A 72089-nucleotide genomic window follows, 5' to 3' on the forward strand; every position below is an offset into this window, starting at 1 on the left:
GCAAGTCACAGCGCGCCGTGTAGAAAGGTGTAAGGGGGGGAGTCGTGCCCCCAGTGAAGTCACTGGCAAAACACCCATTGGCGTCAGTGGGGCCAGCATTTCACCCAGATCCCCTGTCACTGGCTGAAACTTTCAAATCCAGGCAGGGGGGCTAACCCTCCTCCGGTATTACATTGGAGCGGAGCTGTGAACCTAGATCCCCCCGGCACTGCTTTGAAAAGCCCAACCTTTGCCTATTGTGCCTTGGCTGTCAAACACAGGTAGTGGCTGATCTGTCCGCGGAAAATTGACCACCAAAATCTCTCCTGATGCAAAATGCAGTTTGTTAGTTATTGTAGTCCAGTTGTGATACCACAGTGATGGGTGCAGTATAAGAACCTGGATAGCTAGAACAAATAGCTCAAGCAATGCAATGGGTAATCAATACCTGCTCTCAGATAGCTTTAATATCTGTGCTCAGATATCTAATCACCTGTAATTCTAGACACATTGTTCTGCAGTGTTTTGCCTATTGTCAAGCTAGGTAAGCATTATCTCACTAGGAGGAGCAAGTATTTTGCACCTTATTTCAAACCTATCTTTCTGAAAAGCCTGTCCTGATACTGGCAGCAGGGGTGGCACATTACAAGAGTACCTTTGTGATAAACTTATTAGTGCTATGACTATGAAATAAACTACTTAGTGTAAGCACTCGATTAAGCCATATTAGCAAAATGTGTGCTTCCTGTGTTGACCTGTTGTTAAGAATAAATGAATAATTTAAAAAGATGATGTGAACTAATGTACTGTGAAATCTATACCACTTACTGGTGAATGGAAGGGCAAGTCACTTATGGGACTCATTGTTTTAAAGACTTATACTCACTAGCATCAGTGTGAAATTGCAGTTCTTTGTATACAAATTATTGCATGATTTGGCACAAATAACTGTTGCAGCACTCTTACCATCACTGGTGACTGATTAGTTTACACAACGTAACGTAAATATGACCATGTATTTTTCAGTTGTCTATTATGCAAATATTTGAATTTACAGGTATCACATTTCCACAATTCATGCATCAACAGACTAGTCACTACAATATTATGTTAATTAAATGTTGTTTTAGATAAATTGCTGCTTCAGGTTTGGGCTTCATAAAAGAATGTGGCAACTTTCCACAAATGAAAAGTAAATTGAAAAAAAGCAATGACATTAATTTACTATATGTGTTTGTCAAGGGTGTACTTGAGAAAACATTTCTTCTTCATATTTCATTTTTCCCTGCAATGGAGGGTCAGGCAGGTAGGCATATTTTCCATCCTGCTGCAATGAAAATTTAGAAGAGAACATTGTAAGGGCTGTAATACATTGCTCCTTACACTTGGAACGCTGTTTAATCCAGAATGGCCATTTGTAGTCAGACGTGTAACTTTTGTGCTATAGCACTGAGAAAACTGGCACGCATTTTGGTTTTTGTCCTCCTTTATGCAGTTCTCAGAAGTATTACAGAAAATACAGCAAAACAAACCCTGTGATATGGTACAAAAATGAGAGTTGGCTAGGTCACCCTCAATGTTTTTTATTTTAATTTCAGTGCAATTTAATCAGGAGCATTCAGCAACAATGAGACAGCTGCTATCAGCATGAAGGGATCATATTTATTGTTTTTTTTTTCCAGTAATGTGAGAAGGGGTGTGGAATAATTTGTACAGTGGGGGTGCTGAGAGCCACTGAACCAAACTGTAAATGCTGTATCTGATGGAAACCACTTCAAGCTAGGGGGTGCAGTAGCACCCCTAGTTCTAGCATCTATGAATGTGAGAGACCTGTGTGTTTAAAAACCAGACTATGCATGCCTGCCCTCTTGATGCTATTGTGAAGTCCAGTCATTTCTGTCTCTCCCCCCCCCCCCCCCATGCAAACAATTGTACGTTATCAGCTACGCAAATACAGCTTCTGAGTTCGATGGATCAATGCTGCACAGGACACAAATCAAGACAATGTTTTCCCTTGCATGTATATGATGTAGCAGAAGATAGACACAGGAAGACAAAATCTACTGGGAGTTGTTTTGGAAAATGATTTGCATATTTTATCGTCCTTTTGTTTTTTTGTTTGTCTTTTGGCATGTAAGGAAAAGTTATCTGTTCCTCCCTGATCTATAGTTATTCTCATAATAAGTCAGATTTATGGTCATATATCTTCTGATTTCAAATGACATGATTCTGAGCAAAAGCCAGAGCTGAGGAGACATGCATGTTATGTCACCTACAATTATGTACCTACCGTAGATCAGAGTCAGCTCCTTGAGGGATGATAAAAAGCAACCCTATCCAAAGAATCATGTTCGCTTAATTGTACTGATTACATTTTCTTTTAAGGGAGGCTTTGTTTCTGGCTGGGTTGGGTGTTCATTGTACATTAGTTAATTTTGTAAATAATTAATTTAAAAAAGTAGAATTGTTGATCATCAGTAAGCTGGGCAGAAAGTTCTGAAGGACAGAAGAACAGAATGGTATGTGGGCTCTACAGCTTGAAAGCCAGAGGACAGGTATTTGTAAAACAAGCCTGAAAAAATGTAACAAAATATAAAAGCTGTCTGATTGGCTTTTAAATATTTAAAATGCTGTGATTGTTTCCACATTTAAAGGATAGCCTGCCAGCTCCTTTCAAAGCCCCATTCGGGAAGACTTTAAATGAAAGCTTTGCTATGAAGTTTTTATTTTGGACTCCATATGGAGACTTCCTAAACCATAATTTCAGAAGATCTTAAATTACCAAAGCCTGGAACCTAATCTTGTGGTAACTAGTGAGTTACTGGGTATCTGCCCTTAACAGCATTCCGTAGTGGATCAGGGCATTGCAAATGACTCTGATAAGGTAGCTTTAAACTAGACAGTAATAAAGTTTAAAGGCTCAAAGAGCCTAAACTTCAGACTAGCTCTGCCTTGGTAACACTATTTTAAATGTGCCTTGCAGCTCTAGACCTTCCATCGTCTGCAACTTCCTATAAAGGAACAGAAGTATCATTAGCACTTTCCACTTGAGTCCCAATAATGTTGCTACCTGAATTAATGATTTATATCTATCAGTCTTCTGTACAAATTTCTGTGGGTGGCTGGTAGCATTGCTTTGACAACCCATGCAATTACATATTTAGTTTTAGATCTTTAATCTCTCTTGGGAGAGAATAGGGTATAGAAACCTAATAGTCTTTTCTTAAGGCTCTTTGTTGACTCGACATATCTTGGGTACAATACAAGGCTGTTTGGTAAATAATAAAACCTCAGATGTTAGGCACCAAAGGCAATAACTCAGGGACAAGTGACTTATGCTGCTCATACATACAAATCCATATGGCATCACAATTTGAACTATAAAAAAAAAAAGTATCCTTTAAAAAACTGCATTACCCCAGAAATGCATAGGGCTGTCACAGGAATCTAGTGCTCTCTAATTAGAAAATAATTCCAAATTAATATTACATAGGTGAAACATTTTAATGGAAACAGCAATAAAGCTATTCAAAATTGGACATAAAAAGGTTAGCTGATCATGCAGTAAGAGCTTAAAATATTATCTGGTTACACTTTTTACAGCCCTTTTGTTTTCCAATTTGTGCAAGCTGGGTTTTTAAAATAATGCTTTAAAAAAAGTATATTCCCAGTTGCATGAAAAATGGACTGAGTCTCACAAAATCCCAACCACAGGGAATTCTAAGGGCATCAACTTAGATGCTAAAAATGATCATCTGAGATCCTGTGCTTCTCTCTAGATTCTTCCATAAAAAGGTCTTGTCAACTCCCAAGGATAGTAACATAGAAAAGCCGTTATCGTCGCTTCTGAGACATTCCTGGACGAGTTTACATGTGGTTTTTTTTTTTTAGTTCCAAATAGGTCATGATTTTTGTAAATTGAAACTTGTGTTTTGAGACTTTCTCTCTGTTGTACTTGTAATCTATTGATTGCTTTTTAAATTAACTTGATCTTTTAAAAATAAACAAACCCCGAAGTGTTTACCTCTTTAAATTCCCTGTTATGGTTACATATTAACATTTTTGGCTTCTGCTGCATTACACACCCTTCTTTGTTCTTTTTGAGCTGAATGCATTTCTTGGGTTATTGGTGCAATCATACTGCTGGGTTATTTCATATGCAATTTCAGACGTGTGCAGGTGGAGTTTAGAAAACGCATTAGCTCACACTTGGGTAAATGGATATTGTTTTTATATGTAGATTGAACAGTGTGGTTCCTACCAGTCTTCATTTATCCAAACTTCAGTTTTTGAAACCAATCTCAGGAGGAGGGCATTCTATAATGTATTTACAACATTGGAAATTAAAGGAGCCATGGCATCAATTTTCTAACCAGAAAAATAAAGGGCAGCTTACAGACTGAACGCACATTATATCTTTGTGAAGTAGAAGAGGCAGAAAGCTCCTTTTTCTGGGAATGACTATGCAAGCCTGATCTCTCATTGAGGGACCCACTCCCTAAGGCATAACCCGAAGTTGTGACAATAACAGTTTGGACAATGATTGCCTAGAGAATCTCTTCAGTAATAAAATGTTCTGAGCTCCATCTGCATCACCCTGTTAACATTTTTCTCAGTTTTACCTTTACCCACATATGTAGCTGGATATCCTTGGTGCTCAGCACTGCTTTGCAAGCTCCAATGACAGCTTAATTAGAAGGACCATGAGGTATGAGAGTTCAGGAGACTTATCCCAGCTATTGGGCCAAAATAGAGAGACAACTCAGTGCCATAAATAATAGTTTCTATTTGTGAAGCACATTTCTTTATTGGATTTCAAAGTGCTTTATATCTCTCTCTATTTTATATAGATATCCCCATTTTACTGATGGTGAAACAGAGGCACAGAGAGGTTAAGGATTTGATGGAGGACACATAGTGAGTCTGTCACAATTGGGAATAAAACACTGTCTCCCAGCTCCTACTCTGGTGTTCTAACCACTTAACCACATTGAAGCCTTACAACAGCTCTTAAACATACTGGGACAATTTCCCCCCACATATATTCTGGTGATTTTAAATGGGATTAGGCTGGTGTAAATGGAATGAGAATTTGGCTAAATGTGCGTGAGAAGCTGATTTGGGCACTCCGTGTTTATCCAAACTATTATTGTAATGAGATTATCCAGAGTTACATTACATAGGTAAAAGAAAAGGGCTAGAAAACCCTCATGCTTCCGCTCATAAACCAAGGTCCAGCTGATGGAGGTTAGGAAGAAACCTCCTCGAGGGGCTGGTTATTACATGACTATGTCCTGTGAGGTTTCTTGCACTTTCCTCCAAAGCATCTGGCATTAGTCTCCATCAGAAACAGGATTCCTTTGCTTTAATCTGGTATAGCAATTCCTGTGTTCCTGTTAGATAATTGAAAGTGCATAGTTCTTTTTTGTCTTGCTGTATTGCTGTGTTATGGTCCTTCCAATATGGAAAAAAATCCTATTGAGCAACATGTACTACTGCTGAAGGTAATGCTCAATCTGGAAAAAAACCCACTGAAGGTATTGAGCTCTAGAAATTGGTGGTTTGACCTCAAAATATGATATGCTGTAATGATCTTCCTATTTCCAACCTTTTTCTGAGCTAGCTGCCATGGAACGAGGGAATAGGGATGACATAATTTTCAACTCATGACTGCGGTGTAGACCTAGTGCAGGCTTCCTCTTGCCAAAAATTGAGAACATCCTCAAATTAAGAGTTGTAGGAAGGAGACCCTTTATTTTGAGAAGTTGTGTGAGAGAGAGACTGATTCAGAACTAGCATAAGAAGGCAGATTTCTAGGCACATAAACATGACCTTGTGCACTTTTTTTATGTGTTACGGTGGATGGAAAATGCTCCATCCTTCTTGAGATTTTTTTTTTTTTTTTTTAAAAAGAAGCTGTAAAATATCAAATGCTCAAAGGGCATAAATGTGCAATAACTTCTTAAAGCATTGTTGTCATGTTAAACCAGCCTTGTCAAAAATTACCTGCAACTAGACAAGCCATAGCCACAACATCTCCCCTCATCAGCCTCTTTTTGGCCTCCCACCACCTAAATATCTTCCAATCTTATCTGGTAACAGTGCTAAGCAAGTAAATTAGAGGTCACATCTACACTAGGTAAAAAGGTGCATTTTAAACATGTTAACTAACGTGTTTAATATGTATTAAATCCTGTGAAGACAAGTACGTTGTTGTTGTTAGCTGGTCAGAGTAAACCCTAGTGGGGAATCAGCCAGTGGGAGTCAAAGGATTGAGTTTTCTTTGTATTCACCCAGCTCCCGGGCTGGGTGTTCCTTTTCTCTACCCATTCTTCCCAGTTGGCCATCCTACCATGTTATTCAGCATGGAAGGGCAGTTGAGATGTTCCCCCAACTCATCCTTTGTTCATTCTCAATTTCCTCTGGTTAACAAGGTTCCCTGCTTTTCAATTCTTCAGCCTCTCCCTCACATTGAGCTCTTTTTCTCCTGGTTCCTGCTTGTGATTTTTGTGTGTGCGGGGGGAAGTAATGTGTAGGGAGGACAGAACCAGACTGGCAGTGTTACAGTAGCATGCATATGGCTCCTGTGACCACGGCAATAATAGGCAGAGAGAAGGGGGGGGGGTAAGAGGAGAAGAGGTATAAAAACATAAAGGTGTGCTTTGGTGAAAGGGGCAAGGGCAGGCCTTAGTTTGAATTTCCTTTTTTTTTTTCTTTTTTTTTGGGTACTCTGGAAAGTGGTAATCTAGCCTATTCCACTAGTTTACAGCCTGGGCATATGGCACCTTTACTTACAAGCTGTTGAATAAACCACAAAGTGGCGAGTGCTGTGGAGTGACAGTCTGCACCGTGCCCTGGTGAGCTCTGCAAAGTTCCATTCCCCTCACACTCTTCATGCCCGACTTCTCTGGAGGTTTTAACCTGAGTCCAGTCTGGAGCATTGGTCTCCAGCTCTGCTACATGGCAGTGAATTATTGCATTGATATTTAGTTTAGGGCAGTGTTTATAAAGCGGGTGGTGATCAGAAGAGGTGGGGCAGGGCCTTGGGGGAAGGGGTGGAGTGGGGGCGGGGCCTGGGTCTGAGCGGGGCGGCTTGGGGGTCCATGAAAAAATTTAAATCAAAATGTAGGTCCTCGGGTTGCAAAAGTTTGAGAAATGCTGATCTAGTTTGACCTGCACATCACAGGCCACAGACCATCACCCACCCACTCATGTAATAGGTCCATAACCTCTGGCTGAGTTACTGAAGTCCTCTTGACTGTAAAGGCTTCAAGGACAGCAAATCCATCATTTACTGTAGTTCAAATCAACAAGTGCCCCGTGCTGCAGAGGAAGGTGAAAAAGCTCCAGGGTCTCTGCCTATATGACCGGGGGGAAAATTCTTTCCCAACCCCAAATGTGGTGATCAGTAAGGTCCTGACCATATGGGCGAGATCCACCTGCCAGACACCTGGGAAAGAATTCTCTATAGTAACTCAGACTCCTCCCCTCTAGTGTCCCATCTCCGGCCGTTAGCAATATTTGTTAATAGCAGTCACAGATGAGCCATAGGCAATTGTAGGCAACCTCATCATACCATCCCTTCCATAAATTTTCCAAACTCCGTCTTGAAACAAGTTCAGTTTTTTTGTCCCCACTACTCCCCTTGGAAGGATGTTCCAGATTTCGCTGCTCTGATGGTTAGATATCTGTGTCAAATTTCATACCTAAACTTATTGATAACCAGCTTATATTCATTTGTTCTTCTTTGAGTAATTCCTCATATCGATTCCAATTAGGTGTGCACGCACTGTGTGCACAGTCGTTGGAAAGTTTTTCCCCTAGCAGCACCCGTCGGGTCGGCTGTGGAGCCCTCTGGAGTGGCGCCTCCATAGCGCTCTATATATGACCCTGCCAACCCGGCGCCTCCTCAGTTCCTTCTTACCACCAGTGACGGTCGTTGGAACTTTGGCGTCTTGCTCAGCAAGTTCTTCACGTTTCCCTAGCTCTATTTACTTTACTGTTTGTTTCCTTAGTTAGTTTAGTTAGTTATTAGTTAGTGTAGTGTTAATAGTTCACTGTCGGGAGTTGGGGGGGTTCCCTTTCACCCCAACCACACTCTCCCAGGGCATGCCTAAGTCCCAGGGGTTCAAACCCTGCAAGTCCTACTACAAGCCTATGCCAATGGGCGACCTCCATGACGCTTGCTTAAAGTGTCTGGGGGAAACCCATCAGGTGGATAAGTGCAGGATTTGCAAAGGGTTTTGCCTGAGAACAAAGGAGGAGCAGGACTTTAGACTGAAGCAGCTCCTCATGGAGGCGGCACTTAGACCACAACCAGCATCAGTGCGGCGGGACCCGGCACCGAGTGCATCAGTGCGTAGTGCCCCGGCAGCGGCAGAGACGGTACCGCAGAAACATTCTGGACGAGACCCGCGGCACCTCCGCTCTCCGGTGCAGAAGCAATCGGAGGCGACTCGGCACCGGTCCCATTCCCCGGGTCAGAAGCGGCACCGGAAACAAGTGAGGAGTGGTTCCCCAACTTCAGGACCCAACCCCTCAGAACTGGTCAATGGGGTGTGTGCCAGGGAAGAGCCCCCAATGCAGAAAACTTCGGAGCCAGCACCATCAACTTCGGTCCCGCAAGGGGGGCCGTTGAGTCCGGTGCAATTGGACTCACCGTGTCAGGTGGTGGAGGAGGTACAACTGCCTTCCACCCCAGACACATTTGAGGCCACAAGAGACCTCGTAGACATGACGGCACCACGGTTCCCTGCCCTTTGCGCCAAGCTCCCGATGCCACAGCATGCGGCACCATCCTGCGGAAAGCCTGCAATGCTCCTCCCCTCATCGCCATTGGGGACAAGATACTGCTTGGACTCGCGGCGCCGATCAGTCTCGCGGCACTGGGTGCACTCATGGTGCCAATGTGACTTGTGGCACTGCTCCAGGTCTCGCCAGCGCTCCCGTTCGTGGCGTCGATCGCTGTCATGCAGCAGTTCCCGGTCCCAACGGAGTCCGTCTTGGGACCGTTCCAGGTCATCGCGCAGACCCCACTCGCGGCACCGCTCTCCAGCCTTGCGGCACCACTCCCTGGCCCAACAGCACTCAGCACCGCCCTGGCTCTCATGGTCTCGGTCCACGTCTTCAGGCTCGGAGACGGGATCTAAAGTCTTGGAGCAGGCCCGATGCAAGCCGGCAAAGGGCAGACCAGACGGGCGTGTGGCACCATGGCCCACACTATGGCAGGGGCCAGCAGAGTGGCCATTTTGAACTCCTTGGGTGTACCACCAGGCTCAGGGCACCCAGTCCAGGGGCTCCCGTTCGGTGGCGTCCGAGGCAAGGGTCCCGGAGGCAGCAACCAGCTATCCCACCCCGAGGGATGCGGAGGAGCTACCAGCCCTACCACCTCCCCCGGAACCCATCTCCGTTCCTCACCCTGACCCTGGGGTGGCTGACCCTGGATTAGAGGCAGGACAGGAGGTACCGGAGGACCAGGAAGGTCAGGAAGGTTCCCCCTCTGGCCTCCTCGTCTTCCTCCCTGGATGAGGCTGTGGCGGACACCTCCACCTCCGGGCCTCCCCCTATAGATAGCTGTGCTACCGGGAGCGCCTATGGAGGGTGGCACGGACTATGAACCTGCAGGCCGAGGAGGTGGTAGAGTCTGAGGATCCTATGGTGGATATCCTGGCACCAGAGGGACCATCTAGGATCGCTTTACCACTCATCAAAACTATCCAGGCAAATGCAAAGACCATTTATCAGACTCCGGCCTCCATCCCTCCCACTGCCAAGGGGGTGGAGAGGAAATATTTCGTCCCCTCTAAAGGGTACGAATACCTATTCACACACCCACAGCCCTGTTCCCTGGTGGTGGCTGCAGTGAATGAGGAGGAGAGGCAGGGGCAGCAAGCCGCAGTGCTTGAGTCCAAGGATGCCAAGCGCCTGGATTTATTTGGGCGCAAAGTATACTCCACAGGGGGCTTGCAACTCAGGATTGCCAATCAGCAGGCAATCCTGAGTAGATACAACTTCAACTCCTGGAACTCTATGCTGAAGTTTAAGAAATTCATACCAGTAGAGTCCAAAGAGGAGTTTGGGGCTATTGTCGAGGAGGGCAAGGCAGTGGCACGGACCTCTTTACCAGCCTCACCGGATGCTGCGGACTTGGCAGCGTGCATCTTGTCCTCCGGAATTGCCATGAGGCTTAGCTCATGGCTACAGGCCTCGGGGCTTCTGCCCAAGGTTCAGCAAACTATGCAGGACCTACCTTTCGATGGGGTGGGTCTGTTTGCTGAACAGACTGACTCCAGGCTGCATAGCCTAAAGCAGGGGTCGGCAACCTTTCAGAAGTGGTATGCCGAGTCTTCATTTAATCACTCTAATTTAAGGTTTCGTGTGCCAGTAATACATTTTAACGTTTTTAGAAGGTCTCTTTCTATAAGTCTATAACATATAACTAAACTATTGTATGTAAAGTAAATAAGGTTTTTAAAATGTTTTAAGAAGCTTCATTTAAAATTAAATTAAAATGCAGAGCCCGGTGGACCGGTGGCCAGGACCCGGGCAGCGTGAGTGCCACTGAAAATCAGCTTGCGTGTTCCGCAGGTTACCTACCCCTGGCCTAAAGGATTCCAGGGCTACAATTAAATCCTTGGATATGCACACCCCGGCAACCCAAAGAAAGCCCTTTAAGCCCCAACAGCAACAGCGGTCATATCCTCCTCGGCCATGGCAGGATCCCTACTGACGCAGGGGCAGGAATGGCAGGTGCAAGCCCTCCCACCCTCAGTCTGGGCATCAGGCCCTGACTTTACTTTCATTGGGCTCAAAGCAGTCATTTTCAAGGTGCACCCGAGGACGAAGCACCAGTCTCACCACCGGATCCTTCCCTGTGTTTTCTGAATAATCTATCCCTCTTCTACCGTGCTTGGTCCCAAATAACATCGGACCGCTGGGTCCTTCGCATGGTAGAAGTGGGATATTCTCTCCAAATTTGCTCCTCCCCTCCCTCCTACCCCCCTTCCCTGTCCCTCTTCAGGGACCCCTCTCACAAGCAACTCCTTATCCAGGGGTGCAATCGCTCCTTGCCATAGGGGCAGCGGATGAGGTTCCTCAGGAGCTATGGGGAAAGGGATTCTACTCCCGCTATTTCCTAATCCCCAAGGCAAAGGGGGGGGGGGTCTCTAACCCATTCTAGACTTGCGAGGACTCAACGAATTCCTGGTGAAGTTGAAGTTCCATATAGCCTCCCTGAGCATGATTATCCCTTCCCTGGATCCGGGAGACTGGTACGCCACCCTCGACATGAAAGACACGTACTTTCACATAGCCATTCGCCCCGCGCACAGGCAATTTCTAAGGATCATGGTCAAACACTATCAGTTCACAGTCCTGGCTGCTCAGGGGGCGCACCAGGGAGCAGGTGGAATCTCCGGTCCGGTTCGTCAGATCTACTTTTGAGAGACTGGGCCTCCTCCTCAACGTGAACAAGTCAACCTTGTCTCGGACCCAGAGAACAGAGTTCATTGGAGCAGTGCTGGACTCTGTGCAGGCACAAGCGTTTCTGCCGGAGACACGATTTCAAGCCATGTCAAACATCATTCATGGCCTCAGGTGATTCCTGAGCACTACTGCAAGGAGTTGCCTACATCTCCTTGGCCACATGGCAGCCTGCACTGGTCTGGCATGCCCGGCTGAGGCTCAGACCTCTGCAAGCGTGGCTTGTGTCGGCCTATCGCCCGGGACACGACAACCTGGACTTAGTAGTGACGGTACCAGAGCACATACTCGAGTCCCTCCAATGGTGGCTCGACCCTCAGATAGTGTGTGAAGGAGTCCCCTTCAACAGCCCCGAGCCCTTCTTGTCCCTGGTAATAGATGCATCAGCTCTGGATTGGGATGCGCATTTGGGACATCTACAAATGCAGGACCTATGATCTTGGGACGAGCTCTGCCTTCCTATCAACATCAAGTTGCTCAGGGCGGTACGTCTAGCATGCCAAGATTTTTGGGCCCGGCTGCAAGGCCAGTGTGTGGCAGTGAGGACAGACAACACCACTGCCATGTTTTACATCAACAAGCAGGGTGGAGCCCGTTCCTCCCCCTGTGTCGAGAAGCCCTCAGGCTCTGTGAGTTCTGCTTAGCCCACTCCATTCACCTGGAAGCGTCCCATCTCCCAGGGGCTCAGAATGACTTGGCAGACCACCTCAGCAGATTGTTCCGCAATCACGAGTGGTCCGTCTGTCCGGACGTCATACACTCCATCTTCCAAAGGTGGGGGTTTCCCCAGGTCGACCTGTTTGCCACCCGCAGCAACAGGAAGTGCCCGATGTTCTGCTTCTTTCAGAATCACAGCCCAGACTCAGTCACAGATGCATTTCTGCTACCCTGGGGAGGCTGCCTGTTGTACGCTTTTCCCCCATTCCCTCTGGCACACAAGGTTCTTCTCAAGGTCCACCGGGACAGAGCGGAGGTAATCCTGGTGGCCTCGACAATGCTGGTACACCACTCTCTTGGAACTGTCAGTGGACACTCCGATTGTGTTGCCACTCCACCCCGACCTGCTCACTCAGAGTCACGGTCGCCTGCTCCACCCAGACCTCAAGTCTCTCCATCTCACGGCTTGGAAGCTTCATGGTTAAACTCCATGGAACGTCTGTGCTCGGAACCTGTAAGGGAGGTCCTACTTTGCAGGAGGAAACCATCCACCAGGGCCACTTATCTAGCTAAGTGGAAGAGGTTCACTTGCTGGTGTGCCCAGGATCACACATCTCCAATCCAGGTGCCTATACCACTCATCCTAGAGTACCTTCTGCACCTGAAACAGCAAGGCCTGGGAATGTCATCCATCAAGGCACACCTCACTGCTATCTTGGCCTTCCACCCAGGAGTATTTGCCAACCCCATGGTGGGACGTTTTTTCAAGGGCCTGGAACGCCTCCATCCCCAGATTAGACTGCTAGTCCCTGCGTGGAACCTTAACTTGGTCGTTTCCAAACTAATGGGCCCCCCGTTTGAACTGCTAGTTACTTGCTCCCTCCTCTATCTATCATACAAGGTAGCTTTTTTGGTCGCCGTGACCTCAACATGCAGGGTGTCTGAGTTGAAGGCCCTCACCTCTCACCCACCTTACACAGTCTTCCACAAGGATAAGGTGCAATTTAGGCCTCACCCGGCCTTTCTTCCTAAGGTCGTGTCACATTTTCACACGAGTCAAGGCATATACCTGCCCGTTTTCTTCCCCAAGCCTCATGCCAGTAACTGCGAGCAGAGGCTGCACTCTCTGGATGTTAGACGGGCACTAGCCTTCTACATCAAACGCACTAAGCCATTCAGAAAGTCGAACCAGCTATTCATAGCGGTGGCAGACCGGATGAGAGGGCTCCTGGTATCATCGCAAAGAATATCTTCCTGGATCACGTCCTTCATCTGCACATGCTATGAGTTAGCCAAAATCCCAGCGTCAGCTCTTACGGTACACTCCACACAGGCACAGGTCTAATCGGCGGCATTCCTGGCCCAAGTCCCAATCCAAGAAATCTGCAGGGCAACAACTTGGTCCTCGGTGCATACGTTCACCTCTCATTACGCCATCGTCCAGCATGCCAGAGATGATGCAACTTTCGGCAGAGCAGTGCTCCAATCAGCGATTCCATAATTCCGACCCCACCGCCTAGGGTAAGGCTTAGGAGTCACCTAACTGGAATCGATATGAGCAATCTCTTGAAGAAGAGAGAACGGTTGCTCACCTTCTCGTAACTGTTGTTCTTGGAGATGTGTTGCTCATATCCATTCCAATACCCACCCGCCTTCCCCTCTGTCGGAGTAGCTGGCAAGAAGGAACTGAGGAGGCGCCGAGTCAGCAGGGTCATATATAGTGCGCTATGGAGGTGCCACTCCAGGGGGCTCCACAGCCAACCCGACGGGTGCTGCTAGGGGAAAAACTTTCCGACGACTGGGCACGCAGCGTGCGCACGCCTAATTGGAATCGATGTGAGCAACATATCTCGAAGAACAACAGTTACGAGAAGGTGAGTAACTGTTCTTTCTTAGGCCAATGTTGGCCCTTAACTTAAATAACTCCCGTCCCTCCCCAGTATTTATCCCTCTGATGTATTTATAGAGAGCAATCATATCTTCCTTCAGTCTTTGTTTTGTTAGGCTAAGCAAGCAAAGGTCTGTGAATCTCCTCTCATAAGGGAGGCTCTCCATTCCTCTGTTCATCCTAGTAACCCTCCTCTGCACCTGTTCCAGTTTGAATTAATCTTTCTTAAATATGGGAGACCAGAATGGCACACAGTATTCCAGATGAGATCTCTCCAGTGCCTTGTATGATGGAAATACCACTTCCCTATCCCTACTGGAAATACCTCACCTGATGCATCCTAGGAGTGCATTAACTTTTTTCATGACTATGAGCATCATGTTGGTGACTCATAGTCATCCTGTGATTGACCAATACACCCAGGTTTTTCTCCTTCTCTGTCGCTTCCAACTGATACATTCCCAGCGTATAGCATAAATTCTTGTTGTTAGACCCTAGGTCGGGGTGGACAAACTTTTTGGCCTGAGGGCCACATCTGGGTATTTAAATTGTATGGTGGGCCATGAATGTTCACAAAATTGGGGGTTGGGATGCGGGAGGGTGTGAGGGCTCTGGTTGGAGGTGTGGGCTCTGGGGTGGGGCCAGAGATGACGGGTTTGGAGTGCAGGAGGGGGCTGCGGGCTTGGGGTGGAGCAGAGGGGCTTGGAGTATGGGAGGGGGCTCTGGGCTGAGGGGTATGGGCTCCAGACTGGGGGTGCGGATTCCAGGGTGGGGCCGGAAATGAGGGGTTCAGGATGGGTGCAGGGTGGGGGTTGGGGTGCAGAGGAGGGGCTCTGGGCTGGGGCATGGGGTTGGGTTGCGGGGGTGAGGGCTCCGGCTGGGGTTGCGGGCTCTGGGATGGGGCTGGGGATGAGGGGTTTTGGGTGCAGGAGGGTGCTCTGGGCTGGGACCGAGGGGTTCAGAGGGTGGGAGGGGGATCAGGGCTGGGGCAGGTGGTTGGGGCATGGGAGGAGGTCAGGGGTGTGCAGGCTTCGGGTGGCGCTTATCTCAGGCAGCTCCCGGAAGCAGTGGCATGCCCCCCCCTCTGGCTCCTACGCAGAGGTGTGGCCAGGCGGCTCTGCGCACACGCCGCCCCTACAGCTCCCATTGGCCGTGGTTCCTGGCCAATGGGAGCTGCAGAGCTGGCAGTTGGGGCGGGGGCAGCATGTGGAGCTCCCTGGCTGCCCCAACACGTAGGAGCTGGAGGGGGGACATGCCGGCTGCTTCCCGGGAGCTGTGCGGAGCCACGGCACGTGTGGAGCGGGGCAAGACCCTGCTCCCCAGTGAGATCTTGAGGGCTGGATTAAAAGGTCTGATGCGGCCCATAGGCCATAGTTTGCCCACCCCTGCCCTAGGTGCATGACCTTACACTTTGCACTATTAAATTTCATCCCATTTCCATTATTCTAGTTTTCAAGGTCATCCAAATCTTATGAAATTCCACTCCTCCTCTGTATTGGCAATACCTTCTAACTCTGTGTCCTCTGAATTTTACTAGCACACGCTCACTTTTTGTGCCAAGATTATTGAAAGTCAATACCATCTGATGGCTGTTTAATCTTCTGCATTAAATACGTTGTATCTCAATGTAGTTCCTCGTGAACACATCACAATAACGCTATCCTGGCTGATGTTGATAGTCAACCCAGACAGGTCAAAGTGAGAAGTAATAGGGAGAATGAACTATCCCTCTCTTCATCTTTAGTAGCGATCTGTCCAAAACAGTGTTGACACAGTGTATGAAAGCTCATGCCACTGCTGCTACCTATGCTTCACCTTCCTTGTGGATGAATAGGAGACTTTATTCTACAGGGCTATCAATCCAGAACTCATGGCCAACACTTCACTTTTATTTTCACAAACTCCCCCACCAGTTTTCTATCCTCTGCACCCTTTGGACCTAGTTATTCTAAAATGTAATATAACATATTTTCACTTTTAAATCCATTCATTTAAACTAATTTACTACTGATAGGAGTTATGTGCATACATTGAGAATATATGCCTTAAATAGTGTATATTTACATATTATATCTATTAACATGCTTCAGAAACAGGAAAATACTTCACAAGTAAAAGTTTTATGTTGCTAGGTTAGTAAACTGGAAAAGATGTAGGATTTCTGTGTTTTGCTGTCTTAGCTGGGTATTGGGAGAAATGATGGGCTTGTGGTTCAAACACAGGACTGGGAGTAAGAAGATCAGGGTTCTGTTTTTGGCTCTCCATGTATTTTCAAGCAAATCACTAAAACTCTGAGCTTCAGCTTCATCATCTGCAAAAGCGTTAACTAGTTAATGTTTAAGTCCCTGATTCGGCAAAGCACTTTAGCACTTGCTTAACTTTAAGCTTCTGCTCAAGTCCCATTTGACATCAAGATCAAGTTAAGCATGTGATTAATTTTTTTTAATTGGGGCCTAATCAGAGAGACTATATTAGAGCAGTTTTTCCTTCAGGCAGCATTTCTTTTTGCACTAGTTCTACCTGATGTGAAAATTATTCTCTGGGAACATTTAAACTCAAAGTATTTGCAGCACAGTGCTTCAAGCAAAGACAAGGTATGAAATCTAATTCATGTTTTTTTCCCCCCCCTAGGATGTAAGGCCCTGATCCAGGATGAACGAATGCCACTATGATAAACGTATGGACTTTTTTTATAACATGAGCAACACTGACACAGTAGATGAGTGGTCAGGGACAAACCTTGTTATTGTTTTATGTTTTGGGACCTTCTTCTGCCTGTTTATTTTTATTTCAAATTCACTGGTCATAGCAGCTGTGGTCAAAAACAAAAGATTTCATTTCCCCTTCTACTATCTGCTAGCCAATCTAGCTGCTGCAGACTTTTTTGCTGGCATTGCCTATGTATACTTGATGTTCAACACTGGCCCTGTGTCCAAAACGCTAACTGTTAACCGATGGTTTTTGCGTCAGGGGCTTCTGGACACAAGCCTGACAGCTTCTCTGGCTAATTTATTTGTGATAGCTGTTGAGCGACACATGTCAGTAGTGCGGATGAGGGTTCACAGTAACCTCACAAAGAAAAGAGTCACTTTTTTAATTTTATTGATTTGGGCCATTGCTATTTTTATGGGGGCTGTGCCTACTTTGGGTTGGAACTGCCTTTGCAATATCTCAACCTGTTCTTCCCTGGCTCCTATTTATAGCAGAAGTTATCTGATATTCTGGACTGTCTCCAATCTAGTTGTTTTCTTCATTATGGTGGTGGTTTACCTAAGAATCTACATGTACGTCCAGAGGAAAACTAATGTCTTATCTCCACACACTAGTGGATCCATCAGCCGTAGGAGGACACCAATGAAGCTTATGAAGACAGTCATGACCGTCTTAGGTAAGACAATATTGAAAATTATCTATAAGGATCCACGTGCCTGTCAAAAATAACTTAAAATCTCTTGGATATTGACATGCCAGTGCTTGCTTGCCCACTTAGGTGATAGAAGATGTCACACCATGAAAAATTACGAAGCATAGGGTCAATCAAGTTGTAGACCAAATGTCTACTCATCTGGTAGCTGGTTAGACAGTTTGGTTGTAGGCAGAATGCTACAAAATGTATGTGTGTGTTTTTTTTCCCTGTAGTTTAAAAAAAAATTCAGAAAGGTCTCTGGAAGGAGAAGGTTTGACAAAATTCACAGCAACTTTACCAGCGCATTTGTCTGGATTAAAATAATAAAAACTGGGAGTTGCAAAGGAGTCTAAGGGAGTTAGGAGCCTAAATCACATTGAATTTGAAAATCCCAGCCAGAGAGTAAGTTTTGTGGGTATTTAACCTGTAGGTATAGGATTTGACCAATGAAACTCTAAAATTGCTTGAGACCTGCCTATCTCACTGTGCCATATTGCTACAGTTATAGCCCACAGAGGTGTTTCAACTGGAACTTCCCTCCATATCAGAGAGAGAGCTGTCAATGTGGGGTGCTCAATCTGGGATTAATTTCCCCACTGTTAATCTGTAAAAGTTCAGTTTTGCTGACTTTCCGGACACACAGGTTGGCCCATCTTCTTGCTCAAGCTTTTGGAGAGGGGGAGTTGTGATCAGGGCTCGTGCTGGAGTGCATGTTGAGGGGATGTTTGCTGATTGGTTGTTCCCTTTTTGGGAAAGCTGCTGGGTTTTATGCTGTATTTTAATGATACTGTTATAGTCATCTAGAGTCCTGGATGGGCACTTTATTTTCTTTCTCTTAACACTTTAAATAGATAATGAAAGTTTGCAACATTGCACAGGGCACCAAATATTACAATACTCCTATTATGGGTGTATTGTTCTATTGTCTGTAACTCTGAAATGGTCTGGAACTCTGAAAAAGACGTTACAGACTTCAGCCACGGAGAAGCTGGGGCTGCGGGACTCTGGGCGGGGGGGGGGGGGGGTACTGATCCTAGGGGCTGCCAGGGAGAACTGGGGCTTGGCACTTTAGACCTGCGGGGGAGCGCTGGGGCTTCAGCCCTACGGCTCCAGTCCCAGCTTCTGCCCCATGTGGGCACCAGGGATTGGGTCTTCAGCCCTGCGGCTCCAGTCCCAGCTTCTGCCCCATGTGGGGCACCAGGGATTGGGGCTTCAGCCCTGTGGCTCCTCTCCTGGTTTCAACTGGGGGCGGGGCTTGGGGCTTCAGTTACGGAGAGAGTGCTGGGGCTGAAACCAGTGCTCCCCTTGTAGCTAAAGCCCCAAGCCCCGGCACCCCCCGTCGGGCTGAAGCCGGGAACAGAGCCACAGGGCTGAAGCCCTGAGCCCCGGTGCTGCCCCCCAGTCTAAACCCCTGAGCCCTGGTACTCCTGAGGGTCAGAAGACCTGAGCTGCCCTTCTGCCCAGAGCCCTGGACCCCCCCCCACCCTCTGGCTGCAGCCCGAACCCCCCCGTGGTTGAAGCCCTGAGGCAATACAGTATTTGCTTTTTTATTTTTTTGGTGGTTGCACTGCTGTCTGATTGAGGACTTCTGGTTTCACAGGGTGTCTGGTTAAGGTGATTTTAGCCTCCGCTGCAGGTGCTTTCACCCCCTACATCTGCCTGTCCACCCTTCCACCTGGCCCCACATTTGCCCAGTTCCCACACCAGTTCTTCTCCTGAAGCTTGTGAGGTTCTTCACCACCCCCCCTGGGGTGTGATGGGGGTGCTGCACCACCTTCTCCCCCTTCCCAAGCTGGGTGTTGCGGGGAGGGAGGAACAGAGCTGACTGACCCACTGTTCACAGGGACAGAGGATGGAGCAGGGCTGCCCTGAGCTGCTCATCTCTCTCTGCTTCCCCTTCCCCTCCTGTGAGACTGGTGTCTCCCTTCTTCTATCCCAGAACTCCATTCAGTTCTTGAGCGGTAGGAGAGGAGAACTCTGCATACCTCCAACAGTAGCCCTCATTGGTTGCTCATCCCCGGGCAAGTGGTGAAGGCAGCCAATCAGAGTGGGTTCCTCCCCCTAGGCAGGGTTGAAATTCACAGGAGTGCTGGAGCTGCTGGCATCCTGGCGAGACGACTCCAGCTCTAGCTGGATACATGGAGAAATCAGGAGAGTTGGCGACACTGCATCCACTTGGCCACAAGGGACTGACAGAGGGTGCTGGTATTATCAGCACCCCTCATCCCACCAATGTACCTGGACCCTGTTCCATTTCTGGGGATGAGAAAAAGAGACTCTGCCCATTGGGATCTCTGCCTCTGTAATTTCCCTGTTCAGGGGCCAAACAGCTTCAGTGGTGATGGTGCTTTCGCAGTATAATTAGGAAGTGGTAGGAGAAGCTGCGAATGGAGGGAGTGAAGGGGTCTGGGGGCATTGTAGGGAGCCAGTTGCAGTTCTTGGAGTCAGGGCTGCCCATCCCATCGCAGTCTGGGCTGCACAGGTGCTGTGCTGAGGTGATCTTGTACCCAGTGGAGGATACAGCTCAGCTCTCCCGCCCCTAATGCAACCCTTTTTCCACTGGGGAAGGAAGATTGCAGTTGGTGCAGGCGGTGGAATCACTTTCTGCAGCTTTCCACTGGCTGAGATTGCTAGTTATCTCCTTACACAATGCAAAGTGGCCTTCGCAGAGTGGGGAATCCAGTCTGAGATCTCTAACTCATTTCAAATACTCCACTAACCCCATCAATTTTTAACAACTTTTAGTTCCTACAGACTGGGGCCAGATTTTATCTAGTGACCCAGAAACAAAAAGCCTCAGAATTTCATTATGAATCCCCTGTATCATCCAGTTTCTGTGTCACTTAATCAACAATTGTTTTTCTAAAAGGATATTGAAAATATACATTCTGTTTTAATAGCTCAGTCATCTTATATTCACCAGTAATTAAATCATAACCAGCTGATAAGAAGCTGTCAGTTAAAGCCAGATAAATTCAAATCAGAAATAAGGCACAAATTTTTAACAGTGAGGGTGATTAACCATTAGAAGAAACTATGGAGGGAAGTGGTAGATTCTTTATCTTCTTGAAGACTTCAGATTCAGACTGGATGCCTCCTGGAAGATATGCTTTAGTCAAATGAAAGTTATGGGGATCAATGCAGGAGTAACTGGAGGAAATTCTGTGGCCTGTATTATATAGGAGGTCAGAGTAGGTGATCTAATGGTCTCTTCTAGACTTAAAAATCTATGAATAAGGCTTTCCGTTTCTTTGGGGCTGACTTAGTAAAGACTTTGTCCAGCTCAGATGCCATAAAAGACAGCACAGGAACATTTGGTTTTGAGGCTTGAGGGGCGTGGGAGGTGGTTCCATGATTCTGCAGTGGCTGTAGCAGTGCAAAAGCCAGATTTATGTTTTGTTTAACTGGACTCCTCAGTTTTCAAATATAAATCTGCTCCCAGGATTTTAAAAGTTGCAGATACAAGCTTTGCAGTAAGCGCTTAAGAATGCTAAGGAAAACAAGATGACCCTGAGCATCCTGCTTTAGCAACTGGTAGAGATATATCTTATCTGTCCAACAATGACTAGCTTCTTTCATAACCATCCTGCACATATAATGGTATTTAGTGCATTTGTCTTGTAGCAGCTATTAAGAAGGAATAGCTTTGTTGTAAAGAAGACAGTTTCTGTCTGTACTATATAATTCTCAGATAGCAATGCTATGGAGGAGGCGTGTGTCTCCAGCACAAGAAGTTTACAAACTAAGAACAGTTATCTTTCTTAGGCTGTGCCCAAGGGCATTGTTTACAGAGTCTGGCAGTCTGATTTGTGCTAGCATCTCTGGTCCTAGTGGAAGCACAAGTGGAAGGTTGTAGTGTTAAAGGACCATTTTGTAAATATCATGGATTATGCATATATGGAATTATACCTAAATAACACCTGATTTTCAGATCTACCACTAGTCCTTCAAGGGAATTTCTAGAATACAGTGCTTTTGTCATCTGTGGCAAATATTATATTGCTCCAAACCTGTTGTTAAAATTAATTCATCCCTTCCTAGTTTAGGTTAATCAGTAATTAATACACTGTTGCCGTCCTAATAATGTGTTGATGATTTGTGTTTGGGCTTTGAAAAATCATAACACAGGGCTATAAATGGCATGGCGACAAAGCTTTCAACCTCTTAATGTTATGCACACGCATAGTAACTCTTCAGAGGAAGATCTTTTTCACCAGAAACTACTCAGCATCTGCTCACAGTCACTTTTAATATATTTTCCCCACTTACTCAGATGGGTAACATCAGTTTAAAAAAATACAAGAGGTCTAAATGAACTGAACCACTGGTTTGAAAGGGAGTGGGGAAAACTGCATTGTTGTCTCAGTGAAGCTCTAGACGGGTCTGTGCTGCTTTTTTTCCGGCCTGCGAGAGATCGCATGCGACACGAAGGTATTGCATTTAGCTTTAAACACCCTGTGTTGCAAGCAGCGGGCTCCTTTTATTGTCATCTCCTTGGCTGGGTAGAAAACGGCATCACTGTAAGCTGCAGATACAAACTGCTGTCCTTTCTAGGAATAGGCATGCAGATGGGGGTAGCCAGCCTTTAAGATAAATAGAGGGGAAGAATTTAGATATTTGAGAATGAATGACTGCAAAATAAAGAATCCTCTGATTCCACCCTTATGCCCTGCAGCTCACTTTATCTGTTTAATGTTTAACCAAAAATCAAGCAATATTTATCTATAAAACCATGTCAGATTAGAAAAGAAGTTAAGATTTAAATGTTTAACTTCCCTTGTATCCATCTGAAAATTCCTGAACCATTGTAATCTTTTGTCATCCTTGTAATCCAAGTCTTCTCTATACATGTTGGGGTAAAAACCATCAGGAATGCTTCTTCTTTCTTTACACACTGAACTCCCAAAGTAACACCCTAACACTCTGATCCAGCACTAAGAACCACAAGGGTGTAGGGATCACACTGTGCAGCTCACAGTACCTGCAGGAGTCACTTGGCTACTGATTTGTCTTGGCATTTTTAGGCAAATTCACCTGGTGATCATGGCGAAAATGACAAAATAATATTTAGCACTTCTGTGTACAGCACTTCCCATCAAAGGACATCAAAGTGCTTTAGAAACTCTAAGTAAGCCTATCAACACAGGGCTTTGTCAGGACGCGCATGGACTAGTGGTTAAAGCAAAGAATAATGTCTTATTGATGTGAAAGTTCATGTTTTTTCAAAGACTCACTCGTTCATTGTTAGACCATTTTTTCCTCTGTTACTTTCCCATGTCTCTTTCACGTTACATGATGTTGGGAGAGATGGCGTGAAATGCTGGATCCAATCCTGCTTCGATGAAAGTCCATGGGACTGTTTTTGAGGGAGCAGCGTGAAGTCTTTTCTCTCTTGTTTTCTGTGGGACGTTTATGAAATGAAGCTCAACTTAGAAAACCCTCCCATTTGGAAGGAGAAAATTGCCATTGCAAGATTTTCAAACATGTGCCAAACATGATCTTGACTAGATGCTTAATTGTGCAGTAGACTGTAAATAAGTGCTGCTTTTAAAAAACACTCCTCATAAGCAATTCTCCAAACCTTTCTGCCCAAGCCATAGTTGCACATTTCATTCTGGGAAGCCACACACAAATAAACACGCACTAAAAAGGCTTGTCATTTATATTAATATTCTCTTGACATCACAAAAACAAAATACATCAGTATGTGCTTAATCCTGAAATTATGACTCTTAGGTTTTGATGCTTCCTGTCTGCTGTGTAGTACACAGCAAAAAATATAGGGCCAGATTCTTCATAGCTCAGACTGATTGCTTGATACAAGACTTGGGAGAAGGGGCACAGTTGCCCTCCCACCACCAGTCGTCAGCTGGCACTGGGCAGGGGTCCCGGTACAGATTGCTGCCAAAGGAGATCATAATTTGAAGTGAATAGGGGACTGGACTGGGACTCAGGAGATCTAGGTTCAATAACTGTCTCTACCACATGCTTCCTGTGCGACACTGGGTAAATCACTTCATCTACCCGGTACCTCAATTCCACCTCCGTAGTGTTAACAAACCTCGGGGGTTTTATGAGGATAAAAATCCATTAATGGTGTGAGATGCTCATATACTGTGGTGACAACCATATAAAATAGGTAATTAGGTAGACGTGCACCCTGCAGGATCAGGCCCAAGGCCCAGAAAAAAGGGACATATAAAATGTGTTTACATTTCTGTTTTTTTTGTGTCAGGGTGAATCTTCTCCTGTTTCTGTCACGTCCCATTGATTGTTTTAGCATCTCACCTTTTCTTTAAAACACAGAGCAAATTGTACTGCACAGTGAAACACTCTTTCACATCAGCAATTAACGAATAACTTCATAAGTTACAATTTTATGGACTGGCTTGGAAATAATTTTTTAGGATGCTTTCAAATGTGCCCTCTCTGGGAATGGGGAGAGCACCAGCCACTTTGTTTCAAGCCAGGGCCGGCTCCAGCTTTTTTGCCGCCCCAAGCGGCGAAGCGGGGGGGCAAGAGAAAGCCGATCGGCAGCACTTCGGCGGCGGCTCAGTCGTGCCACTTCATTCTTCGGTGGCAATTCGTCGGTGGGTCTTTCGCTCCCTCTCTTCCTCTTCGGCGGCACTTCGGCGGCAGCTCAAAGAGGAAGAGAGGGACCCGCCACCGAAGACCCGGACGTGCCGTCCCTTTCCATTGGCTGCCCCAAACTTCCTTCACTGGTGCCTGGAGCCGGCCCTGTTTCTAGCACAAAAAAGCATTGGGGTGGGGGAGGGAAGGCAGTGAGTATATGGCCTTAATTTTCTGTAGCTAAGATCACTCATAAGATATGGTCCTACTGCTGTCCGTTTGAACTGTAACGATGACACAACGGTGGATCATATTTGTCTGATCCAGCACAGAACTATTCCTGAAATTTCAGAAAGGCTACACAATAATTGTAAAGAGTGTCATTCACAGTTTGCTTCACTAATCACTTAAGTAAAACAGATCCTGTTCCCATTGAAATACACAGCAAGTTGGGCATTAACTTCATTGGGTGCACCATCAGCCCCAACTGATGTCATAGGAAATATACATCAGCATGTTGTAGTGAGCATATCATACTGCATGGTGAAATACCCCTTCAAATCAGCAATTAAAATTTTAGCTTAAAAAGCTATTTGTTGTGAACTATCTTGGAAAGAATTTTTTAGGATGCTCTAAAACATGCAGTCATGACCAGGCAGGCTATTTTTTAAATGTGCTGTGCAAAAAGTATTGGAAACTAAATCACTAACTTCTTTCCTGTTTTTTTTTTTTTTCAGGTGCAAAATAATCTACCAAACTAATAGTTTAAATATTGCTATTTTGTACATTGTGGAACCAACACGTCACCATGCTTAGTGCTGATTTTAGCCCAGGGGAGTTATTTTTAATGCCATGTGCTTAAATCCTTGAAGATATTCTGAAATAGAAAGAGTGCCTGACACAGCCTTAACTAGAAGTGGTTCGAGCAAGCACTGTTTATAATAATTACATTATATGTATCAACTCCATAAAACTAATTGTTCTGGCTAAGGCTCTACTGCACGTCTTTGCATTCTTTACAGAGTGTTGCATTACCTAACAAAAAACAGATAATTCCTAGCATGCTACGTTTTGTGTTTGCTGGTATAAATTACTTGAACTAGATGGAGTATAATGGCTTGGTCCAGCTCAGCCTGAAGCCAATGGCAGAACTGCCATTGATTTGAGTGTGAGCAGGATCAAGCTCTAAGCCAAGATTGTTTGGCAAAATAAGGAGAGTGGATTTCTTATTAATTAAGGACTCTTCTGCTGGAGAAACTTCAGGCATATTTGACTTAGATATAATAAACCCCTCTTAACTTTCATGTTTTCTGATTTCTTTGCTTACTCTGCTTGCCATTTACAAAGTTGCTTGTGTTTTTAAACACTGATTTCCACTCACAGGCCCCCTGCTCTATTTGACCCCTCAGCGAAACCATAGTGCTGCACGTGTGACATCACAGTGCTGCTAGCTGTGATATCTCAGACACGCTTTGCTGCAGGAGGAAGCATAATAAGCAGCTGTCAGTATCGCCTGCGGTGAAATCCTGCTGGTCAGCTCAGCTCTTCTGCGTAGAAGAGTACCAGAGAGCAGAAGATATGCAGAGGGAAGATGGCTTGTGGTCGTGTTACTCCTGAGGACATTCTGTGGCAAAAAATTAAAAATTCTGTGCACACTACACCTCTACCCCGATATAAAGCTGTCCTCGGGAGCCAAAAAATCTTACCGCGTTATAGGTGAAACCGCGTTATATCGAACTTGCTTTGATCCACCGGAGTGCGCAGCCCCAGCCCCCCGGAGCACTGCTTTACCGCGTTATATCCGAATTCGTGTTATATCAGGTTGTGTTATATCGGGGTAGAGGTGTATTTTTAAATTCTGCAAATTTTATTTGTCAAAATAACACTGCATAATCACACCAGTTTCAATTATTTTGGTAATTTATTTCAAAATACCTGTCAGCAAGTATGTCTGTAACAATACAGACACACAAAAAATGTCCCCCAGGAGTGGAGAGTTAAAGACAACCCAGAGTAGAGAGTTACGACAACCCAGTTCCTGTTTCTCTGCCCTCTCCCCGAGCCCTGCTGGGGGGGCCAGACACCCACAATCTCTCCATCCCCCCGAGCCCACATGCAGGGCCCTCCCAGCTAATACACTCAATCCCCCGGAGCCCAGGGATCCAGAGGAAGAAACAGCCTGATGCTCGGTCCCAGGCTTGCACGGAGTTTCCTGTGCACCGTCCTCTCCTTCCCTCACGGTGTGCTGGGAAATGCAGCTGTCAGGAACCCTTTAACTCCCTCCCTCTCCCCCCGGCAGTATTTTCTATGTGTGAGCTGGGCTCTGCTGGGTCCAGCGGCCCCTAGTGGTGGCCAGCAGCACTGCAGCCCATTTCTGTGGGGGAAAAGAAGTTCTGCACGCACAATGTTAATTTCTGCAAAATTCTGCATTGCGCAGTGGCGCAGAATTGCCCCGGGAGTAACAATGTCATGTGTGCCATTGGCACTCTGGTCTCCCTCTCCTGCCTCGGTCTCAGTTCTCTGCTTCCCCTTCTCTGGGCTGTGGAATAAGGTGGCCTCTGCTGTCCTTTTTGTGTTGAGTTCTGTGGGATGGATCCTGCAGTGTAAATTATAATAGGTTGGGCTTTGAACTGGCTGTGTGGCTGCTGGATCCACAGTAGTCTGACCAGCAGGCCCTTCTCCCTCAAGGCATCAAACTCCCCCTTCCCAAAACCCTCCCACCCTGTTTCCTTCCTGTCCCGTTGCTTCCACTACTCAGAACTCTTTTCCCGCAGCCCCCACTCTGACACTTGGCCATCAGCACTTGTCCCTATCCTATGGTGAAAATCCCTCTCCCTGCTTATGGGAAAAGCGCTTCCCTCCACATCCCAGTTCCTGCTCCTCTCCCAGCTCAGTTAGACACCTAATCTGTACTCCTACTTCAGCGCAGGCTGGTGTCCCTCAGCCTGACCAAACCCCACAGGCAGATGGACGTGGGCAGACAGACTTGTCCTTTAAAGACAGGACTGTTGGGCTACATTCACATCTTCCACACAGGCAGACACTCCATGTAGGCAACTCCAGTTCTTTTCTCCAGCGAGCAGTTTCACTCTGCAGCTCAGATCGGTGCCTGGGTCCTGGCCAAGAGGGTCATTGCACCCTCTATGTGTATATCAATAGCAGGACATGGCTCTTGTTTTTCATTTAAGAGGAAACAATATTTTGTCAGGCCTTGTGAAGAAGTTGTATTTTTATGACATTTGATTATAGCTGCTTACTGTTTAATGGTTAATTTAAAGATTCATTTTTCATCTGAGTCACACATTGTACGACTGTTTTCAGTGTGTGTGTGTGTGTGTTTGGGTTTCATGTGAGAGCCCAGATTTGTAAAGCTTCAAGGCACTAGATTTTTTTTTTTTTTTTTCAATTGACCCTATCTCTTGTGAAAGAGGAATATTACTGGGTATAATTTGACGTGACCAGGACCGGCTCCAGCTTTTTTGCCACCCCAAGTGGCGAAAAAAAATAAAATAAAAACCCCAATTGAACTACCGCCGAAGTGCCGCCAAAGAGGAAGACCGTGAGTGAAGGATCCGCCGCCGAATTGCCGCAAAAGACAGAAGCGGGCCGATTGAGCTGCCGCCGAAGTGCCACCGCCGCTGCCCCGGACGTGCCGCCCCAACAACGAACGGAGTGCCCCCCCTTTCTATTGGCTGCCCCAGGCACCTGGTTCCTTCACTGGTGCCTGGAGCCAGCCCTGGAGGTGACTGAGGCTGATCTGTTCAGTGGTGATGTACGGTACAGGGAGTTTGATAGGAGCAGCTGACATGATTCTATCTCAGACCTACCGAGCTTTGAAAAGTGCCTGGTTTATGTAGACTGGAAGATGGAAGGTCTGTGAAAAAGGCTTAATCTCGCACTGATTCATTTTGTGGCATCATCCCAGCTAAACATACATATGTTGAAAGGAAAGGGCATGACTGCCATGCAAGTCTATACATGATTTTCAGTTTGTTCAGGCGAATGCACGCAGTGTTCATCCTAGTTTACCAGTATTTCAGCAGAAACATTCATTACTTTTGAGGTTCAGGGTTTTCAATCTAATACATTTAGAATTTAAATTTATAACTTCTACCATTTTAACCAAAAGTGTACATCTGGTTAAGGCAGTTGTTTAAAAAGCTATCACCTTTTCCTTGCCCTAAACATAGGTCCTGAAAGGCCGTGCTAGTATATGGAGAGCTTTATGGCAGGGCACAGCAGAAGCATAAAAAATGCAGATCTTCCAGATGTATAGGAATTCAGTCCAACTGAAGTGATGCAATATACAGGAAACTCACTGTAGGCTTAGTGGAAAATCCCCAAATTGACCTGGTAGCACAATTAATGGCACAATATAAAGGAAACTCACTGTAGGCTTAGTGGAAAATCCACAAATTGACCTGGGAGCACAATTAATGGCACATTGTGACCAGGTGTTTGGCCTGGTCTACACTACTGGGGTAAGTCAACCTAAGATATGCTACTCCAGCTATGTGAATAACGTATCTGGAGTCGATATAGGTTAGGTGGACTTACTGCGGTGTCTACGCTCCGCTGCATCGACGGGAGACACTCTCTCTTCGACCTACCTTAATCTTCTAGTTTTGGTGGAGTTCCAGAGTCAACCGGAGAGCTAGATCCACTAAATCAACCCCACTGCATCGATCACAGCAACGTCGATTCCCAGTAAGTGTAGACATGGCCCTAGTCTTGCATATCCTATGTGAGATGCAGAGCTATTCTTCTAACTCACCCTGCCATCCAGACCAGCTGGCTCTCTTAAGTCCTACTAAAAAGTATGAAAAGCTGAAAGTTTCTCTGAGGCATATTAGACCTTGTGATAAATGAAGCGGGGGGTAGCTCCCTTTTATGGACACCCAACCAGCCAGTTAGCTGTAAAATCTCTCTTGGTAGCTGTTCTCTGCTTGCTTTACCTGTAAAGGGTTAAAAGTCCCCCAGTAAAGAAAAGGAAGTGGGCACCTGACCAAAAGAGCCAATGGGAAGGCTAGAACTTTAAAAAAGGGGGAAAGAAACTTTCCCTTTCTCTGTTGTGCTCTGGGTTGCAGGGACACGGAGCAGCAATGCTATAGGCAAAAGTGCTGTGTAAGGTTTGCTGTGTAAGTATTTTCCATACCTAGAAGAAATAATTTGTGTAGGGAATGTTTAGTTAGACACTATCAGGTTTATTTCTTATTTTGGCTTGTGGATCTCCTCTTTGTTAACCCCAGATGCTTTTGTTTGCTTGTAACCTTTAAGCTGAACCCCCAAGAAAGCTATTTTGGGTGCTTAATTTTTGTAATTGTTTCTTTTAAGATCAAGCAAAAAGCCTAAGTTCCAGATGTATTTTTTCCCTTTTTGTTTTTAATAAAATTTACTTTTTTTAAGAACAGGATTGGATTTTTAGTGTCCTAAGAGGTTTGTGCATGTTGTTTGATTAGCTGATAGCCACAGCTAATCTCCTTTGTTTTCTTTCTCAGCTCTTCCCCGGAGGGTGGGTGAAAGGGCTTGAGGGTACCCCACAGGGAGGAATTCCCAAGTGCTCCTTCCTGGGTTCAAAGGGTTTTTTTTGCATTTGGTGGTGGAAGCGTTTACCAAGGCAAGGTCAGAGAGAAGCTGTAACCTTGGGAGTTTAATACAATCCTGGAGTGACAAGTATTAATTTTTAAAATCCTTGCGGGCCCCCACCTTCTGCACTTGAAGTGACAGAGTGGGGATTCAGCCTTGGCAGACCTAGAGTGAATAACAAGAGATCCTGCAGGGTGAAAATCCTAGGAACAGACAAATTAATAGGGAGCCACGGCTGCAGTTTAAGTACAGTCTGCCTGAAAGCTTTGTTGCATAAGGTAAAAATAGAGGCAGATCCTAGAAAAGAAACAAGTTTGGACCATAACCCATTGTGTGTGCAATGTTAAGGATAGGGTGTGACACTAACCTTGTTTGTACACATGATTAAATGTATTTTGGTGGCAGCGGATCCAAAGTAAGACAATCCCTTGAAAGAGCTGCCCAGTAATTGTAATGGTGTTCCTGACCGTGTACGGCACTACAGCCTTTATTTCATTAGCTGTGTAAGGCTATATCTACACTATGAGCTAGGGGTGTGATTCCGCTTCTTGCATGCACATGGCTATCATCAAGCTAGTGCAAGTATAAACAGCAGTGTGGCTATGGTAGTATGGGCAGCAGAGACACTGGCTTAGGCATGCCAAGTACGAACCTGGCTGAAACTGATGGGTACATACTTGGCATAGCTTCTGTAGCTACGCTGCTATTTATACTCATGCTATGAGAGTTAGCACGAATGTGGGCAGGGTAATCACACCCCTAGCTCACAGTTTAGACCTTGCCTAAATGTCTGGAGTTCCAACTTTCCATTGGGGAAGTTGTACATCACACAGATACTAGAGAAATTTCTGCAAAGGACGTTTTTTTGATGTCCAGTGGTTGCCATTACACTCTTTACAATGTTGTTTGTGCAAGTAGATGTATTTCCTAGAGTTTGTCATATGTTTAGTCTGCAAAAAATTACTAGCTGACACTTTTAAAAAAACACATTTATACACTAATTTGGGGCCTGCTCCTGCTCCCATTGACGTCAATGGAAGCAGGATGGGGTCCTGCAGTGTGGTAAAGAATAAATAATGTGGTAAACTGCTTCCCCTTTTTTTACTTGTATGCAGAGATGGTTCACACGCTAAACTATTTCTTTGCAAGGAGCTGGAGAGTTAGCCCCTTAGCCCCTGATGTTTAATAAAAAGTTGCACTGAGACCCTAGAGGCCCAGAAATATTCAATGACAGTTGATGTCAATGTAGAGTGTGGTCTCTTCCTAATTGGGGCCTATTCTAATGCCCATTGAAGTCAAAGGGGGCTTTCCATTGACATCAGTGGGCTTTGGGTAAGACTCAGTGCAATAAACCTCTATTTATGCAATGTTCTGGTTCTGAACCATAATCCATGCTGCAAAGTTGATTACCAGAATTGATGTTTTGAGCTACAGCTCTGAACACCCTGCGTAGAGATCTACTCATAACCCTCTCGCATCAGAATTCACAAATAACTGCTACTGACCACTAATTCAAAATTAACCTATAAAATTGGTATTTAGGGACACAAAAATCCAGACTCAAGCTACAGTAGAGTTAAATGCATCTTTTATGAAAGCTCCAGCCTTTAATCTTTCCATTCCATGGTATGTTATCCAAAAAGGAATATAAATCTGGTGGGTGAATTTTCTTTCCTTACTTTAGGAAGTGGTTTCTAGTGGAAGGACAGTTTAGGAAGTATTTTGCAGTCTCCTAACAACTATTACAACATTTTTACCTCGTGCATGTTTTTTCATAAATTGTAACACTTATTAAAGCTTTCGAATTCATTTCTTTGTTCTTCCTGCCTGCTCTTGAGAGGTGCTGAGCAATCTCAGTTTCCCTTAAAAACAATGGGAGCGATGGCTGCTTATCATTTCTGAAATCAGGCCATGTACTTCTTTGTGTAGCTTGTTGGGAGTGTGTGTGTATTGTATGTACAATGCAGTATTTTGATGTTACTGTTAGAATCATAACTCTTGCATTTCCCAGTTCTTTGATATGAATTGTGCACTACGTCCTCAGTGTTGTACTTACACAGTGTAACGGGATTGGCACCCACCTCTCACGAGTGCCCCCTTCTGGTTGGGTGTGTCTGCGTTCTTTAGGTCTGGAGACCCCTTTCGGTGGTTCTCAGGTGGGTTTTTAGTGACTCAGCCCTCTGACTGAGCCACACACACACTATCTGCATGTGAACCAGAACAAACCCCTTCTGGGGTATACAGTCCACCAGGGTTTATCTCAGTACCCCTCTGGTGGTGTTTCTCTAGCCCTCTCTGAGCTGAGTCTTTAAGTAGTCCTGGCCTTGGTATGGGGCCATATCCCCAGGGCTTCCTCCCTGGAGACACTATCTTCCTGTGGCCCTTTCCGGGCTCACTCCCTTCTCAGTTAGTAGCCATCCAAGAGCTCCTCCATTGCTAGCAGAGACCAAGGGAGCAAACTGTCTTTGGCTCAGTCCTAGCAGCCAGCCAGAAGCCTCTTGCTCCCTGGTCCCTGCCAGAAGACTGCCTGTGGTCCTCCTGCTCTTCCAGCCAGGCATGCAGTCCTTTCGTCTCCAGCTCCAAGTAGCAACTAACTACTGCTCTGTTCTGCAGCTCCTTTTAGATGGCCCTCCTGGGCCCTGATTGGCTGCTTTTCCTGCAGCAGGGTGACCCATGTTGCACGATGGACACTTGACAAAATTACCGGACTTAGTGAAAGACATTGGCGGGAAGCAGGAGGGGGCTCTGGGGTAAGGCAGAGGGTTGGGCTGTGGGAGGTGGTTGGGGCTCTGGGGTGGGGATGCAGGTTATGGGGTGGGGCCAGAAATGAGGGGTTCAGGGTGCAGGAGGGGGCTCCAGGCTGGAGCAGGGGGTTGGGGTGTGGGGGTATGTGAGGGCTCCAGCTAGGGGTGCAGGCTCTGAGGTGAGGCTGGGGATGAGGGGTTTGGGGTGTAGGAGGTTGCTCCGGGCTGGGACCAAGGGGTTGGAGGGCGGGAGGGGGATCAGGGCTGGGGCAGGAGAGTGGGATGCAGGGTGTATGTGTGTGCAGGCTCCATCCAGCGCTTACCTCAAGCAGCTCACGGAAGCAGCAGCATGTTTTGGCTCCTATGCGGAAGCGCGGCCAGGCGGCTCTGCGCACTGCCCTGTCCGCCCCCGCAGCTCCCATTGACTGTGGTTCCCAGCCAATGGGCTGGGAGCTCAGGAGTCAGCGCTCAGGGAGGGGGGACGGAGGCAGCGTGCAGAGCCGCCTGGCTGCGCCTCCACCAGCAACAGCAGGGATGGGGAGCCGCTTGCAGGGACGCTCATCTTGGGCGGCTCCCCGTCCCTGCTGTTGCTGGCGGAGGCGCGTGCGGCCAGGCAGCTCTGCAGGCATGCTGCCTCCATCTTCAGGCGCCACCTCCCGCAGTTCCCATTGGCTGCAGTTCCCGGCCAGTGGGCTGGGAGTCGTGGCGTCAGCACTCGGGGCTAGGGGATGGAGGCAGGGTGCCTGCAGAGCCGCCTGGCCGCGCCTCCGCCAGCAACAGCAGGGACAGGGAGCTGCCTGAGGTGAGCGCCCCCACAGACCTCAAATTTTTTACCATGGACAGTTGTGTCCGTGTATGGATACGTTGCTGACTCCTGCCCTGCAGCCACTCTAGCCTGCTTGGAGGACCTCTCTACTGCTCCTTTCCTGGGATGGGTGTGGCAGAACCCTGAGGTGTGCCAGAACTCTGAGGCCTCCAGCAGGGGGCCTTTGGGCTTAGTCCACCCCATCACCCACAGTTTGTATGTAGGAAAACTAGCAGTATTCTGAAAATGAAGGTGACTCCTTTTTAATATCAAAGCTGTTGAATGGATACCAAGACCATCCAGAGAGCATTTCAACAGGGACGTGCATAAATGCTAAAAGTGTTCTTATTTGTTTGCTGATTTTTAAAGCCCAAAAAAGGGAAACCATATCTTTATACATAAGCAGAGTTTCCTTACTGTGTCATCCACAAAGTGACTTGTGCAGAGTTGTAATTTTCTATTTTTGCAAGTCAGGCAGCAATTGTGGCTTGTGCTAGGTTAGTATTATGGTACACATGGCTGCTTTTCCTTGGGCTTGAAAGCAAAGAATGACAAGCTGGCAGTGTGCATGTTGGGGTGGAGGGAGATCGCTGGTTTGATGCCACAATCACTCTGAAGATTCTTCTCCTCTTGCACCTTCTCCTGTGGAAGTGTGATTTTTTTTTTCCCCCTGCCCCTTCTGACAAGGATAGCAGTAACATGTAGGGCTGTAAATAAGTCTTACATCTTAATTTCTCTTTCTCTCCCATTTTCATCCTTCCTGGATGTTTCCACTTTTCTTCTTTTCTCCTCCTTTCTGTGTAGTGTCTCCCCCCTGTACTGGCTTTGCATATTTGTGTAGAGGACGGGTGGCCATTGCATTGGGTGTGGGTGTGTGGTTTCTTCACTCCTCGCTCAGTCCCATCACTTTGGCTGCCGAGGAGATGCCTGGCACGAGCTCTCTGTCATTCACTTCCTTTTGTTGCCTTTTTCTCTTCAATAAAATAACTCTCCTCCTCCCCCCTTTTCTCATATAATTTCCCATTCCCTCTCTTGTCCTTCCTCCCTCTCTCTCTTCCCTCCCCCCCATGTTGGGATCTAGCTGCATTTCTTCTTCTGCTACTCCTGATTTGTCCTCTTTCTGGTGACCTTTGTCTCCTGGCCAGCCCATTTCTCACCTCCCTTTATCTCTTCTATCTCTTCTGGTTTTTTCCCCTTCCCCCGCATTAGATCTTAATTCCTCCCCTCACAACCCTCATCTCTCCACTCAACCCCCAGGATCCCTTTCTCAAAATCTCCTCCCTAACTCCCTCTTGGCTCAGTTGCTCCCTGGTCCCTCTACCTCAGTGTGCTGAGCCCTGTGGAGAAGGATAGGTAGGGAGATGAGGGAGGTACTTGGCATGCACCTCATCCTGCAGGGAAATATGCCCGTAGCCTTGGCACCCATAGACAAGATCATAGAGTGGGCTGTGAAGAGAGAGGAGAGACAGTTCCCAGTATGGAATGGTGTGGCAGGGTACCAAAAAAGTTCTGGGGTTCAATACTGCTTACACCACAGTGAGCACTGCAGCCTGGGGTAGCTGGGCCATTTTGAACCTGCACATATTTAAAGTACGTGCTTTCCTATTGGATGAAATTAGCAGCATACTTTGCAAACACAATCAGCTGTAGTCTGTTTAACAGGCAGTAGATTTGCCGTCTCTTTGGGGTGTAGCATGGCAGTCTCTTTCCCTCCAGCATACAGAGTAGAGATGCGATTAATAGAGGAGTTCCTTCTACCTGCCAAAGCACCAGTTGCATCAACTCAGTTGTATTGTGCCAAAGAATTCTTTGCCCCATTTGTGTCTTCTAGTCAGAGTGGCCAAATTAGTGTTGTAAGGGCCGTTCACTGCCTGTTGTAAGAGGCAATGGACTCTTAGCATCCCAGTTCATGCTCTCTGTAATCTTTCAAATGCTAAGCTCTTACATTTTAAGTGCTTTCCGGGGAAATTAATAGACGTAATTTTTGTTGTTGTTTTTCCCTGTACAATTTTGTGTATATTGTTCTTAATGAATCTGATGCTCTTGGAGGGGAAAAAATACGTGTGTGCCCAAAGCCAGGATTTATTCAAGTCTGAACCCCTTTTTCTTTTTTTCTTTCTCTAGGTGCATTTGTTGTCTGTTGGACCCCTGGGTTGGTGGTTCTGCTGCTTGATGGTCTGAACTGCACTCATTGTGGGGTTCAGCATGTGAAAAGATGGTTCCTTCTCCTGGCCTTGCTCAACTCTGTCATGAATCCAGTCATTTACTCTTACAAAGATGATGAAATGTCCAACACCATGAGACGGATCATGTGCTGCTCTTCTGATGATAAAAGCCAGGAGAGACGATCTTCAAGGATTCCTTCAACAGTGCTCAGCAGGAGCACAGATACTACCGGTCAATATATTGAAGACAGCATTATTCAAGGGACTATCAGTGGCAAAGGAAACTCATGAGCTAACCTGGGATATACTTTTCCTAAGAGATATGGGGTAGGAGGGGAGTGGCTTGTAACAGGAGATCATTGAATATGTTCACTCTGTTCCAAAGCCCAAACTCCTCAGTGTTACGTGAAGTCCTTGTAAATAATTACCCAAAGGGAAAATACATTGTATTGAAGAAAAAAACTTTCTGTGCTTTTTTTTTTTTTTTCCCCCCCCCCAAGTACATGAGATTGTTTTCCCTATAAGAGGAATAAACTTGTTGAGAGAGAGTTTCTATGCATGGAAACAAAATACAAACAATATAATGGAACTCTCCTTGCTAGACACCTGCAGGACACTTTTGGGGCTGGTAGGCCAGAAATGTGCCCTGTTTGCTGCCTCTGTTTACAAAATGTATATACTAGTTCATACATACCCCTTCCCCCACTTCAGCACAAATAATTCTATACGCCCTTAAAACAAGTTAACGCCAGCAACTTGGCAGTCAAGGGCAAGTCTATAATAGCAACCCATGGTGTGCATGTGCAACTGTCCCCACCATGGGTTGTCGGCAGGGGTAGAACACTACCAAAAGCACAAGCCACTACTACTTGAGTAGCAGGAGTGATTGCGCTAGCTGGAAGTAATAAGTCCTTTTCCCACCTTCTGGGCCAATGGGCAAGATCACATGCACATGTGAATTCTGGACATTATTGGGTGGGAAATGTGGCTGAAAATAGATGTCAGTTTCAAATTTTTACAACAAAAACGCCATGAACAAAGCCTGTTTAATATGAATGAATTTATATTTTTGCTGGGTTTTTTTTTTTAAAAGCCAGGTGTGTTGGAACGATACAAGCCAGAATATGAATGGATCTCTCATACACTGTATAAAAATCAGACTGGACCACATTTAATCCTCTGATTTAGAGCTGAGGATCTTGGGGGAGAGGCCATGAGACTGCAGACAATGAAGACTTAGATTAAAAATAAGAATTTGTTATTAGTGACTAATCAAATTTAATGTGTGGAATAACTTCCATTCTTTGTGTTTTTAAAAGTGGCTGTATTACCTGTGGATTGTGTTTAGATCAGGGACATATTTAAAGTTCTAGGGCAACTATTTCAGAAATGGTCCCTAATTTTTGCATGTCTCAGTGTTTGGGAGCCCAACTTTTGAAGCCCCTTCGGCCTGAGTTTCAGAAGTACTGAGCCCTGCAATTCCTTTTAAGGTCAATGGAGCTGTGGGCGCTCAGCACTACAGAAAATCAGGCACAAAGAATCTTCAGCTGATCAATCAAGATCAGAGTGCCTTCAGAGAACAAACTCAATAGCAGATGATGTAATGTTGAAAGATAATGTAACCTATTAATCCTAGAACTGGAAGGGACCTTGAGAGGTCATCTAGTCCAGTCACTTGCACTCAAGATAGGACTAAGTATTATCTAGACCATCCCTGACAGGTGTTTGTCCAACCTGCTCTTAAAAATCCCCAATGATGGAGATTCCACAACCTCCCTAGGCAATTTATTCCAGTGCTTAACAGTTAGGAAGTTTTTCCTAATGTCCAACCTAAACCTCCCTTGCTGCAATTTAAGCCCATTGCTTCTTGTCCTATTGTCAGAGGTTAAGAAGAACAATTTTTTCTCCTTCCTCCTTGTAATAGCCTTTTAGGTACTTGAAAACAGTGATCATGTCCCCTCTCAGTCTTCTCTTCTCCAGACTAAACAAACCCAATTTTTAAAATCTTCCTTCATAGGTCATGTTTTCTAGACCTTTAATCATTTTTGTTGCTCTTTCTCTGGACTTTCTCCAATTTGGCCACATCTTTCCTGAAATGTAGGGCCCAGAACTGGACATAATATTCCAGTTGAGGCCTAATAAGGCTGGAGTAGAGTGGAAAAATTACTTCTCGTGTCTTGCTTACAATACTCCTGCTAATACATCCCAGAATGAGGTTTGCTTTTTTTGCAACAGCATTACACTGTTGACTCATATTTATCTTGTGATCCACTATGACCCCCAGATCCCTTTCCGCAGTACTTCTGTGGTCAGGATGTGGTCAGATTCTGCTTTTGATTCCACCCATGCATTGACATCAGTGGGTTGTATTGGTGGAAGTGAGACTAGAATTTGGATCAGAGGATATAGTAACAATGCTATGTAAGCTATTAAAGTTCTTTATGTTAAATAAGGACCAGATTCCAAAAACCCTGTGTAGTATGGGCAGTTCTTAGTCACTTAGGTAGTCCTATTACTGGGTTGTAGGTGTGGCCCCTAACATTTCAAAGTAAATATTGTATTTATATAATTCGCTAAAAAGGTTTACACTTGTATTTTTGCCATTGTAATGAAAGCTTTTGTGCAAAGACTACTTCTGTGGTTTGGTAGTTGTGAAGGTTTGAAAAGTTTTTTTTAAGAGGTGACGGCACTATAAAGACATGAGATGCAAATATTAATGCCTATAGACTTACTTTTTACACACGGTTTATAATACTAGGCTGAAGCTCATACACAAAGCTACCCAAAAATAAAATGCTTCTTTAAAATAAAGTATGCATTTTGTTTCATGTTTGGTTAGCTTTCCTACTACAGCAAAAATGAATACTCTTGATATTTTATATTCCTGTAGGTCCTTCAGAGTGAAGAGTAGTCAAAGCTTGACATAAGAGTGGAAAATGGAAATTAATTCCTGCCCCTGAATAACCACAAGGAATATTTGTTTTATTTCAGTAGAATTATCATATTTATTAACAGAAGTGTCTACAATCATAGCTGGGTCAGCCCTAAAAAGGATTCAATTTAAATACCAGAAAATCCCTGTGTGTTGATCAGGGCCATATTTAAAGCTCTAGGCTAGGATTTTCAAAAATAGTCTAACTTTGGGTGACTCACTTCTTGCAAATCCAACTTTTGAAGCATCTTGAGGAAAAATCCATGTAAGGGACTAAATAGCCTTGCAGAGTTTCCTCTCTCTTCCATTGGGAACATGGGAGTTGGTGCTCAAAACCTCCATATTTGGACACTTTTTTAGGTAAGCAGGACTAGATTGCAAGCTCTTTGGGGAAGGAGCTGTCTTGTTTTATATTTGTACAGCATCTAGCAAAATGCACTCCCAAGAAGGATCAAGCTCTGAGAGCTATCATAATGCAAATAATAAATACTCTCAGTGGAAGGAGTCCAAAGGTGGTATTTCCACTCTCCCAACCAAGAAAAAAGTGTCTTGAAAACTGTAATATCAACAGTCCTCTGTTATATGGTGTACCCTCCATTTTACCATTACATTTCCCAGACAGAGCTGCTGTTATTCTGTTACTCTTCTTTACTTTAAAAAATATTTACGTTAGATTCCCTGGGACAGTAAACTAACATTGTACAAACCTTCTAGTCCCATTTGAAGACTTGTCCTCTATACCCTTTTGCTTTTCTTCTTTCTGGGCTTCATCATACTCCAAGCTCTGAGGTTATTCCATATTCATGGAATCATAGAAATGTAGGGCTAGAAGGTGACCTTGAGAGGTCATCGAGTCCATCCGCCTGCACTGAAGCAGGACTAAGTAAACCACCTAGACTATCGCTGACAGGTGTGTCCAACTCTAACCTATTCTTAAAAACCTCCAATGTTGGAGATTCCGCAACCTCCCTTGGAAGCCTGTTCCAGAGCTTAACTAACTTTATAGTTAGAAAGCTTTTCCTAGTATGTCACCTAAATCTCTCTTGTTGCAGATTAATCTGATTACTTCATGTCCTGCCTTCAGGGGATGTGGCAAACAACTAAATAACTCCTCGTTATGACAACCCTTAAGATATTTGAAGACTATTATTAGGCCCGCCCCACAGTTGTCTATTCTCAAGCCTAAACAGGCCAAGTATTTTTTTAACCTGTTTTATATGTTAGGTTTTCTAAACTTTTTATCATTTTTGTTGCTCTCCAGTTGGGCGCTCTCCACTTTGTCTACATTTTTCCTGAAGTGTGGTGCCCAGAATTGGATACAGTGCTCCAGCTGAGGTCTCACCACTGCTGAGTAGAGTGAGACAATTACCTCCCATGTCTTACATATGACTGTGACGTTCCCCTGGTGTTATCTGGACCAGTGATCTGCCAGGTCACTCCAATCCTTGACTCTGGGAGCCAGCCTTACCCTGCTCTGCTGTGAGAACCCCTACTCCCAGGTTGTTCATGCACAGCCTCTAGCATGTAAGCTGCTCCCAGCTATGTCAGTGAGCACTTTTGTCCAGCTGCTGCTTGGATTGTGCAACTGAATGACACTAGCCAATATCTCCGGTCCCAGACACAACCCTAGGAACCTCCGTCGTGCAGTGTCCAGTTATACCTGCTAGATGCTGCAAGCTTATGAGAGTTTGTCAATTTAACAAACAAATTGATATGTACCAGGCTTGTTATCCCAAGGGGAGCCTCTGACATGGTTCAAACCAAATGCACTGCTTCAGTAGAATAAACACACAGATTTATTAACTACAAAGATAGATTTTAAGTGATTATAAGTTAAAGCACAAGAAGTCAGATTTGGTCAAATGAAATAAAAGGAAAATACATTCTAAGCTGATCTTAACACTTTCAGTGCCCTTATAAACTTAGATGCTTCTCACCATAGGCTGGCTGGTTGCCCTTCAGCCAGGCTCTCCCCTTTGATCAGCACTTCAGTTCCTTGATGCTGGTGTCTGTACATGGAGGTGGGAGAGAGAGGAAGAGCATGGCAAACATCTCTCCCTTTTATCATGTTCTTTCTTCCCTCTTGGCTTTCCACCCCCCCACCCCTTCAGGGTCAGGAGAGCATTACCTCATCGTAGTCCCAAACTAACCAAGAGAAGGGGGGTGACTCACTCCAGAGTCCAATAGATCCTTTCAATGTCTTTTGTTCCTGTGAGGCTGGGCTGGGTTTGCCCCAATACATGCCCTGATGAGGTGTGAACTGCCCCTCTGTTCCTGGAGAGTTTTGCCTGGGCTTGTTTTAAGCCATGAGGACACATTTTCAGCCTCATAACTATATACATGAAATTACAACCTATAACATTACCATAACAACAATGCTCAGTGCATCATGAGCCTTCTGAAGACATCCAACATGACAAACTTTGCAGTGGATACCACACAATCATATTATAAGGATGAACATGGGGGTGCAGGGTGGTCCCCCAAGATACAGAGTATCACAATGACACTCCTGTTACACCCCAGAATGTTAGCCTTTTTCACAGCTGCATTACATTGGTGAGAGACAAGGTGGGTGAGGTGTAATATCTTTTAATTTACCAAATTCTGTTTGAGAGAGAGAAGCTTTTGAGCTACACAGAGGAAGAACTCTGCATTACATTGTTGACTCATATTCAATCTGTGATCCATTATAATCCCCAGATCCTTTTCAGCAGTACTACCACCTAGACAGTTAGTCCCTATTTTGTAGTTATGTATTTGAGTTTTCCTTCCTAAGTAATATATTTTGCACTTGAAATTCAATAAAACATCTTGTTGATTTCAGACCAAGTCTCTAAGTTGTCATGATTCTGTCCTCCAAAGTGCTAGCAACCTCTTCCCATCTTGGTGTCATCCACAGATGTTATAAGGATACTCTCCACTCCATTGTACAAATCATTAACGAAACTATTTAATAGTACTGGACCCAGGAAAGAGCCCCTTGGTACCCCAGGAGATATACACTCCCAGTTTGATGGCAAAACATTGATAACTATTAACATTTACTTTCAAAATCAAACAAACAGTAGTGTTTCTGGTACCAGATGCTGACCTCTGGTGGAAAGGATATTTCTGAGCATTTCAGATGAGAATTGATCTGAAGTCTGATTTTATCTTTTTTTTTTTTTTGTAAGGTTGAAATGCAAGAAAAGCAATTCAGAGAAGTCAGGGATCAAATACTAATTTATTGGTATTCCTTGTGGGTTCCTCCCTACAAATTGTAAAGTGTTTTCTACACGCTAATATTTAACATTCAGGTTGTTCATTCAGAAGCTGTCTTATTCCATTTAGCGCCACAAATACTGCAGCAGGTCAGTAAAATTTGCCCCAAGGACCATGTATTAAAGCAGTCTCTGTATTCAAGTAAGAGGAACCTTTGGAATGATAAGTTCTGCAAATGTTTTCCCACGGGGTCCTAGCAACATTAAGTGTGTGCCCCGAAATGTGTATGCCAGCAGTGTTCTACCTCCCTACAGGGTGAAATTCACCCTTTTGGGAAGGCCCTTGGATGAACCTCCATGCCATGGAAGCCCCATGATTCACATTCATGCGGGTTGGGGAAGGCACAGGCAGAGTGACAATGCACGGGTGGCCCTCTACATTTCCTGTGCATCAGGAGGGCCAATCTGGGAAACTACTGGAGGAGCAGCTATAAGATCCCATTTATGCAGACCTAGTGGCTAGAAGAAGGAGCAGAATGCTATATGAAATTTCTCACTCAATATTTATTTGTCATTAGATGTCGGCTATAAAAGATAGAGGCTATGTAGCAAGAGATAGGATAGGCCAGTGGATAGAAGACAAATTTGGGAGACCTAGGTTTGATTCCCTTCTTTGCCACCGACTTCCTGTGTGATCTTGGCAAGTCAGTCTCGATTTTCTTTCTTTCTTTCTTTCTCCCACAGATGTGTTGTCAGGAAAAAATAAGTTTAGGAAGCCACTGCTATTCCAGCCTATCACTGGCCATGGAAGGAATGGCACTGTAGCTCTGCAGCCTGCTTGAGGGCGGGAGCTGTATATTCTGTATATTCTGACTAGTTCCCATATAAAGTCTATATGGCCATGATTTTCACCGATGTCTTTTAAAAAATCCAGGATTATGATGACCTCTGAAGAACAATGGGCTGTTGTTATTTTAAGTGCTAGATCTTGCATAAGCAAGTAGAGTAATTGATGTTCCTAGTAACTTTGTGTCTTTTCCCCTCCCTAATAGGATATGTATTGTTGGTGTGACCTGGGTTAACACTGACTAAGCCTGCTTGCCAATAGAGCAGCCAGATGAATCCAACCTTAGTGCTTTTACTTACCACTACCTTGTGCTCTTGCCTTAGTGTGTCTGTATCCCACACACTCAACTGTGTGTGAGCTGTGATTTGAAATGCATACTGTTCAACTATGTGCACTAACATAGTGCCTTTACTTATTTGATATATGTATATAAAACATTATGGGTTTCATCCTACAACCACAGCCTATCAGGAATACTGCTTACTACCATGAAGGGTCCATGGCTTCAATCAGACTATTCATGGTAGTGTTTGCTGAACTGGGCCCTAAGGTTAAAAAGTTAAAATCACCAAAAGACCTGAATTGCAGCTGTTAATTCAATTACTACCTTGAGGATTTATATGCTCCCTATATTACCATAGTATCAGAGGGGTAGCCGTGTTAGTCTGAATCTGTAAAAAGCAACAGAGGGTCCTGTGGCACCTTTAAGACTAACAGAAGTATTGGGAGCATAAGCTTTCGTGGGTAAGAACCTCACTTCTTCAGATGCAAGTCATCTTGCCACAGGACCCTCTGTTGCTATATTACCATAGTAGCTGAGCACCTCACACATTTTTAATTGTCAGGATCCCATTTGTTTTTTTTAAACAGATGGGAGAACTGAGGCACATGGAGACTCTGCCTTTTCCAAGGTCACACAAGAAGTCTGTGGCAAGCAGAGAAGTGAATCCAGGTCTCCCAAACCCCAGACAAGTGCCCTAGCCACTAGGCCATCCTGCCTCCTGTTAACTAGGCTGTATGTTTTATAGCCTACACTACAAGGCAGTAAAATATCAAGATAACTGTTATATATAAAAGAGAAGTAAAAATATGATCTATGTGTAGTGAGGCCAAATTAATATTGTTGGATGATCCTTATTTGTATTGCCTGATTTTTTTTTAATATTGAACAGATTTAACTTAGAATTAATATTGTTTTTAGCATTTTTTGTTGTTGAGATTCTTTCACTGTGAGATTCTGGATCACAATGTTGTGGTGAGGGTGGAATAGATGGGGTCCTGTTTGCATTACTAAAATCTAGAGAGGAATTTTTGCTTCCCTCAAACTAAAAGAAGAGTTATTGCTTTATGTGAGTTGGAAAAATTCATGCAAATGGTTTGCTTTCTGGGATTTTTGTAAAATAAAAGCCCTGAAAATGTTAGGAAACCTTGCAATGAAAATACATTCCTCCCTCAGAAAAAATAATTCCTGAAACAGGAAACTGGGCCAAGCTGGGTTTTCCCCCCCAAGATCTTTTTGGAAGATGAATGTGAATACACCTCTACCTCGATATAACGCGACCCGATATAACACGAATTTGGATATAACGCGGTAAAGCAGTGCTCCGGGGGGCGGGGCTGCGCACTCCGGTGGATCAAAGCAAGTTCGATATAATGTGGTTTCACCTATAACGCGGTAAGATTTTTTGGCTCCCGAGGACAGCGTTATATTGAGGTAGAGGTGTACTATTATACTTTGATCCATTTTTCAAATCATCCTGCTTATCTTTGAAATAATAGTTGGTTCCTTGGCTTCTTTTTTTTTTTTTTTTAAATAATTCTTTACAATATAGAGATTTTTTCCACTGCATCAGGTGAAATATTATCTTCTATTTTTTAAAAAACTTATTCAGACTTTCCAGTTCCCAATCTCCCGCCCACTCCCTTTAATTGTGTCCTGTATTCCTCTATATATTTCAGTACATTCTTTTGTAGTGTATCTTATATCGAAGCTGATTTTATGTACTGGCATAAATGAATACCAAGACCCAACATCTGATATATTTACCTGAGAAGAATGTGTAGGAACTTGCTTCTTTGAATTAGCTTTCTACCACCAACTTCCACATTTGTGCATTTTCTCCTGCTCTCCCTCATGACCTGATAGGAAAATCATCACATATAATACACACACTCAACAAAATAAACCCATGGTAATTTGTTATTGCCATCGTCTGTTGTTGCTACTCACTATCTTTTATGTCTAATTTAACTTATAATCTCCTTTGAGGATCTGGGCCTTGGTCTTATATTGCTGCAAAGGTTCTCTACACATCTATGGGACTGGCTAAATAATCATCATGTCTTCCCTGAAATAGCCCTTTGTTTAACTGTGTTTGCCTTTTCTGTAACATTTATATTCATATATGTATATTTATCAAAATGTATAAGGGAGATCAACCATCATGCTTTGGGGCATAAAACAGGTACTGATTGCTTGGGATTAAGAAACATGGGCTCTCTGGGTTGATTATTCTATAATTGTCCATTACAGGGTTTATTTCACCTACAAGTATCTTGTACTGGTAAATGTAAGAAACAGGATATTGGACGAGGTAGCTGACTGGTCTGATCAAATATAGTAATTCTTACGTTGTATTTTTACCGCTTAAAATTAAGTCTCTTAGCTGGTGGCCCGACTCATTAAGATTCTCCAAAATATTATAAACACTTACAGTAATGTGAAGCTCGTTTTTCCTCCAACTTCTGGTTATATTTGTAAAAAAATATTATTGATTGTAGGCTTTAGTCAGCTTTGTCCCTTGACAAGCCTCTGCAACCGTGGTACATTCATTTGAATGGATGGCGTCAATATACAGGAATGGAAGGGACTGACCGCCATTAATGAATGCTGAGTGATTCTATTCAAATTATGATTAACACATCAGTTGTTATGAATGTTAATTTGCAATGCACTCTGTGATGTTAGCTCATCATTATTCCACAAGATATAAATGAATTAATTTAATCACAAATATTCAGCTTTTGTCCTCAGTAGGGTAAAGGGCACATAGGCCTTCATCTTGTGAATGCTTAGACACTTAATTTTATTCTTGTGAATAGTCCCATTGACTTCAATAAGCCTACTCATGTCAATAAACGTACATGGGTGTAAGGGCTTGTAAGTCAGGGCTTTGGGAATCAGCTAGTTTCAGAATGTTTCAGGTGGACATGGAAACCCTACTTTAAATAGTTGACTAACTCAGGACACAGAGAAGCAATCATTTAGGGTCCAATTTTGCTCCCACTGAAATCTGTCTCAGAACCCTTGCATTGACTTTAGTAGGAGCAGGATTGGGCCCATAAATAGAAACTCACAAGGTTGGGTAATGCCCAAATTTTGACCTATTTTGCTTTGTTTTTCCCTCTCTTTATAATCTTTTTGTACAATCCAGGTAATTCTTTGTGTTTTGTTTTGCTCTTCAAAACACAGTTTAAACTTTGCTTTTCTTTAAACAAAAAAATGCCAGCAGTACAGGTCTTGACAGCAACCCTACTATTTTACAAATCACAAAGGGAAATGAAAATGGGTAAGCAAACATTTCAGTCTCAGGCTTTCCAAAGGTAAAAATAATTACAATAATAGTGGGCAGTGGCATTGGACAATTTGTATAGCGGGGGTGCTGAAAGCCAGTGAACAAAACCATAAACCCTGTAAGTGATGGAAAGCACTTGAAGCCAGGGCATGCTGCCATACTTCTAGCACCCATAAGAGCGGGGGATTTTTTTTAGTTAAAAAAATAGGAAAAATACCTTGACAATATTCTTTTCAAACTATAGGCCCCTGATCCTGCAAATTGATCTGTGCAGTCAAACTGTAGGTTCAGGGTCTCAGAATGTTCAAAAAAGGTTTCAGGTTCAGCCTATATAAATAATTTATGTTGGGTGTTCTTTTGTTTTTTGGTTTGGTTTTTTAAGTGCTACTAAAGTAGGCAAGGACTTCATGGAAAAGGAGAGAAAACTGTCTCCAAGCTTGGTTCATCTTCGATCCCTGTACTCTAACTCTTTCCCTCTGCATCTGGCCTGAATGGAGAGGAAAAGAGAAATACCAGTGTCTTAGGGTACGTCTATACTTACCTCCGGGTCCGGCGGTAAGCAATCGATCTTCTGGGATCGATTTATCGCGTCTTGTCTAGAAGCGATAAATCGATCCCGGATCGATCCCGGAAGTGCTCGCCATCGACGCCGGTACTCCTGCTCCGCGAGAGGAGTACGCGGAGTCGACGGGGGAGCCTGCCTGCTGCGTGTGGACCCGCGGTAAGTTCGAACTAAGATACTTCGACTTCAGCTACGTTATTCACGTAGCTGAAGTTGCGTATCTTAGTTCGAAGTGGGGGCTTAGTGTGGACCAGCCCTAAGTTTAGCCCTGCTACGATGATTGAGTGTAACCAAAAAATCAAAGGGGAAAGAATAGGTTAAGCAGGACAAGGGTTATGAAAATAAACTCATGTGGTGGCTTGTAGGTATATGCACATCTTGGGGGGGTTGTGTATGTGTTCCTAGGAACTCGTGTGTGTGCGCGCACATGCCTGTTAACTCACTTATAGGTGATGTGACGTAGCAGAAGGGATTTGAATGAGCAGAGGGCGGTGATTTGGCTAAGATGAACAAACCCTACAAAGATATAATGAATCATAGAACAGGTTTTAGATTCATTGTATTACTTTTGTTACCAGCACATTCTGACTATATTTGCCTTTCAAGTACATTTTGCTATTAATTGTATTGTATGAATGATGGCTTGATTTTTAAACCCACTCAATTTTAATGGGAATTGGGCATTCAAACCTCTTGGTCGTGGACGCTTTCAGCTGCTGGGCTTAGAAACAGCAGTGCCACTTCAATTAAATGCCGGTTCTGTAATAAAAATGCTTGGATACTATAGTGATGGGCGCTATAGAAATCTCTAAGGGTACATCTACACTTACCGGAGGGTCCGGCGGCAGGCAATCGATTTTCTGGGATCGACTTATCGCGTCTAGTGAAGACGCGATAAAATCGATCCCTGATCGCTCTGCCGTCGACTCCGGAAATCCACCGCGGCAAGAGGCGGCAGCGGAGTCGACGGCAGCGCAGCAGCGGTCGACTTTCCCCCATCCTCACAGCCAGGTAAGTCGACCTAAAATACGCAACTTCAGCTACGGTATTCACGTAGCTGAAGTTGCGTATCTTAGGTCGGACCCCCGCTGTAGTGTAGACCTAGCCTAAGACAGATAGCTAGATAAATATCTATATTAAGATGAACATCTATCTAACATGCTTCTGTGGCCCACATTATTGCAGTATCTGAGTGCCTCACAATCTGCACAACGCCCCTGTGAGGCAGTGCTTAATTTGTAATGAAAGAGGTGCCGGGACTCAAGCAATATCTTTTACTTTCATAACTGATACGGCAAGCCCAGAGGTGTCAGGGCTGTGAACTGCAAAGCCTAGAAGTGCTGGGGATCAGCTCTGGCAAGACTTGGCAAGCCCTGGAACAAATTAAGCCCTGCTGTGAGGTAGGGAAATAGTTTTCTCTCAATTTTTTTTAATCTGATGGGGGAAGTGAGTAAGACAGACTATGTGACTCAGCCAAGGCCACACAGGAAGTCTGTGGCAGAACAGGAAATTGAACCCCATTCTCCAGCACCCTAACCACTGGACCATATTCCCTCCCGTCAACTTGCACTTCATATTCTAACATGAAAGCAATTTTCAGCAAACAAGAGAAGTGTAGCAAAAAGGTTTGGGGAAGAGGAAGACTGTTTTTTGACTAGAAGAGGATGTCACAGAAGAAACAACACTGTGTGTTCTATGTGAACAGTCAGTCATTCTCCTCAGCATTCATGGTGAGTATTACTATGATTTGCTAGAATAATTTTGTGTGGGCTGCTGTCCATTGATTTGGTACAATTGGCAGCAGTAGTCTGAATCAGGAATTGCCCTGAAGGCCTGTTGATTCATTAGTTTCACAAAGAAGATTGAATGAGCTGTTATTTTAAAAGGCAGACAAGATCCAGCATGCATTTGTATCAACATGCTAAAAAATGACACAAGCAATGCTAATTCAATAAGTGATTCAGGTTATGTGATCTTTGCATTTGGCGGGAAGAAAACACTTTTCTTGTGATTTGTTCTCTTATTAATATTGAACAGTAAACTCAAAAAACACCCTGCAAGAAGAGGTGGTATAAGTGGACACAGGGGTGTGCATTTGTCTGTCAACTCCGGTTAGCCTGAAGAGGGCGAGGTGAAACGATGTAGCAAAATGGTGTAATCTCAAACACATTATATGTGAGATGCCAGTGAAATCTCAGGAAACTTGCCAGCCTAAAAAACTGCAAGATCTGACCTAGAATCTAGAGCAATTGAATGTACCTGCTCAACTATGCGTTAACTTATCATATTGCAATACAAAGACTAAATTACCAAGGCTATTAGATAAGGCTGGGCTATATGTCCACTCCAAATTTCTTTCCATACTACGTCCTATAGATATTGGCCAATCTTTATTTATCTGATTCTTTTAAATGCTTTTGCTGTGGTTAGTCATCAACACACAGTATTTCTAAAAGTGTATATTTTGGCTATATTATGCATTATTTAAGCACCCAGATCTTCAGTTTTGGGTACTCATGGAATATAGCAGCAGGCAAGTTATTGGTATTGTGGTATGTTGTTTTCCTCCCTACTGCTGTAAACCTTATCTTACTAACTTCTTTCAGGTTGTCACTGGGGTGATGCAGATTTCATGAGGTGCAAATGATTGTCCTCAGCATCAAAGGTATTTTTAAATTCAATTTCTGTCACACATGCCTTGTTACTTGAAAACCTCAAGGATTTTTCAACAGGCAATTGAGAAAAATGCTTTCGAGGGGGATATATTTCAATTGTTTTGCCATGTGACAGGAATGCTAGCAGGGCTTCTGCAGGAAAATGTTTCATCTGATGGAATGATTAGGTCCCAGTAAACGAGTTGGAAGAGATCTTTTTCATTTCATCATGAGTGTGCACTCATACTGTGAATAAGGACAGCTGCACTAGCAAATAAGAAGGACAGTGCAATGGCTTAGGGGGCTAGTAAGGAACTTGGAAGATGCAGCTTCAATTCCATGATCAACCCCAGCCTTCCTGCATGACCTAGGGCAAGTCACTTTCTGTGAACCGCCCTTCTCCATTGTAAAATGAATAGAGAGAATAGCACTTCCTATCTTACAAGGGGGTTGTGAGGCTAAATCCATTACAGCAGTGCTCAGATACTGCATTGATGGGGGTCATGTATATATCATAGATAGAAGAATCCTTAAATTCAGGTCTGTTGTGAAAAGTGATGTTAAAAATTGGCATTGTGAAGGTCTCAGGTGGATTAGATTGCAATGGTGCTCTATCATTATTCACATGTAATTTCTAACTGTCCTGCAGAGGGCTCCAACAAATTTTGCACCAACTCCCCTGTTATCTATCTATGGCAGACTGAAAATTCAGCAGCAGCTTCATTTGCATCTCAAAATGTGGGGTTTAAAATGTTAAAATAAATAATGCAATCAGTGAAGTAGCCCCTGTGCTGTTTATTTATATTAATTAAATTTATTTTGCACTGTCTGTTTTCAATGTGCTTCAGATTTTTGTACTGACAATGTCTAAGTGCATTGTAGAAGTTGTCAAGGGAAAGCCGTGGCTGTTAGTAACTGGAAAAGTTAGATTGACACAACTGTGCTTATGTCAGTCCAATTTGATTTAAAGACCAGGACTGCAACTTACGAAATGTTAATTGTGAATATTGTATTACATTCAGCTATACTGGCTGATTAATACATTTTTCCATTCACTAAATACTATGGTTCCCGCAACAAATAACGTCACTGACTGATAGCAGTAGCAGCTGTGAAATGAGTCCAACTTAGTCTGATTATAGAAAACATTCAAATTTATAAAACCTGATACCAATAAAGATAAGGAAAGTTTTTGTTACAATAAAACTTTCTTTGGATACAAGCAGAGGAATGCTGGTGTTCATGCCAGCTGTGTATTTTTACTGCTGGAGAATAAGGAAACAGTACGCACTTCTGTATTTGTAAATGCAATGATTTTCTCATTCCTCATATAAACAGTAGCATAGCTCTTGTTTAGGCACAAAACCCAAATATATATATATTCCCTGTGTAAATCTGGCGTGAGATTTTTGTCCAAATCTCAGCAAATGCGTCACCTATGAAGAGCCTGTTTCATAAGGAATAAAAAGTACAGATTGTGCCAAATCCATCCTTGATGTAACTCCATTGACTTCAGTAGAATTACACTCGGGACAAATATAACCCAGTCTTTGTACATTTTATAAAAATAGCAGATAAGTTATTTTTATATAATGTCATAATCTTATATTCATAATTGGTTATTTCTGGTTTCTTAGATTCTGTGAACAATGTATATGTTATAAAAATCTTCAGAACTTTGGTAAAACTTTATACCTTTTCAAAAATTAAATGGTAAATATAACTAATGAACCAGGAAATGCTCCCAGCATTGTTTGTAGTAATTTTATGGCAAAAACTATCATTTCTTAATTATACTACTAATAATACACATTGAAATGAGAAAATTAAATAAAACCCTGTTTATACTAATTGGGTCATTATGAAAACTTTCTTGGGGCTGGATGTTTAATTAATAAAGATAGTTAGTTATTTAATGAATTGTATTTCACTAGTGATCATCTTAGGTTTGGTATGACATTATAGAACAAATGAAGAGATACAGTGCACAGATGTACCATGCATTTCTAAGGAGTATATTATTGATATAACTTCACTAACTCCATCCAGCTCAGCTCTCTAGTTTCCAGCTGATTGCACAGGCTTGGGCACATACTATCCTTTAAACCAGGGGTCAGCAACCTTTCAGAAGTGGTGTGCCGAGTCTTCATTTATTCACTCTAATTGAAGGTTTCGCACGCCAGTAATACAATTTAACGTTTTTAGAAGGTCTCTTTCTATAAGTCTATAATATATAACTAAACTATTGTTGTATGTAAAGTAAATAAGGTTTTTAAAATGTTTAAGAAGCTTCATTTAAATTAAATTAAAATGCAGAGCCCCCCCGGACCAGTGGCCAGGACCCAGGCAGTGTGAGTGCTGCTGAAAATCAGCTCATGTGCCACCTTTGGTACGCATGCCATAGGTTGCCTACCCCTGCTTTAAACCCATTATGAAAATTATTGGAGAGAGGAATTTACCTAAATTCAACCCTGGCAGAGCTGATGCAACTCCATTGCCTTCAGTTATGCTGGGCTTGCTTTCATCAGGGCTATATTTGATCTACATGGAGCTCAGGAGATGAGATAACTGTAGATTGGGTCCTAAAGGACTATGCTGAGGGCAGCTCCTCAGCTGGTGTAAATTGTCATACCTTCTATGTCTACACTGCAGACCTGACAGCGACACAGCTGTACCGCTGCAGCTGCGCCGCTGTAAAGTCTCCCATGTAGCCACTCTATGCTAGCGGGAGAGAGCTCTCCTGCTGGCATAATTAAACCACCCCAATGAGCGGCAGTAGCTGTGTCTGTGGAAAAGCATCTCCAGATGAAATAGCGCTGTCCACACCAGCGCTTTTGTCGGTCAGGTGTGTGTTTTTTCACACCTTGACTGACAAAAGTTTTACCAACAAAAGCGCCGGTGTGGACATAGCCTAATAGAAGTCAATGGAGCTATGACAATTTATACCTGCTGAGGAGATGTCCCTGAATATTTGACTTCGACTTTATTGCTTTTATTCTAAGTTTCTGTTCACTGCTTTTGGTCTCTTGGAAAGCACTTGTCCTTGGGGTTTTGCCTTCCTAAATTTTCAATTTTTGCCAGTACTGTATATCTAAAATTGTGAGGGAAATTGCACACTAAAATATTACAACTCTGGAGAAACTTATTCTGACTATAAGCTGATGCTAATAGTTTAAGTACGGTGATTGTTTCATAATAACAATTATATCTGCCCCTAATATAATTCTTTTATCCCAAAGGATTCCAAATCAATTTACAAATTACAGGTCTAATTTTCAAAATGGCTTTCTAACTTGCTGGCACAAATTTTGTGGGGCACATTTTTGTGCCTGAAAAAGCAGCATTTTTAGGTGCAAATGAGATAGTTACATGTGCAGTTGCCAGACTTAGTTGGGCAAACGCATGTTTCAGGAATAGGACTGAAGGTGAAAGCACTGTGCTTATTTGAGCCTCAACAGGGACCTCTACAGTCAATTAGAGATGGATGAGGGTGAGATTTAGGTGACCAGACAGCAAGTGTGAAAAATCGAGACAGAGGGTGAGGGGTAATAGGCACCTCTATAAGACAAAGCCCTGAATATCAGAACTGCCCCTATAAAATTGGGACATCTGGTCACCCTAGTGAGATCTGAAGGTAGCCCACCCACTCCAGTATCCCACAGCTAGAAAGCAAGCAGTTACAACATTGTGGGGCTTGAAGGTAACTGTGGAAACCTATAGGCTCCAGGAGGGTTGCAGAGGCCCTCTGCCTCTCTAGCTTGAATAAACAAGTACAGAATAAAATTGCAATTGTTAGGGGTTGGGTTTTTTTTGCAGATGTTAATGTCTTCCTCAAATGGTACAAAACTTTTAATTCTCAATGGCATTGAAGGCAGGTCAAAGGATCATAGAAATTAATAGCAATGGTTAATTTCTTGCCTGTTAGAAAACAAAATTTAGAGCACTTGAGGAGGTGAGAACTGTGAGGGAGCAGAGAAGTATGTGCTCACTCAGGGGAGGCCAGTGGGACTTGCCTTCCTTTGCCAATAATGCTAACACAGAATGTTCTCTTTACAGTACACTGAGTACATTATGGTTCCCACAGCCCCACTTCAGTGAGCATCTTTCAGACTGAGCCGCTGCCTTTTCTAAGGCCAGGAGCCATCATTGTTTATTCAGATACCCAGTGCAGGCCCAGCACTGAGGGTGTATGATGCCCCCTGCTGCTCTTTCATGCACATTGCAATGTTTGGGATGGCATCTTTCCAATGTAGAATCAATCAATCACCTTCGAGTTTTCACGAGATGGACAGATCTTTGTCCATCTTTATGGGCCCCTTTTCACTGCACCTCTCCTCTTTGGGAGCTGCCAAAGGAAGGGGCAACAGAAACCTTTAATGAGGGAGGTGTGGTTGTTGATAGGCTTTCACAAACCAGTCTAAAACCTTGTGATCTGGCGAAGCAGATTGGCCCTGAAAACAACACAAAAGATGATAAATTGCAGGTCACAGCATTTATTTTACTAATTTAAAAATGATTAAACTTGTTTGGGCAGCCAGTTGCAGGTTTGTGCCACTTTTGCGTTCATGACGATAGTTAATGAACCACTGACGGTCCCAAAGAGAACTTGAAAAACATTCAGTTTAAAAATGGTTCGGCCTGTTTGTCTCGCATGTTCTTTTCTTCTTTTCCTAGTGACATTTACATGGAAACAGGATTTCGGTTCTACTCTGCCATGCTTCTGTACACCAGTGTAACCGATTCATTTCAGAGGGAGTTCCATATGTGATGTGAATTCAAGACTTGGCCCATGTTATGAGAGCCTATAATGTCCAGCTGCTCATTTCTCCTCCTGCCTTAACGTAGAACTACAGTGCAGTGGTAAGTTAAAGCCACTATAAATGAGATGTTAACTGACAGCAGGTGAAACAAGAGAGGGTAAGAGGGCATAGAAACAGTGTGAATATTTATTTTTGCAACCCTTAATAAAGGCAGTGTACCCTGTCCTGCTCTCAGTTATACCTTGATGTAGTCAGATGAATGGAACTACAAGCAAAATTTGGCCCACTCTCTGCTGCAAACTCTTCCTACCTGACGCTGGAACCTCTGTTTGTCATATCATGTTAATAATATCCTCAGCAGCCCTTTGTCATGTCACAAGGAGAAGTCCTACCCACTCTGCAACATGGTGTGAGTTCAGATGTTTTTACTTACAGTATAGCAGTGGTGGTGGAAGAGTTTGAAATGGGTTCTGGGTACTTTCTGACAAGCTCTGGCTGCAAGTGGATGTTAGAAAAATGCAGTGTCAAAGGCAGATTTTTAATGGTATTTAGGTATCTTAGTCTTTGGTATTTGTTTTTGTAAAATAGTAGAGAAATGTAATTTAAAAATAAAATAACGTCAGAACCTGAGCAACTGCTTGTGTATCTTTAGTTTAAACATCCTGTAAAAGTTAAGGGGAGTAAACATCCACTTAAAACGATGTATGTGTTTTATAGTGGCATTACTCTATCTCATTTACACACCCATCTGCAAAGTTTTAAGGTCTCAGTACCCTCGGTACCTACTTGCCAGTAGGTCATAAAACCAAAGAAACAATGCAGTCGTCACCATTAAAAAGCCAGCAGTTACCACACAGGGCTGTGTAATACCCCATCTTTCCCTACACTTAGAATAGGAAATTCTGGATTGCTTCAGATACTAAGGGATACCTGTGCGTAGGTATTGACTTTGTAATGACCACCACTGTAAATTTTGAGTTATGGGTGCTAGTTTACCTGTCATTGTCTGGTAGGTGCTGCATTTTGTTTAGCCTTTTAACAGGTCACCTCAGAACATCAATCACAGAAGCTGGAACACATAGTCAGAATGGGAGGGTAACTCTAAATTGCCTGAGTGCTGAGAGTTTGAGTGAGTCCCTTCACACTTGTAGTCAGAGACTTTCATTGATTCTTGTTGCCAAAAGTGGGACCTGGTGGCATTGTTGGTTGTAAAGAGTTAATTCCTCTCCTCTTGTGGGGCTTCCAGGTGCCTCTTTAATATATGACTGAGTGCCCAGTTTATAAAACAAGACTGTCAATCAGCATCCCCCTGCTGTGGTGCTTCCTTTAACATAAATCAGCTGCAAAGCTTGGAGAGGCTCCCCTAACCCCCTTACCCCCATCTCATCATTTATAGCAATCGGAGATGCAATGTTACTGGTGTGGGATTTTAATGGTGGCTGTGCTGGCACTTGGGGAAAGGATCACTATAACAAGTAGAGCACTGCCTTGCTAGATGGAGAAATGATAGTGCTCAGAGTACAGGTCTCCAGTGAATAAATAGTAAATGGGGAGATGCAGGCTGGGAGGAATGGTCTTCCCAGGATCAGAGCAGGAGAAGGGCTCAGACTTCTCTGTAGTGTCCACCCCTTGAACCTGAGAGGAGGAGTGAGACAGCTGGTCAGGGCTGAGGCACACATCAACACCCTTCCTCCCACCCTACCCCCAGCAACACGTGGTGAAGTCTGCCCCAATGTTAGCACAGCCTGTGACTGATTGACTTGTATGGTGTTTCCTCTATGTGGGAGAACCACCCCCTCTGGAGAGAGGTTTGGGAACATCTGCCAGAGGGGAGCCCAGTCAGTGCTGTGACAGGGTGAGTGTGGGGGAAACGTGTGGAGCCACGAGACCACTGCACAAATGGTTCTTGGCCTCCAGCAGAACTATGTGATTTGGAGGCTGAAGCTACTGAGAATTCCATCAGGGATGGTTAGGGTTGCCAATTTGCCAGCCCTCTAGGATTATCCTGGAGTCTCCAGGAATTAAAGATTATGTAATCTGAGAAACCGCCAGGAATACATCCAACCAAAATTGGCAACCCTAGGGATGGTGGGGGTGCAAGGACAAACATTGCCTCTGCCAGCCTAGAGTTCTAAGGGAAACTCTGCAAAGGAAACCTCAGGGAGTTTTCATCCCTTCCTAGGTCCCCTCCCCCAGCTGCTTCCACAGGATAGGGTGGTTTTCTCAGTAACTAACATCTCTGGACAGTAGCTGTGGAACGAGGCTCAGTTGACATTGTACAAACATTTATAAAGAAGCTAATTCAAACAATCTCTGATGTGCAGCAGCCATAAACTGGCTGTATATCTTCTTCATGGCCAAGCTGCCTCATGGGCCATCTCTGCCTCTGTGTGCGAGTGGGCACATACCACTTCTAAGTACTGTTGATGAGCAACTCTTCTGCACTTCAGCTCAGAAAAGTCAAGTGTGGTCCCCTTCTTAGTTTATAGGAAAAAAACAGAAACCTTTTCGAAATTTTCTTGGCCTCTCAGGTATTTACACTGTGCAGTGTTAGTCTGGCTTGTTAGCACTCCATCAGTATCTTTTCTAACCCACTGACTGGTCACCGTGTTATCTTGCTTAGAAAAACTGCTGGTATTGGCTATGGAGCCCTGATAATTTGTGATCCCTGTCTGTGAACAGAAAATATTCCTGTTTTGCCTTATAGAAAGATGATTTCCTGAGGCCTTGTGCATTTATGAACTTTGTTTAATCTTGCAGATTCATTTGTTTAATACAGAAAAGTGCTCTTAGATGACTGAATTATATCATCCAAGGGACGGATACCTACTCTTCTGTATGACGAGGATGATCTGACTTATTATTTAAGTCTGGAAATTCAGAGTTGAGAGCGTAAAAGTTGTACCTTCCTATCTTTCTTTTCTTTTAAAGCAACGAAGACCTCTTTGGATTTGGGTCTTGATTCACAATTTGTTACTGCAGAATAGGTTTTCTTCTATCATCACTGCCTGAAAATTTTTCCCAAGAGCTAATAGTTTGAGGACTAAGCCTGCTAGGCCAGGGCAGAAAATACTTAGGCTGGCATGCTGGTCTACAAAGCCAGTCCCTACAAAAGGAGTAAAACTGCTGTGTGCTGTTGATTGGGGCTATATTTAATTGTAACACTCCGCCAAGCAACTTCATGCTGAATGTACTTTTAAAATGCAGCTTACTACCTGTCTCTTGCTTTTGTCAGACTTTCTTTCTCTTCCTGGCTTCACTCAGTCTCCAAGATTATGGTGTATCTTTTCCTGCACTGTTTTCGGTGTCTCTTGTTCCTTCTTTCTTTTTCACTCTACCTCTTCTATGCTCTCCCTAAGGTGTATTTTCTGCCTCTTCTCCTATATTTTTCTATCCTTCCTTCTCCCATTTCTTCCTATGAAATTGCTCTCCTTCTCAGTCCTCTACTTCTCTTTTTAAACTAATCCTCTCAATTTCTCTCTCCCGCATCCATCCACTCATTGCTCACTGTGACGGGATCCCCCAGAGTGCAGCCTGGGACTGTGCCCCTTGAACTCTCTCACAATGCCTTGCTAGTGACCAGCGGCAAGCCCCTCCAGGCACTGTGATCACTCAGCACAACCGCATGTGGAGCCCCCACACCCACCTGGATTGCATGAATGCTCCCAGAGCCACTCATGAATCACACAAAGAAAGGCACCAGCCGAATCCCTCCCCCCGCTCCCAGCACAGTACCCCAGGAATATACTGTCTTGCACTGCTCAAGATGGCCAGTGCAAATTTATTAATTGGTTCACCACTTCAACAATGGAAAGTGGATATACACTAACCTTTGTCAAACCTGAGCAGATTTGCCCCACACATCATACAAACTCACTGGTAAAGATAAACAATTGAACAAATTTATTGACTATAAAAGATAGATTTTAAGTGATATTAAGTGATAGGCAAAAAGTCAGAGTTAGTTACCAAAAGAAATAAAATATAAGCACGCAGTCTAAACTCTCAACCCTATTAGACTGGGCAGCAACTAGATTAAGCAGTTTTTCTCACCCCACTGGATATTGCAGCCCTTAATATACAGATTTGTTCCTTAAACCTGGGCCAATCTCCTTGTCTTGTCTTCTTCTCCGTGTCTTGGTTGCTTGCAGCATAGGTGGGGGCAGGAGAAAGGCCCAGTATGTGTCCACTCTGTCTTATACCCTCAGTCCATGTGCTTGGGGAGCACAAGTCCAGGCATATCTGGGGGCATTGCTGAGTGACTCAGCAAGGTTGAGCAATTCCCCTGGTGTGGCCTCATGCAGGTGAGTCATTGCATTGTAGCTCCCTTGTTGGACAATGGCTGTTGATGGGTTGTTTGACACCCCGCCCGAGCGTTGGTTACTTTCCTTGCTGTTGCCTCTGGGGAGCTAATATCTGGCTGATTCCCCAACTTACAGCATGTTCTAGTGACCACCATACAACACAATTCTCATAACTTCATATGTATTAATGATACACATATATGGATAGAGAAATGGCTTTCAGCAGATCATAACCTTTCCCCTGATGCCTTACAAGGCATGCTTTATATGTAAGATCACGATTATATGAAAATGAGGAATATGGGGGTTACAGTACGCTCCCCCAAGGTATAGAATGTCACACTCAGCATCTCCTTCAGAGAAGGAGCCAGCAGCAACCTACCCTTCTGTTTCTTGAACAGCCCCTTGGCCTGCTGTCTTGTCCAAATGCTCCACTCGTGGCCGGCTAGTGGTTAAATGGGTTGTTCAAACTCAGTTTACCATTAATAGTGAACATCACTGTGAGTGAAGTTGGGACAACAGAATGATCACATACAAAGTTGCTTATTGAAAAATGTTTGCAGTCTGTGTAACAATTTGCAGTGTAATAAAAAGGAAATTTTCCATTAGGGGGAGTGCTTGCTACAGGATCACTTGAAAGCCAGGAAGGAGATGTGCATGTATCAGGGGCATAACCTAGTTGTTCTCAAAGTTAGGCCCAGATTTTCAACGATGGATCCCTCACCATCATCTTATTTTGCTTTTTGTTGGTCATATCTATTCATATGTAGCGTGTTGTCATTTTTATTTCCTGATTGTATGTGTAGTTTTATATTTACCATAATAAAACAATTTAACCCACTCTTAAAGAGAAATAGCAATGCCACCAGTAATTTACTTTACTTGGGACATTTCTGAATTCCTTGAACTATTGCTGCAGATGCCTGCATGGTGAATCAAAGTTCTCCCCATCATCACCCAGCTTCTCCTTTTCTTTCATTCTTCAGGCCCTAATGGGAGCAAAAGAAGCTGGTAGTGATGTCATTGGCTCTTAGAGCCACAATTCTTGGTTTCTGTGCCCAGCTTTGCCACTGACGTGGTCGCCTTGAGCAAGTCACTCAGCTTCAGTTTCCTGTTCTGCAAAATAGAGATTTTAATACCCGCCCCTCATGAGTTAAAGGCTAAATTAACTATTTTTTGTGCAGTGGATTGAGATCCTTTGATGGAGGGCACTGTAGAACTGCAAAGTATTAAATATAAATATTTGTGATTAGCAACAGGAGCAAGAATAACTCTGGAAAAACACATGAAAGTGTCATGGATTTATGCTGCATTTTACAGTTTGCCCTGGTGTGACAGTATCCCTTTTCAATAGTTCTAACAGCAACTGCAAAATTGCAGCAAATAGCCCTTAACACAGCGATCATGACAAACCATTAAAATATTCGGTGGTAATCGACTATCAAGTGTCATGGCAGCAGCTGACATTTTAATAAAAGAACAAGTCACCAGCAATATGTTCCACATGACTTTTTCCAAAATAAAAAGCTTTATGGAAATGAGCTCATGCAATTACTGGAATGAAATGTGGAAATAATTGATTTATTGTTGGTTTATTCAAATTTTTGAAAAACAGCTATAAATGCCCATACAGTGCTCTGGGCCTCTATCCCATAAATTAAAAATCACATCAGAAACATAAGAGACTGCCCATAAATATACCTATCTCAGCCAACACCCTCCTCAAGAGCCTTTATGGAGAAGGTTAATAATATAGAGCAAAAATACGGTTAATGATAATCAAACCTCTTATCTCTATATATCTGGATTTGCTTATCTCCAGCCCCTCCTTGTCAGTAATGCAATAACAAGTGGCTCATTTTATAAGCCTCTCACCTCTAAGGTTCACAAAGTTACCAATGCAAGTCCTGGCTAAGAGATCTGGATATATTTATGATACCAGGAGCAAATCTAGCATAAAAGTAAGGGCAGAATCCTTAAATCAGAAGTACATGGTTCATCCCTCCAAGGCTGGAGAACTAATGGAATAACCTGTTGCTTGTTTCCCAACCCTTCTTGATGTGTGGTGTGGGGTAGGGAGAAATGACAGAAAAAGTCACAGAGGGGAAGGGTGGTTATGCAGGATATTCCTCCTCCTCCATAGCCACCATTGTTCCCGCTGTAGAAAATCATGTTGCTTGGCCCTGAAGGCATAACCAGGAAAGAGAGGAATCACTTTGTGCATAAAAAAACAAGGATCCAGTGCTTAGCACAATAGGGTCCTGGTCCGTGATTGGGGCGACTAGGTGCTATGAGAATACAATGTAAAATAATAAATAACTCAGCACAGAAGAGCAGTAACTACCCTTCTTCACTCTGACTCCCACGGGAGGGGCCAGAAATTGCAAACTGACTGGTTGTCAGGCTGTCATTTTTTGAGAGATTGTCTGGAAAGTGAGCAGAGGCTGCAGCTTTTCACATCTGGCAAAGGATTCCTAAGAAATTCTGGCTTTAGCTGTGCAGATCCCGATTCTGTGCTAATTTTCGTGGCCTTGACTCAAAACCTCTCCCCATGAGTCTATTGGTTCAGGGATTCAAATGCAACCCTGTTAAAGAACTTGGGGCTATTTTGGTCCCCTTTGTGCATTTTTGTACAGGTCAGGGAAATTAGAGTTGGAAAAGAGGTATTAAGTCATCTAGTCTTTTACCTTCCCCTAATGCAGAAGTGTTCCCAGCAGTATATTCCTGAGCACTTTGTCCAGCCTAGTTTTAAATGACTCTGTCAATGCAGTTTTCCCTACTTCTCCTGGGAGACTTGGTTCATTAGGCCCATTAGTGCTATTAAGGATTCCACACAGCACAGTTTGAAAAACATTAGTCCAAAGAGCAGTTATCTGACAGCTGATCCAGCTTCTATGTTACCTACCAATTCCACCGGGAGAGACAGTCTAGTGAAAAATGAATCAGAGAAAAAGTAGATGATGCTCCTGGAGGAGCTTTCATGTTCCCTTTGGTAGTAAAAATGTATATACCAAAAAGGCTGCATACTTTGAAAATCACTTCCCTAAATACGTTTTAAAGGGTTTATTTTATGCAGGAAACTTTTACCAGTCAAAGCAGAAGTCTTAAGTCAAAGACACTGTTTTGTGCAAAATCAGCTTTTTGGTGTCGTTTGCATTCAATTTATTGACTTCAAAAAGAGCAGAATTAGGCCCTTTATTTATAAAGGGCCAAATTGTGACTGGCCCAGGGAAAGAAGAATAGAGCTCCTATCACATGGCCCATGCATGAGTCCATCGCAGTTACAGTCCCCGTACTTGGGTGAGTGGCAGAATGTGCACCCTAGGTTCACGGAGGGAGCAAATATAGAAAAGAAGAAGGGGGAAGAGCTAGATGGGGGCTTTGTCTGACCACTCCCTGCACTGCCAGACCAGAAGGGAGCATGTTTCCCCTTCCTAAGACTCCTTACTGCTGAGTGGGAGGTTGCAAAGAGTTGTGGGTTTTTTGCATTACTTGTACAAGAAGAAAGAATGGTCAGAATATTTTATATTGTGGGCAAAGTGCATTTTAATTTAGGGCCTCTTAACTCAGCCAAAGCTGAAAGGATTTTGCTTAATCTTTCAAAACCAACAAAATCTTCATTCTCAAGCTCGCTGCTGCCTGCCGCTAACCCCCTAGGCTGCCCTGGACCCCGCATCCCCCTGAAGCATGGGGCCCCCCAAAGCACAGGGCACGGGTGGTTGCTCCAGTCCGTCCTATGGACAGGACGGCTCTGAAAATATAAGCCCAAACATTGGTGGAGCCGGGCCCACATTCCTGAATATTGGTGGAGCACGGGCATCATGGGCCCATATAACTCGCCGCCTATGATTTTCTGCTAACACTGCCAGGCACAGTGCTTACTACTTATTAGGATCAATGGGACTATTGGTTAATTATCAGCTAGTATTAAATCTTCTATTTCTGTGTAAGGTTATAAAGTGGCAAGATGAATAACATGATTAGAAGTGTCCCAGATACACCAAAACACCATCACCATTGGTTTCCCGGTTTGCAGTCTCAGCAGAGAGGCCAGTGATTGAATAGCCCTGGAAACCAAACAGCCATCTCATCTCTAGAGGGGCTACCTACAGGATGGATTTGAGGCATATTGGCAAGGTGATATGGGGAAGCTTGCACTTCTACAGTCCTGACTGCATCTGTTCTGTAGTGACAAAGAGGAATTCAGCCTTTAGTGTGGCAACTTTCAGTAGCACTAAAAGAACCAAAATGTGTTACATAAACTCTGTATTTCTAGCAAATCCCCCTGGCACCCAGCAGAATATTTCCTCATGCATGTGTGTGCTGTATATACAAATGAGTCACTTTGTGGGCAGTGTCACTTTATTAGAGTATCGTTTGCTGTAGTAATCCCCTGCTATGACATGTTTGGCTTTTTGTGTTGAAGTTAACATTATAATTGCTTCATTTCTTAAAAAAGTTTGTCTTTTAAAATTGTGTGGGTTAGGAGTTTGTGTCTTAGGGGCTTTTTGGGGGGGTTTGATCATGGTTTTATTTTTAATTATTAAAGCCCACATTTTCAAAAGAGTTCACTAATTTTGAGTACCTCTATTTCTGGGTGCCCAACTTAAGATACTAATGGCCTGATGTTCAGAGGTGCTGGGAACCACAGTTGTCAACTTCAGCTGGAATTCTGGGTGCTCATCACCTTTGAAAGTCAGGCCTGAGGTGTCTCAAACTAGGCATCCAGGAAATGAAGGGACTCAAAATTACAGGCCACTTTTGAAAACGTGGGCTTGTTTTTCTAGCTCTGTTTCCAACTGACTGTTGATTCTGATGCTGTCTCTGAAGGCAAGCACATTATATAACTGATCATTTATAAATAATGAACAAGAGATTAAAAAGAAACTAGTGATTTTTGGGCCCTCCCATTATTCAGTGGACAACCTGACATCTTAAAGGGGGCCTGATTTTCAGAAACTGAAAAGCCTCTGCCCTCTGAAATACAGCCCCTTTAAGATGTCCCAAAAATTGAGGCACTCCAAATCACCAATCATTTTGAAACTTTTGGCTTGAATGCTGCCCTGGAAACACATGAAGTATGGTAGAGACAGGAATAGAACCTAGCTCTAAGAACCCACTCTCTACAAAACTGCTCCTTTTAAAGTGTCCGAAGTTGGATACCCAAAAATTAAGGTACCAAAAATCATTCACTTTTGAAAATCCTGGCTATTGGTTCCATAATATGACTATATAATGTACATATTTATAAGATGGGTAGATATTGATTTTTATATTTTAATTTAAAAAACCTTCTGAAACATGTGACATTTGTATATTTTTCTTACAAAAAACATTAAAAAATAGAATCAATGACAAATATATCTCCCTGCTCAACCCACTAGCTAATGGCCTATTCACCTTTAATAGCCTATTTACCACCCTTTTGAGGAAAGCCTGGTAAAACATGTAACTCTTCCAGCTTAAAGTGAACATTGACAAACCTGGGCTGTGTCAGACCAAGGACGGAGGTGAGTTCTAGCTGAGGGTATAATAAGAACTGTCACTGATGGACTACGTGGTTTCTCTTTATAACTGCACATGCTGGGGTTTGCTGGCTAATAAAACCTTCTGAAAAGTTGCCTTATGAAATAGGTTTTTTTAAAGGCATACTCATTATTAGGGTATTTTCCTTCACAGTTTGTTCAGAATTAAAAACATTGCAGGTGAGACTGGCTTCTAAAAATCTCTGGGTTCCTTTTGTTAAAATTCCATTGGCAAGGCTCAGTCATATGAACTGAATGTTACAAGTGTTCTGACAACTTTGTCAAAGGCTGCATTTCCTGCTGCCATGGAAATGGACAGGAGATCAGGGAAAGCTGGGTAATGGGTTTTAAAACCAAGTATATTAAAAAAAAAATCAGCTGCTTTAGGTAAAAATAGATGTCCAGTACTGTTATGTTCCCTGTGATATTATTTTGTAACCATGGGTTCTCCTCGGTCTTTGTACTCTCTATCTAATCTAATCATTTATAGTGAACTCATCACCTGGCATTGTTGTGGAGGATGGTTCCTTTTTATGTAGCTCCTCGAATGCTAAAGACAGAGAATCACTGGTTTGGTGGTTTTGATATCTAAAAAGGCACATGGACACAACTGATCATTTCCTTTATTTAAACTGACATTCATAAAGGAATCTAGTACTGCAAGCATTTTCTTTTAGCCAGGGATTTACAGACAAGCTTTTCCCAAATTTAATGCCATTCTAGGTTTGTCTGGTGGGTCATGTCCAATATATAGCTAGCAAGTTAATTATATTCTTCATCAGTGCCCCTTAATTATGCTGTATTTAGACTTCGTCTGGCTGAGTCCTAGATTTCCAGGTTTGCAGATGCTTGACTACAGCACCACAGTAACATCTTACTAATCAAATCATCAGAATTGTGCCGGTGAGGCAAATTATGTTCTGCAGATAAACCAGACTGTGAGAATTAATTAATGTTTTACAAAATAAAGCACTTGGTTGTGGTCATGGGATGAGATGCAGGGATACAGATAAGCAAGAAGAATAAGTACTAATTGGAAGCTATCCGCTTCTCCACCATCTCTTTGTAAAAACATCTTCTATATTGACCTGTGATTTCTGGATAATAGTGCTCATATGCATTTCCTAACAGTTTATTAAATTTGGAATATCTAGAAAGGCTGTCCACTACATTACTTGCCCCTTCCCCAATATCAGCAAAAGTGCACTGTAAGCAAAATGGTTTAGATTTTTGCACTTAATCTCAGGTGTTGGGCAACAATATTGTACATATGACACTGTTTTCTGATTGCTGTAACATCTTAGGACCTGATACTGAAAACACATGCATATGAGTAATAAGTGGCTCCACTCGTATTGGCAGAATTACTCATATATACAAGTGCTGGTCCTGAAACAGTGTCTGGAAATGTTTTAATGTGACTGATGCTGTAAAATTGCAATGTGTAGATAACTGTTTACCTTAATTCACAGACCATGCCACCCCCTGTGTGCTTTACACTATGCTCATTTTTAATTGCCTTTCAGCAGTTTGATTTGCAGCTAAATGAGTCCTCCAGTCTATTTCCTTAAACAAGTCTTTTATGAGTCCTGTCATTTTAAACATCTCCCCCTCAGCCTGACTCATCTCCTTATGCAGCCTTATAGTGTTATTTAGAATTGTTTCTATGTACATTCAACAGACAAATGATTCCTGCTACATTTGTTTAAAAAATCTTTTTTTTTTAACCTTAGCATTTACAGAGAACAAGCTGAAACCAGCTTAGTACATTCAGATGGGGCCATGGGAAGAAAGATGGTTACTGCTCTTCTTGCTGAAGTCATTAGGTATGCAGCTAAATTCAATAGCTTATAGCATTCCTCCAGGCTGCAGTTGTGAGACTTTACTCTGATCATACTGTCTCTTTCAGGTAGGTTATAAAGGTACAGCATTGTGCTGTTTTCCTCTAATGCCTACTTTGCCATGCTTAGATGCCAAGTGTTAGATTACTGATGTGTAAGCAATTTCTGTATATCTTGCTGATTCCTACTAGATGTTTCCTATGGTTTTTGCACACAAGTGTTTCAGGATTATAAAGCAGAAAGCTGAGGTGCTACAAATTTTCATTTGGAGAATGGAGTTCAAATTCTCGTTTACATCAGTAATTCTTGATGTAACGAATAAAGCCCCACTCATTCCAGGTCCCTTTTCACAAGCAGCATAAAACCACCACACACTTTTAGTCTCTGCTCAGGGCCGGCTCTAGGTTTTTTGCCGCCCCAAGCAAAAAATTTGCCACCGCAAGCTCCGAGAGCGCAACTGCCCAAACAAAAACAAACAAACAAAAAAAAGAATGCCACCCCTGGAACTGTGCCACCTCAAGCACGTGCTTGCTTTGCTGGTGCCTAGAACTGGTCCTGCTCTGGTCAAGAGTGGTTCAGAACTGGAATATAAAGGGACCATTGTAGGTCAAGAATGAAATTCATTAGCAGAGATATGGTAGATACCACACCTACCTGCACTCTGAATGGTTTGAAACCATTTCATGAGTTTACAGATTCAGGGCCAAATTGAAGTCAAACTGCCATTGACTTCAACAAGATAAGGATTTGGCACTTAGAGGAAACAATATTAAGAATAATGATATGCTATAAATACTTTGTTATGAATGTGAAATATAAATAACACATATGTACCGTGTATACTCGTTCATAAGCCAAATATTTCTGGTAAAAAAGTGACGCATCAAAGAGCGGGGGTCGGCTTATAAACGGGTCTACACCAAAATTTGATGATTTTAAACTCTATGGAATCATTGAATTGTCTATCTAATACATTGTCTATCTAATACATTGAATATCTAATACATTTTGTTTACCTGGAGAGTCTGCAGGCATGGAGCCCCTCAGCTCCCTGTGGCTGCAGTTCGCCGTTCCCAGCCAATGGGAGCTGAGGGAAGTGGTGATTTTTCACACTTGCTGTCTGGTCACCCTACCTTCTGATATACGCACAAAATGGCTGGGGAAACAGCATCTTAGAGGGTAGAAAAGCTCTAATGATCTTCACAGAACCTGAAGAAATCTTTCCACCCACTAGTATGCCTGTTCAGGTTATCTACAAAAATTTGACTTATCCAAATATTTAAAAGTAGAGGCCCAAAGATCTAACTCACACAGATTTGAGTTCAAGATTTAAAAACATTTCTCATTCACTAATCCTCTTGGTTGACTGGCAGATGTGTAATTAATATGAAGAAATGCAATTCAAAACTATTTTTATTCCATGCCCTTACTTACCAGATAAGTCTTTAAAACATTAAGTTCATAGGGAGTGTCTGAGTGGAAGTTAGTTCATGTCCCTTCCTGCTAAATCTATGTAGTATCATTTGCTTGTCTGTTTTCCCTGAAATTTCTCTTACCTCCTATAGAACTGAGACTGTTACAGCTGCCTTTTTCTCTATCAAACCAAAGTTGAAATCTAATAAATATAGTAGAGGATAGAAACAAATGATCAATTTGTATGGGTTGCTAGAGTAAGTACACCTGTTCTGATTTCTTTTAAATTGGTTTCTGTTCTCCAGTTCAGCAATGGTGACTAGCAAAAGCAAAGGGGCAGGGGCAGCAGGCAATCAGTGTCATTCTTCTCTTATTGAGGACTAGCAGTTGCCACAATAGTTTATCGATGTACATAGGGAGCTAAAATCATCAATCTGTTTGTGAATACAAACTCTAATTGCAGACTTTAAGGGCAAGACTGACATTTTTGTGGTCAATCACAGCTTAACATTAAAGATCAAATCTGCTTTTTTTAAAAAAAAATTACATTTTGATTAGGTATGAACTGTGGGTTCAGTACACGCTGCATATTGAGGAATCACAAAGCAACCCACTTCAATTGCATGTTAAAGGTTTCCAAGCAATCAAAACAGTAGTTTCATCAATTTACAAGCCAGCGAACAGTTCTTCAGCACAGCTACCTGCAGACTAATCAATCATAGGTGCAAATTACAATGCTAATTGCAACAATGTATAACATTTTGACTATTTCCATGCACTTCTAGCTAACAGGAACACAACAGGGATCTTAGACCAGGGGTTCTCAAACTGGGGGTTGGGACCCCTCAGGGGGTCACGAGTTTATTACACGGGGAGTCGTGAGCTGTCAGCGTCCATCCCAAACCCCGCTTCACCTCCAGCATTTATAATAGTGTTAAATATTTTAAAAAGTGTTTTTAATTTATAAGGGGGGTCGTACTCAGAGGCTTGTTGTGTGAAAGGGGTCCCCAGTACAAAAGTTTGAGAACCACTGTCTTAGATCATCCCGATTTATGCCAGGGATGACTCTGCATTCGCTGTAATCTAAGTAATTAATCTGAAATAGACTCAAAGATAATTAACCCTTTAGATGCTGGATTAACATACCGCTGTACAAGGTATATATCTAAAATTAAACGAAAATGACTCATTCCATAGCATAGCATGTGTTTTACGCTTTTATCTCAGGATCTCAAAGGCATTTCCAAGCATTAATTAATTTAATCTCACAAAAGCCTGGCCTGAGCTCCCAAACAACTGGACATTTGCCTGGTGGACCAGTCCCCACAGTGACCACTTTGTTCCCTCCACCAAGCTTGCACATGAACTGCACTGGCAGCATCTCTCTTCCTCTTCCTTAGGTAAGGCTAATGTGTGTAGTAGGCCTCACATCATACCTGGCTTTTGATACAAGATTCAGGCATTTGAGAGATTTCTAGGAGTCGGACAACTGCCTCCAAAATCTTGGGCCATTCAGTTGAACTGCAGCCTGGGGCTGCAGGTGATGAAACTGCAAGAGATGCAAGCATAAAAGTGACCTTGAATAGATTAGAGAAGAAATAGAGAAATGAATCCTGTTTCGGCAGGCTGCAGGGAAAATAGGTCTGGTAGGATTTTGCATGGATTGGCTTCCTGAGTGTCTCATTCTGACTCACACTGTAAAGTGCTCTTCTATTTATATGCATTTTACAGATAGGCAGATGACTTTCAGCCAATCTCAAGAAGGACACCCAAAAACAGAGGCAACCCATATCAGACACTAGAAAAGTTGGGCTGAGGTTTTGTGCAACAGTTTTTGCTGTAATTAATAAAAAGCACCAAAGCAGCTACATGATCCCCAGCAATGCTAGATGCCTTGTTTAGGAAATAAACTGGCTCACAACACATGAAATTTTCAAGGGGAAATCTATGTTTTTTCTGAAGCAGAATTAAACAAGGAAAGGTCAGAAATAATGTGGGTGACTGCCATCTTTCCTATGAGAAGAAACCAGAATCAAATGTAATATCCTGTAAATTGCTTGGGAATTAATGTTTTGAATTATGGTAACTGACCACTGGATGCCACTATTGTTCTACTGAAATAGGTTGCCAGGTGTCGTCTTTTTCTGGTTTGTTTGCAAGGATCTCCTCAAAGGCAGAAGTGTGAATAGAGAAGAATAGAGATCTTCACTATAAAATAAGACCTAAATCTGGAATTGTTTATGTTTTGATTTACTTGAGTATTTGATGTTTTCCATCACAAGAAAGCCCTCTCACCAGGTATCAGAGCACGGGGGGGGGGGGGGGCACTCTCCCTTCAAAGGCCGTGTGAAGATGACCCATGCTTTTGGCTAAAAAGCACTTGTTGTGTCTCCCGCTTCATCCAACCAAAGCCAATGCTGAGTAGGGCTTGTCCACAAAAATGTGAGGTGCTTTCTATAGTATTCTCAGGTCCTCCTGGACCTGTGTGAAGGACCATAAACTGTATTCCAATCCAGCTCCTTCCCTACCTTGGACCAAACTCCTCCCACCTCCACTTATCCACAATATTCCCCCCATCTTCTATTTGTGACTCCATCCCTCCAGCATGTGGCAATCCCATCTCACCTGCCTTTCAAGCTTCATCACCTCTAATGAGGCCTCTGCACAAATGAGAAAGCTAATACTGTAGGTGGTCAAATCTCAACTTACTTTCCAATTGGGGATTTTTTTTGGTAAATTGCTTTGTGTCCCTGTGAGATCTGCTGGGAAAACCATGGAAATATATACTTCTATTTATTTAGCGTCTGACGAAGTGGGTATTCACCCATGAAAGCTTATGCTCCAATACGTCTGTTAGTCTATAAGGTGCCACAGGACTCTGTCACTTTTTACAGATCCAGACTAACACGGCTACCCCTCTGATACTTCTATGTTATGATTAATATTCTGATAGTGAAATATGAGGTAATATCTTGCATTCCTGAAAGCAGGCTAGTAAAAACAGCTGGTTCAAGGAAGTCTGTGAGGGGTGAACAAGATAAAAATGAAGTAAGACTAAAAAATTGCACTAATGGCACACGGAATAGAATACAACATGTTTAGAAGTAGATGGCATGAGTATGAAGCAAACTGGATGGTAGACGTGAAAGATACTCCCTCCCCAAAGGTGAATTTCTAAATCATTGCTGGAGAAGGGGAAACATTCACTGACTGTAACATGTTGGTATTATTCGCTGGCATCTCTGAATAGAAGAGAATGGCTTACTTCTTCCCCCATCAAATTAGAAACTATCCTATAGTTGCAGAGAGAGATTGATAATGCAACAAATGGAAGCTATCTATAGAACATATCTGAATGGAGCAACTAGCAAAGGAAGAAGCATTTCATTTGAAGAGATGAATTAGAATTAGCTTCTGGGCAAAATGGGCTTCCAAGCTGTGAACCACCTGTACCTGCAGTTAACTATTAATCTCCATTCTGTTCCTGTTGTAGAGAGACGCAGGCTATCCTGATTATGGATTTAAGTAGAGCTGAGAGCCTGTTTGCAGTAACCATGTAACAGAGAAAGGAACTGTACAGCAGATAATTCAGTGAAGCAATTTTTAACATTTGTGTTTTCATGTTATTTTGGTTTCTAAGCCTTTTATCATGTACTGCTTTTTTAAATTAAAAAATAATAGTAAGTTTGAAAAATAGGGCCAGTTCATGCCATCTCAATGGACTCATTCCATTATGGAGCATGGACTGGCACTCTCCTTACAATCAACTAGGCAGGGTGTGTGGCTTTTTGAACCCACAGATGGCCCCAAATCTATAGGAAGCTACATTGGAGGTCAGGACAAAGCGCAGCATTCATAGAGCTGACCAGTGCCTGTATGCTAATTGCAGGACCCTTGTACTCCACCAATGCCATGGCATGGCAGTACTGCTCTCTCAGGAGCAATGACCAGCAACAGCTGCCCCAGCTGCACCCTCATGAAGCACTTGTAGTTGCAGAGAAGTGGGTGTTAGTATATTATGTTTCACTGGAAATAGTTCCACAAGTTTCAAGGAGAATGCTACAGAGCATGGTCTGGGCTTGTCCCTGCCCCCTCCTCACCTCCATGGAGCCCCAAACATACTATTGGAGTGGGGAGAAAAAGACTCTTAGGCTCATCCTCTAATTCCTTTGATACAAATGGGCTTTTATTTCCTTTTTCCCAGAAATTCTAAAGTTTCTTCATGAGATTTTTCAGATAGCATGATCTAGCCTGATACTGGGTCTTCCAGCTCATTAGTGAATAGAGGTAAGCAGACGAGGCTTATAGTAGTAATGTTACAGAATATTGCTATCTGTTTATGTAAAGAGTCATGAACTTCCATAACTACCATGGACTTCAGTGGGTATTTGGGTGCTGTATACTCCCCAAGATCAGGTTCAGTGATGGCATTTTTTATTATGATCAAAGAACAGGATTTTCCACTTACATTTATGAGAGTTACAAATTATTTTATTTTTATTGGTTTTGTTTAATTACAAATTTAGGCCCCAATTCTGCAAGCAGTTCCATGCAGCAGGACCATTGCACCATGAAGATCAGATTGTAGGATCAGGGCCTCAATATCCAGACTGGTATAATTTTTAACTAAACATTCATCGTTTTCTCTCCAAAAATTATATAAAGGTCAGTCAGGTCATTTGTGAGAGGTAAACAATATTTTTTCCATTTAGGCTTAGTATGGCACACAGCCAGTATCTTAAACCATTTAAGTATTTCTTAGGTATGGAGATTTTAATCCCTAATTATGTCTTGTGTTATAAAAATAGATAAGGGATGATAATAATTAACAGCTACGTCCTTCCTCCAGCAATGGGTAAGTGACTGATGCCAGGTTTACACTGCCGAGCCTATGCTGGTATAGCTATGCCGACAGAGCCCCCTAGTATAGATACTGCGTACGCAGACAGGAGGATCTTTTCTGCCAGTGTAAGAACGCCCCCTCCCCGAATGATATTCACTTATGCTGACAGAAGCTCTCTTCTGTCAGCATAGCTGCAACTCACTGGGGTTTAGTTGGCATAGCTATATCACTAGTGGTGTTTTTTTCATACCCCTGACTGATGTAGCTAGCCTGGAATAAGTATTAAGAGTACACCAAGCCGCAAAAAGTGAGGCCTAATGCTCGACCCAATGGCATTTTTGTTTGCCTG

The 72089-nt window shown here is 43.5% G+C and overlaps 1 protein-coding gene across 1 annotated transcript; it reads left to right on the plus strand.

Moving 5' to 3' along the window:
• The first annotated feature begins 16657 nt into the window (after positions 1-16657).
• LOC112107721 (lysophosphatidic acid receptor 3) lies at positions 16658-35683 on the plus strand. Its single transcript, XM_029912377.1, has 2 exons — positions 16658-17393; positions 35241-35683. Exons 1-2 carry the CDS (start codon positions 16658-16660, stop codon positions 35570-35572), a joined length of 1068 nt encoding a protein of 355 aa, XP_029768237.1. The 3' UTR covers positions 35573-35683.
• The last annotated feature ends 36406 nt before the right edge of the window (positions 35684-72089 follow it).

This window comes from Terrapene carolina, unplaced genomic scaffold (genome assembly GCF_002925995.2).
Source record: "Terrapene carolina triunguis isolate 2854851 unplaced genomic scaffold, T_m_triunguis-2.0 Scaffold210, whole genome shotgun sequence".
NCBI classification, from domain to species: Eukaryota; Metazoa; Chordata; order Testudines; family Emydidae; genus Terrapene; species Terrapene triunguis.

Bases quoted from the DNA above. Each gene is read 5' to 3' on its own strand.
- LOC112107721 (XM_029912377.1), top strand. From the start codon at position 16,658: ATGAACGAATGCCACTATGATAAACGTATGGACTTTTTTTATAACATG. The intron at 17,394-35,240 runs GTAAGACAATAT...TTCTTTCTCTAG, and splicing joins GACAGTCATGACCGTCTTAG to GTGCATTTGTTGTCTGTTGG.